General features: G+C 37.0%; 6 protein-coding genes and 1 pseudogene across 14 annotated transcripts; 1 reads left to right on the plus strand and 6 right to left on the minus strand.

Annotated features, from left to right (window-relative positions):
• Window positions 1-6472: 6472 nt before the first annotated feature.
• Window positions 6473-12598, minus strand: LOC137031929 (tumor necrosis factor ligand superfamily member 14). Its single transcript, XM_067403318.1, has 6 exons — window positions 12202-12598; window positions 10127-10162; window positions 10010-10040; window positions 9827-9916; window positions 9110-9344; window positions 6473-9035 (listed from the first exon to the last, which is right to left on the minus strand). The coding sequence occupies exons 1-6, from the start codon at window positions 12406-12408 to the stop codon at window positions 8867-8869; spliced, it is 768 nt and encodes a 255-aa protein (XP_067259419.1). The 5' UTR covers window positions 12409-12598; the 3' UTR covers window positions 6473-8866.
• A 2303-nt stretch (window positions 12599-14901) lies between these two features.
• On the plus strand, window positions 14902-19582 carry tmed1b (transmembrane p24 trafficking protein 1b). The gene is made up of 4 exons (XM_067403320.1): window positions 14902-15172; window positions 15588-15685; window positions 16798-16984; window positions 19364-19582. Exons 1-4 carry the CDS (start codon window positions 15005-15007, stop codon window positions 19580-19582), a joined length of 672 nt encoding a protein of 223 aa, XP_067259421.1. The 5' UTR covers window positions 14902-15004.
• Window positions 19583-21195: 1613 nt separating this feature from the next.
• dnm2b (dynamin 2b) lies at window positions 21196-35610 on the minus strand. Of its 4 annotated transcripts, none has more exons than XM_067403283.1 (21): window positions 35230-35609; window positions 34093-34166; window positions 32931-33080; window positions 32681-32765; window positions 32483-32601; window positions 32141-32239; window positions 31653-31813; window positions 31431-31573; window positions 31163-31298; window positions 30221-30288; window positions 28002-28140; window positions 26828-26914; window positions 26628-26698; window positions 26502-26553; window positions 26306-26416; window positions 26106-26215; window positions 25006-25117; window positions 24761-24925; window positions 22948-23174; window positions 22554-22826; window positions 21196-21334 (listed from the first exon to the last, which is right to left on the minus strand). In XM_067403283.1, exons 1-21 carry the CDS (start codon window positions 35388-35390, stop codon window positions 21268-21270), a joined length of 2610 nt encoding a protein of 869 aa, XP_067259384.1. In that variant the 5' UTR covers window positions 35391-35609; the 3' UTR covers window positions 21196-21267. The 4 variants fall into 4 exon arrangements, with proteins under 4 accessions (XP_067259384.1, XP_067259383.1, XP_067259382.1 ...); XM_067403282.1 differs by lacking the exon at window positions 28002-28140 and adding an exon at window positions 28593-28731; XM_067403281.1 differs by having other exon boundaries at window positions 21205-21337; window positions 35230-35610.
• A 1776-nt stretch (window positions 35611-37386) lies between these two features.
• Window positions 37387-39172, minus strand: LOC137031925 (zinc finger protein 883-like; annotated as a pseudogene).
• Window positions 39173-49349: 10177 nt separating this feature from the next.
• si:dkey-1c7.3 (uncharacterized) lies at window positions 49350-55381 on the minus strand. The gene is made up of 5 exons (XM_067404245.1): window positions 55266-55381; window positions 55121-55159; window positions 51890-52003; window positions 51135-51773; window positions 49350-50149 (listed from the first exon to the last, which is right to left on the minus strand). The coding sequence occupies exons 1-5, from the start codon at window positions 55276-55278 to the stop codon at window positions 49350-49352; spliced, it is 1605 nt and encodes a 534-aa protein (XP_067260346.1). The 5' UTR covers window positions 55279-55381.
• Window positions 55121-59035, minus strand: LOC137031924 (zinc finger protein 25-like). Of its 4 annotated transcripts, none has more exons than XM_067403308.1 (5): window positions 58994-59035; window positions 58818-58878; window positions 58201-58368; window positions 57706-58012; window positions 55121-57621 (listed from the first exon to the last, which is right to left on the minus strand). In XM_067403308.1, exons 3-5 carry the CDS (start codon window positions 58366-58368, stop codon window positions 56600-56602), a joined length of 1497 nt encoding a protein of 498 aa, XP_067259409.1. In that variant the 5' UTR covers window positions 58818-58878; window positions 58994-59035; the 3' UTR covers window positions 55121-56599. The 4 variants fall into 4 exon arrangements, with proteins under 4 accessions (XP_067259409.1, XP_067259412.1, XP_067259410.1 ...); XM_067403311.1 differs by having other exon boundaries at window positions 58799-58878; window positions 58994-59027; XM_067403309.1 differs by having other exon boundaries at window positions 58977-59026.
• A 2872-nt stretch (window positions 59036-61907) lies between these two features.
• LOC137031917 (zinc finger protein 883-like) lies at window positions 61908-68109 on the minus strand. 3 transcript variants are annotated; one of them, XM_067403299.1, is made up of 4 exons: window positions 67774-68109; window positions 65815-65979; window positions 65443-65707; window positions 61908-62848 (listed from the first exon to the last, which is right to left on the minus strand). In XM_067403299.1, the coding sequence occupies exons 1-4, from the start codon at window positions 68044-68046 to the stop codon at window positions 61926-61928; spliced, it is 1626 nt and encodes a 541-aa protein (XP_067259400.1). In that variant the 5' UTR covers window positions 68047-68109; the 3' UTR covers window positions 61908-61925. The 3 variants fall into 3 exon arrangements, with proteins under 3 accessions (XP_067259400.1, XP_067259399.1, XP_067259398.1); XM_067403298.1 differs by having other exon boundaries at window positions 65815-65982; XM_067403297.1 differs by having other exon boundaries at window positions 65815-65982; window positions 67732-68109.
• Window positions 68110-71081: the final 2972 nt, after the last annotated feature.

The raw sequence follows: 71081 nt of genomic DNA on the forward strand, positions 1-71081 counted from the left end.
TATACTTTTCCTACTTCTCGTTCTGCTATTTTCTTGTGACTCTTCTGAGCTATGATGTCAAAGGCAGCAGAAAAGGAGAAACACAAATCACTAATTATTTCTTTAAAGAGACACCAAAAAAAAGAGAGAATCTGTCAGTAGTAAAACATCTACTACAATATAATGGCATATGGTGCTTGCATACAAAATATGATCAGAATTTTATTAGTCTTTACTTCTCTAAAATGTAAGTGTAATTGTAACTGTTTTAGAGGACATCACGACTCTATTTCTTGTAAATGTAGTTACACACCCACATATGTTGATAATTAAATGGATCATTATGCACATGATGACTCACAAATGTTTATGAGTGTGACTCGCTGAGAATCAACTCATCACTTTTTACATCTGCATGCCCTGTACATTTAGTTACTGTCCATTGTATTTGCAGAAACTAACTGTTTGGTTACAGATCTGGACTGGTTGTGGTCGTACTGAGGGAAAAAAACTTGTTCGCTAACTGATTCCTTCCTTCTATATTAAAGGATTAGTCCACTTTAAAAAAAAAAACTTTTCCTGATAATTTACTCTCCCCCCTGTCATCCAAGATGTTCATGTCTTTCTTTCTTCAGTCGAAAAGAAATGAAGGTTTTTGAATGAAAACATTCCAGGATTATTCTCCTTATAGTGGACTTCAATGGCCTCCAAACTGTTGAAGGTCAAAATTACAGTTTCAGTGCAGCTTCAAAGAGCTTTAAATGATACCAGACGAGGAATAAGGGTCTTATCTAGAGAAATGATCGCAAAAAATACAACTGTACTGTATATGCTTTATAAAAACAAAATATCGCCTTGACGTACTTCTGGTTTCTGCATTCTTCAAAACACTTACGCTGTATGTCCTACATCTTCTAATGAACGCTGTGCCAGTTTCGTTTTTTTTTTTTTTTTTTCGTAAGTTGAATTGGGAAGGTGTAGGACATACAGCGTAAGCTTTTTGAAGAATGCAGAAACCGGAAGTACGTCAAGGCGATATTTTGTGTTTATAAAAAATGACCGATGGTTTCTCTAGATAAGACTCTTATTCCTCGTCTGGTATCGTTTAAAGCCCTTTGAAGCTGCACTGAAACTGTAATTTTGACCTTCAACCATCTGGGCTCCACTGAAGTCCACTATATGGAGAAAAATCCTGGAATGTTTTCATCAAAAACCTTAATTTCTTTTCGACTGACGAAAGAAAGACATGAACATCTTGGATGACATGGGGGTGAGTAAATTATCAGGAAAAGTTTATTTAAAAGTGGACTAATCCTTTAAGAGATGATCGCTGACTGGTAAAGTCCTCACATCACTGCACCATTAAAGCTCCAGTTGCCATAGAAACAATCATGGTGCGTTCAAAATTGCGTACTGTTTGAGTACTTTTTACATTTGTATTTGAACTTACTTTGTTATCATTAAAACAGTATGCTCTATATTACTTTTTCATAGTTACTTTTACAAGTAATGCATTACAATATTCCATTACTCCCTAAAAAAGTAACTAATTGTGATACTTTTTATGAAAAGTAATGTGATACATTACTTTTGTGTTCTCACCTGGGCTGGACTTGCTTGTTTGTTTTTTTAATAACAACAACAACAACAAAAAGTTCTATTTTTGGCAAATGTTAAGGCCCTCTCACACAAAAGCCTCATGCTGAAGGAAATGCATATATACACCTGTACAGTAGAGGGCGCAGCTCAAACAAACCTTTGAGCTGTGCTGCCATTCTGGAATAAAGAAGAATAGGATACAGGGGAATGAAGTTCAACACTCTTATTTCTCTGTGTAATTTAATGCAGTTAATTATTACAGGTTTGCATATAATTCTGATTGCATTTCACTATTTTTAATCATTTTGAGGAATACTGAATGTTTTTGTGCAAGTGAGATGAGTAAATGCAAGTTCACATTTAGTCTAGAACTACAATATCATGTTTACACAGCGACACAACACCTTTGACCTTTATTTCTCTCAATATGGAGACAAGAGAGCTGTCGGTCAGTATATGTGAAAAAGTAACTTTTTAAAAACGATATTTTGTTGTAAATTGAAAAAGTACTGCAATACTTTTGTTACTTGAAAAAGTATTCTGATTACGTAACTCAGGTCACTTGTAAAGGTCCCGGTATACTTTAAACAAAGTTCTTTTTCGTTCTTTGTTTAGGGGTAAAACGAAGTTCGAAATGCATGACCAGCGATACACTTTAAATGAACTCCGCCCACACTGCTGAGAGCGATGTTTAGATGAATATGTAAATATGTGCCATGCACTTTCTTCTCAGAAACAAAATAAACACAACAAAAATGAGAAAACAGCAAGCATTTCTTATAGAAAGCATAAGAAAAGCATCTGATCACAACAGCATGGGAATGTTAGCACGAGCTCTGCAAATTACAACATGTTCTCCAACCAATACGCCTATATAGGTCGTTTGTCACTTCCCTGAAATACGACCCATAGGAGTGTTTACTTAAGTGCCGCCCCTATCGACAACAGGACACTTTCATTTTAATGCATTGTCCCCTTTTATCTGGGTCGTATTTCGGGTTTCGCGTAGCTAAATTGGCAGAGCATTGCAATAACAATATGCAATCATGTGATCATGCGAGCTTGGGTTCAATCCCAGGGAACATGTGCTCATAAAGTGTATATGCACTATAAATCACTAAGGGTAGGTTTAGGGATGGGGGTGGGTGTAGTCGTTAATAAAAATATTAGTTTTGCTAAATGGAAATTGTGTGTAAAAGTCCACACAATGGGTCTCATTCATGAAACACGAGCAGAACGATTTTTTGTGTAAATCGTGTGTAAAGTGGTTCTGGCGTAAATTTTCGGATTCATTAAAATATTAATATTTTCCAAATGTTAGTTGGTACGAAAGAAATCTACACCTGCTCCCAGCCACGCGTAAATAGTGCGTTTAACATCCGAACGTTTTGCTCATTAATAAGGCTGCATTTTAATTCACCTTAATAAGGTACATATTTACAGCATTTTGAAAAAATATTATATATAGTAATTACATACGTTTTTTCTTTACTTTTATTGTGAGAGCCAGTAATAGCATCTGCAAAACGGAGCACTTTAATCAAATAATGGATAGATTTCAATACGATTGGGCAAACTAATGGCCCCTTATTTGTTATGGAAATTGTTTCCTATAAAATGTCCAAAATCCTTCGTTTGGTGTCATAATATGATGCCCATATATAGTTGTCAGTCGGATTTAATGGGCGGGATTTATGGTAGTTGGGAATGAACGTGCACGCGCGTCCCATTTACGACTGATTGGAATTCATTAACACACACACACATTTCACTATCACTTCTGACGTTTACGAAGTATTTATGAATCAGGAGGAGAGTTTTCGGGAAAGTCTCTTTACGCGCAAATCACTCGCATATTTAATCGTATATTTACGAATGTTTCATGAATGAGACCCATTGCATTTAAATGAACACGCATTTTGATTGGTAAGGGCAGTCATACATCATTTCATGGCGACAGACGTAACACGACACTGTCATTATTTTTACACCCGCTAGAGGGCGCATGACTTCAAAACGTAAATATAGGTCGTAATAAGGTGCTTGAAAAACGACCTATAAAGTTGTTTTTTTTTGGAGGACAGTCTGGCAAAGTAGCACTCCAGTCACGTCACGCCTTCATATAGCACTTTATTCAATAGATTGCTTAATTTTTGTACTATAAAGCGGCTATCCAGTGTGTTCATGTTTTCGCTCGCGGAGCTCTTACCTCAACAAACTCAACAGATCAAATGAGTCAGAGACGCGTCCGACGTGAATGTTACGTTATCGTCACTCACCAATGGTAGTACGAAGGTGTTTTGCAGCTGGAGCAAACTTTTCCTGAAAGTGGCAAGCCGTTTCGAAGTTCGTTCTTCGATTTTGTTTGAAGTATACCGGGGCCTTAATGAGTTACCCTGGGATAGTAAAGTGTCCATCGAATGTGCATTTCAGAATCTCACTGGTCCTTCCACCTTCTGTTATTCAAATACTATGAATCGGACGTACTACTCTGTTGGAGTACTGTTTTAAGCGCAATTGTCAACTGTTTTACAGGACATCACAACTCTATTTCTTGTAAATGTAGTTACACACCCACAGATGTTGATAATTAAATGGATCATTCTGCACATGATGACTCACACGACTAAATGTTTATAAGTGTGACGAAAAAAGTAAAGTGTCCTTTGAATGTGCATTTCAGAATCTCACTGGCCTTTTCAGCTACTGTTTTTTGAATACTATGAATCGGACGTACTACTCTGTTGGCGTACTGTTTTTCACATAGTAGGGAAGTATGCGATTTCAGACGCAGCGTCAGTGTCCTGAGATGCACTCTTAGGTCTGCACATGCATCGAATCTTAAATATAAGCTTATTTTAATGCTATTTGAGCATGAGAAACAACATTTGTGGGGCAGTTCAAATCTGATTTGAAATATGCTATTGAACTGGGAGTGCGGCAAGAAGTTATTGAGATTTCAGGACTTCCCCATTCAGTCAGACGAGGTTGGGAAAGCCCGAAATGGCTGCAGAGTGAACTTACTTTCCTTCTACTGGACTTTCAAACGGGACGCCTGGATGTGATCAGTGGATTACAGTGTACTGAGGAACATAATCAGGACGTCATATTAACAAACCCAGTTGGACACACAGGCGAGTAAAACACTGTCTTTCTCAAGATAGAAAGGTAACTAGCTGTTTGTTTGTTTGTGGTGACAGCAGGTTTTTTGGAAACTTCCGCCGTGAATGCAGAAATGCGCTGACTCAGGAAAATGCAACCCCCTCCCCCCCCAAAAAACTGTTCCTGTGCGCGGTCCACTTTCGGTCTTTTTCCACTTCACTTCACCACATCCTCCACAGTATCTCCCTGCTTATCTCCGTTTCCCTCCACCTCCCTCTCTCTCTCTCTATTGTGCTCGGTGTGGGTTTGATGTGCAGGCTGCATTCAGCAGGTTGAGGTTGAAAACGAGAAAGAGAAAACAAGGTAGATAAGAAACACTGTGACAACCTGACTCGAGTGACTCGCTAGAAAAGACTCTGAGATTTCAGTATTTTATTATGATGATGACAATTCAATAAATGCACATTCCAGTCAATAATTACAATGCTCGACTGACACATACTTTATAAATAACAACAAACACAATACCACACCCCTACTCTACGCAAGAACACAACGTGAATGTTTGATTGATTCAAGTAAACGTGTTCTGGAGGCCCGTTCACACCAAAGACGAGAGCTATAACAGTAGTTTTAAAGGGTTAGTTCACCCAAAAATGAAAATAATGTCACTTATTACTCACCCTCTTGCCGTTGCACACCCGTAAGACCTGTAACAAACCGTAAGACCCGTAACAAAAATATCTTAATTTGTGTTCTGAAGATGAACGAAGGTCTTACGGGTGTGGAATGGCATTATTAATGACATTATTTTCATTTTTGGGTGAACTAACCCTTTAAGAACCAGTCTAAACGTAAAGAAATATCACCACAGCACAACTATAACAATAAGGTTGGAATCACATTCAGAGTGATTTTGTCGAGTTGGTGAGCGATAAAAACATCGACAGCCAATCAGAATCCATCTTGCTATAAAGAGATTGTGCATTTAAAGCGACAGGCGACAAAACTACTGTGCGCACTTATAATTAACAGAACGATCTAGCGTGTGGACGGTGATATAGTCATCGTTCTTGGTGTCAACGGGCATTTACTATGGCGTTAACAAACCTCAGTACTGAAGTGGGGCACTAACTAGCTTGCTCAGCAAGACGCTCTTGTCACGACTGTAGCTGACCTGAAAGAAAAAACCTTAAACTATAACATTTCACAATGGAACGATGCATTCAATCGAGTTTGTGTTGCGAGAAATGTCCGCGTTCATGTTCTTGAGTAAAGTACATTTCTGCCTCAAAATACAAAACGTCATGGTAAATATGCGTCAGCTGAAGGTGAGAGTAATGATCAAACCATCTCAGAGCATCTACCCTGATCGCACACGTACATCTATTTGATGTCTGCATTTAAGTCTGCAAGAGTGTTTGCTCATATGCAATATGATGTTTCCTGTCAGATGATAAAGAGACAAGTTTAAGATGTTTATGATTTAGAACGCATGTTTATCAGATGTTTGAACACAATATGAAATAGACATGAGCTTATAATAGAAAAAAAGATATACAGCAGACATCGTGTTTACAAGCATCTGAATCATCTGACAAGATTTGAAGCCACTGGAGTGACTTCTGACCTCAGATAATGAGTTTGTATAATTAACAGCATACCAAACAATGTGAATAACTTCATATTGCTTATCTTTTCAGTGCAAATGCAGAATGTCACTTTCTGTTCAACACTGTTATCCTTAAACTCCCCCGTGTAAGCCGACGCTTTGATCATATTTGATAGAGCGATATCATAAATCTTTCTGACCACATAGTTCAGTCAGTTTACAGAAGAAAAAAAAAGCTGTTCTTGGAATAAACCACATGAATAACAAAGTGGTTTGGCAAAACAGTAATCGCTAGTAAAGACATTGCTGCTCTTATATTTAACAATAATGATCAACCATGAAACATTTTGAATGTAACGCGGTTAAAACAAAGTCGTTTTTGAAACTGGTTGTAAATATTTTTCTCAAAGTTTTCAATAATCTATGATTGATTCTGTATATATATATATATATATATATATATATATATATATATATATATTTTTTTTTTTTTTTTTTTTTTTTTTTTTTTATATGGCACTGTCTCCTGAGAATGGGCCTTTAGCACACAAACCAGAATGTTATTTTACATTTACAGAGAAATAACATCTAATGGGTCACTTTTCAGCAATACACACTAAATATATTTAAATATCTGTAGAAATGAAAAAACAAACAAAAAACAAAACAACAACAACAACAAAAAAACTAGTGGTCGACCGATACTGAATTTTTCGTTGGCAGATGCTGATATCTTAGAGAACCAGGGTGGCTGATGGCCGATATATTTATAATTTATCATTTATTTTACTTGATATTTAATAAATTACAAATAAATAATTAGTTAAAATGAATTAAAACATAAATCTGTAAAATAAACAGACTTGCATTATACTTTAGACAGTAACTTCTTGATTCTGTAGTCCTATTTTAACAAATAAAGAAATAAAATATATAAATATAAATAAATATATAGCGCAGCATAGTTTGAAATCGAGGGTTTAAAGTATGTTGATCGTGCATCTACAATAGCCATTTCCACCAAAAGTTGTGAATTTAATTTTCGAAAATTGCAAAAAAACATTTGCGAATAAAGAAGCGCTTCCATCCCATCTGTTCAAGAGAACAAAATCGTCACTTCCTGTGAAACCGGTGCAAAATATCAGTAATAAAAATGTATTTTTTTTTCTCCATCATAAATAAGTTTGTCTCAGAGCATCAGATGAATCACAATAAACGCTGTCATGTGATCTTGCGTTCGGATGCTGGTGTTTGAGAACACAATCGTGAGACGCTTCTGGAGGGAATTAAACCAAATCATTCTGATGACAGGCTCAGGCGTTTCAGAACCAACATTTGAGATGCTGCGATGTGATTGGTGCACTGGTTAGTCCAGATATCCAATCACAGCCTCTGCTGAGGCAAAGTCATGTGAGGTTTTGAGGGATTTATTCAGTAAATGTGTTTCCATCGTAGTTTATGCACATGTCATGTACCCGCCTCAATTGAGTGCAAATATTTTTGCATATATACACCGATAATCGGTATCAGATAGTTTAAAGTCAGCTGATAGTCAGGGCCAATATATCCTGTCAATCAAAAGAGGGCAAGAAAATGCACTGCATTTGAGCTTTGTGTAAAGAAAATGCTAAGAAACCAGTTTGATGTTCAATATTAATAGTAATTATATGAATTAATAACATTCAGAAAGAAATATAGTTACAATATTTTACAGTGCCATAGTAGTTACATTGTAATTACTCAAATAAGCACTGAGTACTATTATTTAACTACATTTAATTTTGTAATTTTGCATAATTTACTATTATTACTTTAGCAAGTACATGTAGTAATGTGTAACTATGATACTATAAAATAAAATGTTACCAAAATTATCATTAATTTAAAAGAAGGTATAAAATGCAGAAGACCCAAACTATCGGTATCGGCAGATATCACTCTGAATAATCGGCTATCGGTATCGCCGGAGAAATTTAGTATCAGATATTTATGATATCTCAAAATGTGCATAAAATAAGTGGACGGAAACATAGCTAGTGACAGCTGAACTCTCCTATTCGCATTCAATTTATTACGCACAGCGTACATGTTTTTATTACACATTTCAGACATGTAACAGCTGGATTTGACGAAGTCTGCAAGATTTGTGCCAAAATGTTTTTTAGATATTCAAAGATTTGTTTAAATGATATAAATGCGTACTTGTTGAATCCAGATGGTAAATGAGAAAGAATTATAGTGTTTGGCTTTTTATCACTATTGGGAGCGCTGCGAATTGCTAATTGTTTGTCAGGCACTTTCAAAATAAAAGTCCCGCTTTCGACACGACGGCCAAACAGAAAAAATTCTCAGCCAATGCTGATATTCAAAAAAAAAAAAAAATATATATATATATATATATATATTGGCTTTGGTGATATATATCGGTCGACCACTGGAGAAAAATAGTAAAATTCTATATTGTCAGAGATTAACAAAATGTGTTTAGAAAAATAATATTTAAAAACTGCAATGAGAACCTGGGTGTGTAAGAGTGTGTGTATGTGTGATTTCCTGGCAGCAGTTTGTCAGTGCTCAGATCATGAAGGCACCAAAGAAGTTCTCATGTGCAGTACTCTGCACCAGCGAGATGTTACTGACTGTTACAAACACACTGTCTCCTTTATTCAGGTGGAAGACGCCGCCCAGGTAGCTGTTGCCCCACTCTCCCATCGGCTGGGGTTTATCGGACATGCAGGGGTACCTACAGCGAAAACATTCATGACCTTGATGCTGACAGAGGTGATCTACAGTGATTTCTGATGTCAGATGATGTACCTGGAGTTCTGCATCAGCAGGATGGGCACATTGCTATAGATGTCCGAGCGCTGCATGACTACATGTTTGAAGAATTCACAGTTGTCCCGGTGGGAGATCTTGGAGAAGATGTAATAGTAACCATCCTGCTGGACGTACAGACTGTTGTTCTTGTAGTCCAGACCCTTCTTGAACATTGGATAGCCTTCTGACCTCCAGAGCAGGACGCCGTTGCCTGCAGACACGGCCGAAGTGCCTACACAAACACACACACGTCATGCAGGAACAGGAAGAACTGAACCAGACTGTTTAAAAGTTGAGCAAGCAATCTTATTGGCTGCAGGATCAGCAAAGGCCAATCAGCTTGTGCCATTCGGTAATGATGTGATTGCTTGCAGATTGCATTTAAAGGACGGATCAGCTGGCGCCCTTTAGAATTTAATGACAGAAGTATATACTTAATTAAAATCTCTAACAGACGGCACAAAATGATAAAAATGTTTACCTGACCTGAGCGTGATGATTTTACCAGAAGTTATTAATGTACAGACAGTTATTAATGTGTGTGTGCACCTACATAAACACATTTTGGCGACAAATGTGTACCCAGAAGTGAGCTAAACCAGACAAAACCTCATTTTGGGCATGTCCCCATTTGTAAAAATGTTATAAAGTTGTTGTTTTTTTAAATTGCAAAAAGGCCAAAGTTTTCTGCTAGGGATTGCAGACGCTTCGTACTTTGCAGAAATGCTGCAGGTTTGTCATCAGCTTTGGCTGCAGGTATGCACTCAGCTTTGGGGGTTTTTCCAGGTACAATTTCATTAAAATCTGTTGAGAAAACAAGCAGGATAAACAGTAAACACATGGTGAATATCAGTATTTCAAACCTGTGTGTGTGTGTGTGTGTGTGTGTTCACCAACCATGTTTACTGGGAACTGAATCCTTCTCTCCCTGCAGATAAATATTTACAGCAGAATTAATAAGATCATCCAAGACACTTTAAATACTCACACATACCTGAGTTAAGATAAACTCACTTTTATATATTCCACTTTCTGGATATCTGGAGAAATCTGGGAAAACAGGAAATATTTGACACGTTTATTTTTACAACCTTTTCCTGGAACATTCTGGCATTTCAGATGTGAATTTACTTGGAAATTAAAGCCTCAGACAGACAGACACATACTCATAACCATTAAGTTACACAACAATATGATTTGATGATGCTCACGACTTAGTCTGTCATAATTTTGACTTTCTCCTCATTATTACGACATAATTATCTCTTCATCATGATTTTGACTTGATATGTCATAATTATGACTTTTTATTAAGATTTCCCCATGCATGAGTATACTGTGGTTGTGGTTGCAACAGGCAAAAATGTTTGTATAATGTGAATTTGATAAATGTCTTTGCTCTCAGACCCTGAAACTAAGTGTGCAAACCAATATATATGTTTACAGGAAATCAACACAGTAATCCAAAACTATGAGCAATGTACTGCGAGGGTTGTGTGATCTCGTGGTTAGCAATCTGGGCTAGTTACCAAAGGTTCAAACCTTCACCATCACCAAACACAACACCTCAGCCAGTTATTAATGACACTAGAACAAAAGAGGGCAGAGGTCAGTAGCTTTGACACAAATTTAACTTGTGCGCAAAATTGGAATATCGCAAACAACACTTGCGAATGAAGCAGCGTTTCCGTCCCATGTGTTCAAGAGAGCAAAACTGTCACTTCCTGCGAAATTGGTGCAAAATATCAGTAATAAAAATGTAACTTTTATCCTCCATCAAAAATGAGTTTGTCTCAGAGCGTCAGACGAAACACAATAAACGCTGTCATGTGATCTCATGCGTTCGGATGCTGGTGTTTGGGAACACAATCGCTTCTGGAGGGAATTAAACCAAATCATTCTGATGACAGACTTCTTACGTTTCAGAACCACCAAACCAACATTTGAGATGCTGCGATGTGATTGGTCCACTGGTTAGTCCAGTTATCCAATCGCAGCCTCTGCTGAGGCAAAGAGCTTTTTGTTGCGCATCAAGGGATTTATTCGGTAAATAATTGACGTGTGAATATTCCCTAATTCTCTGAGGGTGCGATCTCTCTGTGGGATTTATCTAAAATAGTCTTTATTAAAGTAAAAATTGAGGGATAGTACTTTGGGTGTTTTGTTCAACATATTTGTTTTCACATAAAAGCAACAGAACGTAAATTACATCCAGTTTATCAGCAACAGCGCATGAGTGTGAATCCCGCGATATGATCTCGAAGGTCCACTGCGAGAACTGTTTTCCTCCTAAATATCAGGCGAGACAAATCTCAAGCAAACCTATTCCCGACAGCGTTAGAGGAAGTGATGTCATCACAGGGGTAGAAGGGGGAATCTGGTCATCTGACCTACACTGATGATGCCATGACACGTACAGAATTTCTTGAGTAAATATTGCACATGCAAGTTTCATCAGCTCATATTAGCGCAATACGTGGAATATGCTGATAAAACAGAAGTGCACCCGCAGGACCAATGAGAGGCTAAACAGTGATTAAGAAGCAGCACCCTAAAATATACACTTTCCTTTCAGATGTACAACAGGTCTGAGAGCGTTAGTGAAAATGAATGTAACCGATTTAATAAATGTTCCTAGTAATAAATATTCTCAGAACATCAATCCGGGTTAAAGCTGGCGATCATGATCTCCTGCAGGATCTGAGATGATTTGAAGAGCATCTTGAGCTTCACATAGTCTCTTAACTCTAGATGTCTGCATTAGGATGTTTTAACCTATAGTTGAATTGCTTATGAGTATTTTTTTGTTTTATTAGGTTTTGCATTTGGATATATATTTAGACTTGATCATGGCTGATTTGTAAAATTGTAAATCTCTGCATGTTTTTACCATTAATTTCCTATGGCACCTGTTTTGGACCACAAATATCACAACCATTTTTTAAATACCCTTAAGGCCTTTTCTCATGTCAGTATTGTTTCATACCAATCCAATAAAGTAAAAACTTTCAAAACTAGTCTAAAATGAAGCATAACTATATAACGTACAACTAATAACTATATGAAAACACACATGCATGAGGACTCACCGCTTGTTTGCTGTAGAGATGACAGATGAATCCAGCTTCGATGAAGACGCCCAGCAGGGCCACGGCCAGCAGCAGGTAGACTAAGGTGAGCCTCGGGACGTCCAGCCTGATGGGCACCTGACGCGGGAACGCCTGGCTGTCCACCACGAACACCTGAGGACAGGGCTCCTTCACGTCTTTATTCACGCTCTCACCGGCGTCCGTCATGCTGCACGTCACGAGAACTGATCTAACGAGTTTACTGCATCCTCACCAAGAGCACAGCAAACACACGACCATAAACCATCATCTGAGCTTCAGTCTCTCTCGAGAGCAAGTCGACATCATCTGAAGTTAAACCTCATGAGAGTGAAGGGTGTGTGTTTCACAGAGAGAGAGAGAGAGAGAGATGACCGCCCACTACTGCTGTCGGAAGGGTGTGTGTCTCACAGAGAGAGAGAGAGAGTGCAAGGGAGGGGTTCAATAAGGCATAGAAACTAAAATGAGGAAGTTTTGGCTGTATGATCATAAATCTAGCTGTCACTCCATACGTACATGTCTTCTGAAACCATTTTGTTGCTGTTCTCTATTTACATTGCTCAACTTTTTTTTGCAATATGAATAAAGTGGCAAAATCCTGCTTAATGAATAAAAAGTAACATTTTATTATTGCTACTTAAAAAGTAACAATGTCCTAATTGAATATCAAGTACCTTTTAACTGTTACTCTGAATGTAACAGTTCTACTAATTTAAAAACAAAAGTAACTTATTGTTAAAGTACCAATATCAAAATTATGAAAAAGTAACTTAAAAGTAACTTTTATTTGTTAATTAAAAAGTACCTTTATCCTACTTGACAAAAAGTTGATTTAATTTTAAATATATATGAATATTTTTAAAAATCCTTTTTTATTGTTACTTAAAAGTAACAATATCACGCTAATTTCATAAAAGTAACATTTTATTATTGCTACTTAAAAAGTAACAATGTCTTATTTATTAAATAAAATGTAACATTTTTTTCTTAAAAATATGTGATTTTACTTGAGATTTTTTAAATTAAAATTTTATGTATATATATGTGTGTGTAGAAAACTTGTTACTTAAAAGTAACAATATAGTGCTAATTTCATAAAACGTAACTATTTATTATTGCTACTTAAGTAACAATGGCCTACTTATTAAATAAAAAGTACCTTTTAACTGTTACTCCGAAAGTAACAATTTTCTACTATGAAAAAAGTAACTTTTTTATTATTGTTACTTAAAAAGTAACAATGGCCTACTTATTAAATAAAAAAGTAACTTAATTGTTACTTAAAAAGTAACTATCCTACTTGATAAAATGTATTATATATATTTTAAACAAACATAATATAGTGCTAATTTCATATAAAGTAACTTTTTATTATTGCTACTTAAAAAGTAACAGTTGGCCTACTTATTAAATAAAAAGTAACTTTTAATTGTTACTTAAAAAGTAACAATATCCTACTTTAAAAAATGTTGATTTATTTAATTTAAACAGCATTAAATAAAAATAACTTTTTAATATTGTTACTTAAAAGTAATCTTATTCATAATATCCATTGACGGCTGCTAATGTACCAAACAGGAAGTAAGCTGATGTTATGTAATTTCATTTCTCTAAATACATGATGGAATTTTGAGTTTGTCTTTTTGAAGTTTCCTCGCTGCAGTCCTAATATCTCACTGCTTTCTGTGCATGCATAGGAAGAAGGTGAAGCTGGTGCATAAAGATATGCACAAATGTAAAGACAATCCGGAAAAAGCAGACACAAATAAGGTGACCACAGGCGCACTTGTTTATCTGATGACCTAGAGACTAGTGCACACACACACACACACACACACACACACACACACACACACACACACACACACAGCTGAGAGTTCCGGTGCAGAGGCAGCTCAGATGTACGGATTCATTGAGACAGGAAACAGTTGCTCTCTCTCTCAAGCTGTTGCCACTGACCCTGAATCATTTCTGAACACACTCTCTCATGCACCTGCCCTCATGAAACTGGACAAACGTCTGATCTCTCATCAGTTTTCAGTCAGTATTTTCAGACACTCACTTTGTGTGCTCAAAGTTCAGCTCTCAGTTTCATTAATTTCACTCTGACATTTCTCAGGTTTATGTTACAGCTTCTGTGCATTGTACAGTTTCTTCCACCAACTTTACTGGCAGCTGAAGCTTTTATGTGGATAACATAATAACCACTAGCCCAGAGGATGAGCAATAGTAATACTGATGCTTGGTTTATCCAAAACCACTATTACGATGACTAATAATATTAAAACCAACTAACTGTCAGTCATTTCTTATTTTCCACCCTACTGGTGAACTGGTGAGCGTCTCTTTTAGCAGCAGAACAACAGCTCAGAATGATTTGGCTGTGCTGCCATCTAGTGGCAGGAGATCATATCAGTGCATCTGATCGCAAACACGTACATGAGTTTGAAGTGTGAATATAAGAAGTCTAATTGCATCCTGTATTATACCTGATGTATTTTTATATTACACGGGTTTATAACGTTTATCTTATCTATAATTGATTTATGATTCATCTGAGTCTATAAAAAGTTTCGCTGTCATGGTTTTACGCCGCATGTGTAAAACGCGAGTCCCTGCGCGCTGATTGGCTGAAGCGCGTACACTCGGTGTGCTCTGATTGGCTGAGAGCCGCAGCAAAACTTGAGCTACGGAAGCGGAACACATCCGTCGCTGGACGGAGGGTTTTGAACTGGTTTTCCCGTATACAAACACCGTTTTAAAGGCTCTTTCTGTGATAAACAGCATGGATGATGTGCGGAGGATGTGCGTGCCTCTTCTCGCGGTGTTTATCGGCGCGGTGAACGCGTTCAGCCCCACGGACAGCGAGTTCACGTTTCTGCTGCCAGCTGCCAGCAAAGAGTGTTTCTACCAGAGCGCCATTCAGAACGGCAGCATCGAGATCGAGTACCAGGTATGAACTGAGAATATATCAGAGCGTTCTGGAAAGGTTCTCTCAACGTTATGAGCAAACGTCCTTCCAGTAACGTTAAAAGAACCTAATGTTCTCTAAATGTGAGCACAAAAACAGTATTTTTATTTATAACATTTCAGCAGAATTCACTAACGATAGATATATAGATAAAATGCATATCAGTGATGGTTTCATAATACCTTTTGATTTTACCAGAAGTACCACAGTTAAACTACAGCGTATGTCAGTTAAGTGGGTGTGAGATGTTTGTTTATCGGGATATCCTGCCTCAGATCCGTGCTGACACGTTAATCATGTTCAAACAGATTTATATCAATGATGTTTAGCCGGAAAACTCTGCTAGGATGTTGTTCTGAGTGGTTATAAAGGAAGATATGTCGCTATTTTCCTGTAGGTGATCGCTGGAGCAGGTATGGATGTGGATTTCTCCATCGTTTCTCCTCAGGGGATCTACTTGGTCTCAGAGTTTCGTCGTTCAGACGGCGTTCATATGTGAGTGCTCACATCTCCCTTAGTCTACTTTTATTTTAGTACAAGAATATGGTAATTAGCTATGGTATAGAGGGTATGACGCAACTGTCGACTGTTATGACTGCGGTCACGCCCACTGAGCGGCACAAAGCGTGTTTAAAGCGTGAATGCCGCGAAAAACACATCCAAAATGGGAGCTTTGTGATTGACTGTACAAATAGCTTTGACACAAAACCTGAGGTATATATTTAAAGACTGCTGAAAGCTTCAGAAAAAAAAAAAAACAGCAAATGGATCACTGCAATTCACATGAACAACTGGACTCCAGGTAAGAGAAACGGATTAGCAGTTGTTTGTGTCAAAATGTTGGATTGAGGTAAAAATCATAGACGTATGCATTGTATGGTTATATATTGTGATGACAAATCATCAATTAAATATATTTACCATAATTGGGTGTTTTTAAATAAACACTGACAAAAACTAAACAAGTTTTAGGGCTGGACGATATGACATATAAGTGATTACTCTGATTCAAACCTACCTAACTTATATTGTAGTTATATAAAATATTCACAGGCAGATTTGCTTTATGTGTTTCCCCGGCGTCGAAATCATGGCACATATAAATGTCAGGAAACACGACTCCTGGTTGCATGTCAATATCCATGGATTAGGTTTCTTTGACATGTTGTAAGGAACACTTTCGAGTCCAACCTTTAGTGTATTTCCTTTGTTTTACTTGCGTTTTCGCAGTTTCCTCTATCAAATCCAGCCATGCAGCAGGTTCTTTTGCCACTCAGTCCAGCTGAGGGAGCGCGTTCCGGCGGGAAAGTGACGTCCCACAGTATGTTTTTTGAAAGTTAAACCGTTAGAATGTGTTTCGCGCTCAACTGCTTTCCCCTCCTTTTTTAATATAAGAAAATAAAAATAAAAAAAGACCGTTATAACTAAAACATCTTACCTTATTTTTCATTCAACTGCCCTTCGTCTCTCATTTTTTACAATCAAAATCTCGTTCTGTGTAAATTTTCACTCAGTAATAATTACAGGTTTATCATCGTGCCTGAATGATTGGCTGTTGCTCCCGCGGTCTGTCGTTTACTCGCCTGTGATTGGTCTATTGTTTTCAGGGTGGAGCCATCAGAGGCGGGAGACTATCAGATCTGCTTCGACAACACCTTCAGCAGGTTCTCCGAGAAGATGGTCTTCTTCGAGGTCATCCTGGATAACCCGTCCAATGACGCGGGAGCGGACGACGAGTGGGCGGGTCTTGGAGAGCCAGAGAACCTATTAGAGTACAAGCTGGATGACATAAAGGTGAGTGCAGTGTCACATGATTGTTTAGCGTTTATTTATACAGATTATTCTTGGTTAAATATCATTTTTGCTCTATCTAGAAACATCAAATCATCTTAGTTTAAGTAAAATGAATGTTTATAGTAATGCATTAACAGCCCAGGTGAAAAAAACTATAGCAATTTATAGTAAATACTGTAGTGTTTTTGAACCGTACTGTAGTAAATTGTAGTATACTGTAGAGTATTTACAACACTTTGTTAATTAATGCCACAGCGTACTGTAATATTAATTATAGGCTAGTGAACTGATCACCTGTAATAAATACTGTAGTATACTATAGTATCGGGTATTGTAATATAATATAGTTGTAGAATACTTAGTACAGTATTGAGTAATTTGTTTATATAACTATAGTTGATATATTACCACAGCAACTATTGAATTACCATAACAAATTAATTCAAGTACTTTACTATAGTATGGTTCAAAAGCACTATAGTATTTGCTATAAATTACTATCATATTTTTTCACCTGGGAGTGGAAGTCTACTGGGCAATTGTGACCCCTGCTTTTTTGTTAAAGCCCTTACATGAATTAGTCAGTAAGAAAAAGATTTTTTTGATCAATAAACTCATCTTTTTGAGGCGTAACTCAATGATTATTAGTGTTTAATTAAATTTAAAATGTAACGAAAGTTGCGAAACAACTTAATGGTTCCCAGATAGGCATTATTAAGTTTAAACAGTGTTATTTTAATATTATTTACACACTTTTATACTACGTATTAACATTTGAATAAAGTTTTATGTTTATTTTTCATACAATAATAAAAATATATATATATTTTTAGTTTATTTTAGTTTAGTAATTTTGTTATGTGTTGTCATTTGTATTACTTTATATTTCTGTTTGGTTTTATTTTAATTTCAACTTGTTTTAATAAACAAAAATTAGAAATGTTTTTTTTTATTAAAATGATTAAGTTCTAAAGTTTTAAGTTCCCCTTAAATATTTATATTTTCAGCTTTATTTCTATTACCGTAAACTATGGAAGCCCATTTCCGCCACAAAAAAAAAAAAAAAAATCTGACTTTTTAACTTGCAATTGCGTGTTTATATCTCACAATTGTGAGTAATAAATTCAGAATTCTGAGATATAAAGTCGCAATTGCGTAAAAAGTCAGAATTCTGACTTTTTAATCACTACTGTGAAACGTTATTTCTCACAGTTCTTACTTTGCTTGCGTTTCCTTTCATTGCGACTGACCATCAGGATTGTTGTTATTATTATATATAAAATAGAGGACATCATAAAGGATTATTTTTAGCGCCGATTTTACAATAAAGAAATATTGATTATATTGGAGGAGACACATAAAGATTAGTCTCCGGACATATGCATTATGCAGGAATATGCATATAGAATGTTTCCACGGTAACCTTGTACACAGCGTTTCAAGGAGAAAAAAACAGCTTTTACTGCCATCTAGTGGGCTTAATATTAAAACACCAATATCATGTTTAATCAACTTTGTAATTTGCAGAATTGCATGATTCTACCCTTGAGTTGCAGTCGAGGTATTTGGGCAATAAATGTTGTTTTTAACAGAATGGATACACTAATGAATTTTACACAATAATAACAATATAATAATAATAATAAGAAGAAGAAGAATCAGCTGTGGCGGAGGCGCAATAAATCAGACAAAGCTGAAGTGGCACATTTTATACACCAACAGCTTCAGACTTCACGACAGCACGGCTATCATTGGATGCACTGTTACAGACAGAGATACTGACCATCAGTTAATTGCGAGAAAAAAAGTCAGAATTCTGAGTGTATATCACACAATTGTGAGTTAAGTCAGAATTCTGACATAAAAAGTCGCAATTAATCTTTTTTTTTTTTTGGCTGAAACGGGCTTCCATAGTAAACAAATTTTAAGTTTTAGTTTAACAATTACAGCATTGACTTTAAAAAATAAATAAAATGCATATATAATCTGGGTGAAATATGACCCGAACATGTTTTGAGTTTGATGAGATTGTTATCTTAGTTAAAATACAATTGAAGATCTATGAAATATCTATGTAAGCTTGTTTCTGCCACTGAATAAAAAAAAATACAAAAGGTAATTGCAACTATCTCACAATTCTTTGCTTTTCTCAGAATTGCAAGATATAATGTCAGAATTGTGAGCTGACATTTATAATTGACTTCACATTTGTTAAAAATGTGTTATCTCACAATTCTGACTTTTTACTCACAGTTGACTTTCTCAGAATTGTGATAACTCGCAATGACCTTTTTGTATTTTTTATTCCGTGGCAGAAACATTCTTCCATATTTAATTTAGAGTATAAAAAGATGTTTTGTTTTTCCTGTTCTGCGGCAGGAGTCGATGGAGACGGTTCACCGGCGGCTGGAGCGCAGTCGTCAGATGCAGACGGTCCTGCGGGCGTTCGAGGCTCGCGACCGAAACCTGCTGGAGGACAACCTGTGGCGGGTCTCCTTCTGGTCCTGTGTCAACATGCTGGTCATGCTGAGCGTGGGGCTCACTCAGGTCTACACCCTCCGACGGCTGTTCGACGACAAGCGGAGAGTCTACTCCTAAAGCAAACGCCCGTGTCCCGTCGGATCGGCCGCGCTGCTGCAGAGAGAAGATCAAACTCGAGCCGAGAGAGCGCAGACAGAGACCGCCGTGCCTTTTAGATGGATTAGACGCTTTCTCATCGGACGATCCTTCTTGGTGTTTCCGGGTGCCTGTGAAGTTCAGTCGCACTCAGTCGAGTAAGACTCCAGAGACCTGCTGAATAATAATAACAGACTGCAAACCAGTCGTCCGATTCTTTTGAGGACGCAAGACTTCACGCATCTGTCCATTTCATGTCTTAGTTTTGTCACTTTTATTTTAGTCCTGTCATTTCATGACGAGAGATGATTGTGTTTTGGGAGAATGTGACGTTACGGTAAACAAAGGGAATCTTTTTAAAGACTTTTACACAATAAAAACAAATAAAATGGGTTGTATATTTGTATATGGTGTGGTAATGAACAGGTCCAGCATGTCAAATCAACTCTTGACTTTGTTAAAAACAGTCGTGCTCCTATTTCATACGATACATTCATGCTCATTATTCAAGAACAGCTCCAGTAACTCGTTATATGGAGACCTTCATAATGACACTTTACCATTCAATTCATTCACGGATAGAATCTAAGACTTGACTGACAAATTAAATATTCAGTTTTATTTGGAAATGTCAAAGAGGAAGTTTCATGTCAATCATTTTTAAGACTGAATCACATCCATTACAAACAAAATTCAACAAAATTGTGTTTCAGACTGAGTATTCGAGGGAAAATAAATCAAAGCAGTAGCTAAACAAACTGCCCTTTTATTGATAATTTCATTTCGGATACTTATGCTTTTGTTCGCAGTTCTTGCGAAACGTCATGAACAAGAGAAGAAATATGAAGAAGTGAAAAACGAAGGGAAGAGATCAGTGTTTCAGCCTCCTGTTAGTCATACACCATATAAAAGCATTCATTTTCAAGTAGAAACATCCATAAAACAACTGAAGCTGAATAAGACTCATTTTCAGTAAGTCAACTAAAACCTCTCTGAAAACAAGTATTAATATCTAGAGTCATGTTTCATGAAATGGTTTAAGGCAAAACACTCATCAGGTTCAGAATTGAGTGAGTTTTATAGTGTCACAGAACACTGTTAATGAACTCTCATTATAAACAACGAGGTTTTTGAGATGTTTAGTGTGTCGTTTGAACTATCATCAACTACAGCGACAGATGAAATCAGAGCTTAAAGCGCTGAACCCTAAAGAATATCATGTGATTCATGTGTCATCAGGAAACTGATGCTTCATGAAGCGTTTACACAAACATAACACAGAAAACGGAGTGTTAAAGACTATAAATGCTGTCAGTTCAGTCTTCAGGCGCTGATCAAACAAGTCGAGGTTCGGTCGTCTGTAAACGTCACTCTCACGTGAAATGAACGGACCTGCGGAGATGTGTGATGTCATACATTTAAAGTGTTGCTCGTCCTCCCAACAGTTTCTGAAGTTCCCTGAAATTCTACAAAACATTATATATATATATATGCAGAAATGCTTATTTAAATTAATCAGAAAATCTTATTACTACTTGAAGTGTATCAAAACCACGTGTCAATCAAACTTTGAGTTGAGCCCTTATTTGCACACGCGTGTGTGTTAGAGTGTGTGTGTGTGTGTGTGTTGGTTCCTTTGGTGTCGTCTGTGTCGGAAGTCTCTCTGTTCAGTCCAGCAGAGACGGTTCTGACGGTCTGATGATCGTGGGCCTGTTTGGAGCCGCTGGAGGTCTCCTGCTATACACACACACACACACACACACACAGGAAAACACATCATGCTATCAGAGACCTATGACATGCGTTTCGCTTTTTCACCGTTTTCTTTAAAAAAACTGGATTTTATCAAAAAAGCATGTATAATTAATTGAAATCATGAAAATTATACAGTTTAAACAATTTTTAGACCCCTATAAAATATTTTTTCTCAAATTTTGTGCTTTCTGTTTTAATTTTTCAGGATTTAATATTATTCTGCTTAAATGGTTAAATTAAACTTTAGTCATAAAAAAGCATCTCTAATTCATTGAAATCATAAAATGTATACAATTTAACAACAATTTATTACAAAATTTAACAAATATAAATTTTTTAGGGTCCCATGAAATCTGTTTTATTGTTTTGTCAAAAAACATGTCTGATGAATTGACATTTATATATTTTATGATTCAACAATGGTTTATTAGAAGTGTAAGAAAGATAATTTTTTATGGTCCTATGAAATCAGTTTTCTGGATTTCATTATAATGGTTTAATTAAGTTAATAATCAATAGGCATGTATAATTAATTGAATTCAATAAAACATAATAATAATAATAATAATAATAATGCCCAATGAAATGTTTTAATTCTGTGTTGCCTGTTTTGATTTCTCTGGATTTATGATTTAATACAAATTTATAATCAGAAATGAAGGCATAAAACAAACAATTTAGTTAATCTTTTAAAATGTAAGAGAATGAAAATGCAACAAAGTGCCGCACAACAGAGGTCTACTGTGAAAAATAAACAGATAAAAAAATCAGGTGATACACATTTGAATAGTTTTGTTAGTTATGACTAATATCAGTACAATCTGACACCAGCTTCAACACACAAGTTTGTTATCTGTGAAATCATGAATAATTTAAATGAAAAACAAACATGGAGTTAAACTGGAAGTGTCTCCATATTTGTTCAGTGTGACGGAAGTGTGAATTAACGAATCATGAATATCAATTACATTCAGCCAGTATGAATAAATGACTAGTTGAAAGGCAGACGTTGTCTTCTGCAAGCAGGGATTCTTACTACGAATAATCCGTGGCTCATGAATATTTAATAAGTTATGGTACTGCACATCTGATTCAATTAATATTCATAAGCCTTCACCATTGACATTTCTCTAGCATTATTTTCTTTTGGAAAACTCTATATAAAACTGAGGGTGTTTGAGGAGGGTGTCGGTCGTACCTGGGTATGCCGGGCGGCAGAGAGGGCGGCACACGGGCGGGGCGCGACGGCACCTGAGGGGGCGGAGCCACCATCGGATCTAGAGTGCCACTCCCAAAAGCATTAGAGCCGACTGGAGGCGGGCCGGGCCTGGATGGAACAGGCGGAGCTCCAAACGCAGGCGAGGGGTTAAGAGGAGGCGGGCCCGGCGGGCCGGGGGTGGGGCCTCGCACTGCAGGGGGCCGACCAGGGGGCGGAGCCGTACCTGAGGACGGCTTACGCTGAGATGGAGGACTGACAGAGGAGGAGAAAGACAACAACAAATGCTCTTCAGTCATTACTAGAGCGGTCAAGTGATTTGGGAATATCCCTGATTTGACACATGAATTACTGATGATATCCACATCAAATCTACCTGGGGTCGGTGTGGATCCAGGTGTCGTCCACCGGAGGCGGTACAGGTGCCGACACGGTGCTGGTGCTGATGTCACCGATGATGTGCAGCGCCTCTTTGAGCGCGTGATACATGCGCAGCATCTCGTCGCGCCGCTGCGCCTGTTCGGCCGACTCCTCCATCAGACTGTTCTGATCTCCGGACGAGTACAGATACGCCAGCAGCTCCGAGTGGATGAACTCCTTCGCCTGAGACACAAACACAGTCAGAGACACGAACCCCTGAGACTCCTACAAACTGACAACTGCTGGTGGCGCTAGAGAGGCACAAAACTCTAATAAAATAAATAAAACAAATAAATATCCCCCCCAAACTAAACTTCAATGCAAAAAACAAATGAATAAAATAGTAAATAAACAATAATAATAGTAATAAAAAAATAAGTATATAAAATAACCCCCAAACTCCTTAAATTAAAACATAAAACTAATAAAATAATACAAATAATAAAAATAAATAAACCTAAACTCCAATGCAAAACCAAATAAAAAAATTAATGTAAAAATAAAAAAATACCCAAACTCCTTAAAAAGAATAAATAAAAAATATAATAAATAAACCTCAAAACTCCAACATAATAAAACATAAAATAAAAAAATTATAAAAATAAACCCCAAATTAAACTTAAAAAAATACATTAAAAAAAGAATAAATAATAAAAACAATAAAAATAAACTATATAAAATAAACCACAAACTCTTTAAAAAAATTAAACAAAAATGAATACATAAAATGATATAAATAATAAAAATAAATAAAACTCCAACGTGAAAAATTAAATAAATAATAGTCAAATTAATAAAATATAAATTAAATATACCCCAAAACTCCTTAAAAAGAATAAATAAATAAAAAAAATAAATAAACCTCAAAACTCCAACATAACAAAACAAATAAAATAAAAAATATATTAAAAACAATAAAAAATAAACCCCCAAATTAAACTTCAAAAAAAAGAAAAAGAAAAGTACATTAAAATAATTAAATAAATTAAATTATTTAAATAAATAAATTTAACAATACAAATAAAACTATATAAAATAAACCACAAAAAAATTTGAACACAAAATTAAATAATAATAAAAAATAAATACAACTAACGTGAAAATATTTAAATAATAAATTTAAAAATAATAAAATATAAATTAAATAAACCCCCAAAACTCATTAAAACAAATATAATACAAACAAATAAATACAAAACCTTGAAACTCCAACACATTAAAAATTATACATAAAAGAAAATAAATAAAATAAAACCTCAAAACTCTAATGCAAAAAAATATTCATTAAAATAAACCCCAAGACTCCAGTCCACATACATAAAAAAACATAAAATAATAAAATAAAAATATAAATAAACAAAACAAAAATATTAAATATAAACAAATGAAATCAACCTGAAAACACAAATAAAAGAATGAATAACAAGTAAAAAACATTAAAACATAAATAATAAAAATAAATAAATAAAATAAAATAAAAATAATTAAACCCTGAATCAACAAACTAAACCCCAAAATTCCAATGGAAAACATAAATAAATAAAAAGTAAATAAATAACTAAAAAAGTAAATAAAATAAAACCGAAATAAACAACTCTGAAACGACTAAAAATAAAACATACATAGAAACAAATAAAATAAAACAAACCTCAAAACTTCAATGCAAAAATATGAATAAAATATGAAAGCTTCTGTGATTGACACCAGATTAATGTGAATAAGACATGTGAGCAGTGTCAGATGATGGCATAAGCCCCGCCCACACTCACGTTGTTGATCATCAGGTGCATGATGGTCTTGGGCATGAGGTCTCTGATGCTCTTGTTGACGATGCCGATGTAGGAGTCCACCAGGTTTCGGATGGTCTCCACCTGCCGCTCCAGCTGAGGGTCCATGGAGAGAGAGTCGGCCGGGACGCCGTCCTCGTTCTCCGCCTGGAGACAGACGAGACTCAGATGACGGGAGAAGCACTAAGATTGAGGTGCGTCAGGTGACACTCAGGCGAGACGGTTACCTGGTCTTTCTCCGGGTAGACTCCCGCCCGCAGGAAGGAGGCTTTCCAGCTGTCCACGTCCTCCTGAGAGTCGCAGGCCAGCTCGATCTGACGCAGGTCTTTATACACGTTCCTAAATCACATTAATGGCTGCACGTTACAAATCTGAGAGAAAAGGCTGATTTTTCAGCTAGAAATTGGCATTTAAAATGCAATTTTTTTAAAATAAATACTGCGTAATTTGGTCAAAAATGTTATAATTATGAGTTAATGTAAATGTAAATAAATAAATATTTTTTGTATCTTGTTGAAAAGCATCAATTAAGAGTTAAACTAAAATAATAAATAATTGTTTCAATTATTGCTACACACACAAATTAGCATAATTAATACTAAATTTAATTTATCTAAATTTTATATATATATATATATATATATATATATATATATATTTTAATACTTTATATTTTTTTCATAATATTATAAATGTATATTTTTCTTATTTATTATTTTTTAAATATTTTTTATATGCATTTCTATTTAATTTGTTAATATACAATTATAATAATAATTAATCATAATATTATAAATGTATAATATATTTTTCTTATTTATTTTTATATTTCTTTCTATTTATTTAAATTTATTTCTATTTAATTGGTTAATATATTATTATAAATGGATAATATTCATTGATTTACTTATTTATTCATAATATTAAAAATGTATAATATATTTTTTCATTTTTATATTTATTTATATCTATTTCTTATATATACATAAAATGTATGTATGTATGTATATATGTATTTGTTTACATAATATTATAAAATATTTGTTCATATAATATTAAAGTATAATAACCATTAATTTAAATTTTATATTTATTTTTTAATAATATCATAAGATTAAATAAGTGAATTAATAAATAAATATAAATAAATAATTGTTTAAAAAAATATTCTACAGTGCAACTTCAAAAAAAAATACAATATAAATATTTATAGCCATCTTAATTTCTTAATTTTCAAACATTAAACCATCAAACTTTTATTTTGGCGAGATAAAGCTTCAGTTTCATTGACAACAGCCAATCAATATGATTGATTAATTCGTCGCACCTCTGCTCGGTGTTGAAGATGGCGAAGGTGTGTTTGGTGGACATGAACCCTTTCTCAACGTCTCTGAGCTTCAGGTTATCCAGAGGCAGCATGAACTTCTTCTCTTTCTCCTGGAAAACACACACACACACACACACACACAGATTTAGTTTTCATAAAACATGAAGAATAAATGTCCACACACACACACACACACACACCTCCTCGTCCTTGTACCAGGACAGAGACTCTGCGGTCAGGATGAACCAGTAGTCCTTGGATCCGCCCTTCATGATGCTGATGTTGATGGTGAGCCAACCGCGTCTGATCACCTGAGGCGAGGGGAGGGGATATGATAATGAGGCGGAGGAACAGACCAATTGGCAGACGGCTGAGTTTGTGTGCATGTTGTTGTACCTGGTTGGGCATTGCCCTCTTCTTACTGACCGCGGCGCTCCGCTGCTGCGCGCTGAAACACACGGCTGTTAGACTGCTGCGACTGAAATCAGGGTCAAAGGTCAACAGAGGTCAGAGGTCACTCACTTGGCAAAACCGATGAAGTCCTCGTGGTTGGTGTTGATGTAGGAGAGCTCGATGTCGATCAGCAGCATCACCTGCGACACACACACACACACACGATGATCTGAGGAGAGTAATACAATACAAATAGATACAGGTATGATAAATAAACCAATGAATAAATGAGATACATGTATAATATGATATGCAGAAATGAACCACACCTGGTCTTTAGTTTTACTCTCCCTCTCTCTGACGTATGTGGTGACGATTCTCTCCGTCTCTTCTCTCAGACGAGGATACGAGTTCAGCTATGACACACACACACACACACACGTTAAAAACAGACGAGTAGGACTGCATGCAAACCTGAACCCATGAGTGTTTAAACAAACACCGGCGGTGACTGATTAGTATTTGTGTGATTAGTAATTATAATCCCCACAAAGCAAAAACAAACACAAGCTGAGCTCATCCACCACAGACAAACACTGAACTTCACAGGGTCATGAAACACCAACAGTTATGTTTGCATGTCACATGATTAAGATAGGGCACTGGATTTGACTGGTTATGGGATCTGTCAATCAAAGCGGGTTCGGTTACAGGACTGGATTTGATTGGTTACGGGATCTGTCAATCAAAGCTGGTTTTGGGAGAGGACTGGGTTTGATTGGTTATGGGATCTGTCAATCAAAGCGGGTTTGGGGAGAGGACTGGATTTGATTGGTTATGGGATCTGTCAATCAAAGCGAATTCGGTTACAGGACTGGATTTGATTGGTTATGGGATCTGTCAATCAAAGCGAATTCGGTTACAGGACTGGATTTGATTGGTTAAGGGATCTGTCAATCAAAGCGAATTCGGTTACAGGACTGGATTTGATTGGTTATGGGATCTGTCAATCAAAGCGAATTCGGTTACAGGACTGGATTTGATTGGTTATGGGATCTGTCAATCAAAGCGAATTCGGTTACAGGACTGGATTTGATTGGTTATGGGATCTGTCAATCAAAGCGGGTTTGGTCACAGGACATGATTTGATTGGTTAAGGGATCTGTCAATCAAAGCAGGTTTGGTCACAGGACTGGATTTGATTGGTTATGGGATCTGTCAATCAAAGCAGGTTTGGTCACAGGACATGATTTGATTGGTTATGGATCTGTCAATCAAAGCGGGTTTGGTCACAGGACATGATTTGATTGGTTAAGGGATCTGTCAATCAAAGCGGGTTTGGTCACAGGACATGATTTGATTGGTTAAGGGATCTGTCAATCAAAGCGGGTTTGGTCACAGGGTATGATTTGATTGGTTAAGGGATCTGTCAATCAAAACGGGTTCGGTTACAGGACATGATTTGATTGGTTAAGGGATCTGTCAGAAACGGTCATGTGTTACCTTCTCGGTGCACTTAATGATGAGCGTGGCGAGTTCAGACACCACCAGGTCTACACACTTGAGACACGGCTCCTTCAGTTTAACAATCTGCTTTTTCACTATGGCCTCAAAGGCCAGGTCAGGGGTGAACAGCCCCGTCCTGGAGGATCATGGGACAGCGCAGGTGTTATTTGTGGTGATAATTAGGGGCACAATATTAGGAAAAACTGGACGGGTTGATGAAATCAGAGAAGCACATAACTGTTGATTCATTCTTTACTTCCTCTTTCCTAAACCGGACGTGTGTCCTTTCTGGAATTGCAGCACTTTAACCCGTGAGTCACGATTGTTTAATGCTATTTGTGTGTTTAAACAACATCGTGGGATCGTTCATGTCAGACTGTATTGCTGATGGGAAACATGTCATTTACATGCGCGTTTGCCGAGCAGTTTTGGTTACTGAAGTAGAGGGCAGTTGGTCTTGCGTGACTGAAGCAGTATTGCTTCAGTAAAAGGTCAACAGAGCTTAAGTGTTTTTGCTTTGCGGAGCCGTTAGCAGCGTGAGTCGGTCAGATGTTAGCGTGACGTGCTCAGGCGTCTCTCTGCGTCTACCTTCAGTGTGCACTGCCTGACCGTATTGATGAGCTCCTGGATGACCAGGTCAATGCATTTGAGGCACGGCTCCTTCAGCTTGATCAGCTGCTTTTTCACGATGGCCTCGAAGGCCATGTCAGGGGTGAACAGCCCCGTCCTGAGGTCACACACACACACAACACACGGTCAAACAGAGTAAAACCATGCTGATCTCGCTGGCTGTGTGCAACAACAAAGACTTGGTGTGTGCCGTGAAGTCCTTTCACAGAAACAATGACTCTAATGAGCCGGTGCGTTTATTGAGTTGGTCAAAACTCAGCATTAAGCGGCATGTTGAATTCACCGATCAGGCATAACATTATGAGCACCTTCCTAATATTGTGTTGGTTCCCCTTTTGCTGCCAAAACAGCCCTGACCCGTCGAGGCATGGACTCCTCTAGACCCCTGAAGGTGTGCTGTGGTATCTGGACCAAGATGTTAGCAGCAGATCCTTTAAGTCCTGTAAGTTGTGAGGTGGAGCCTCCATGGATCGGACTTGTTTGTTCAGCACATCCCACAGATGCTTGATTGGATTGAGATCTGGGGAATTTGGAGGCAAAATCAACACCTCAAACTCGTTGTTGTGCTCCTCAAACCATTCCTGAACCATTTTTGCTTTGTGGCAGGAGCATTATCCTGCTGAAAGAGGTCACAGCCACCTGGAAATACCATTTCCATGAAAGGCTGTACATGGTCTGCAAAAATGCTTAGGTAGGTGGTATGTGTCAAAGTAACATCCACATGGATGGCAGGACCCAAGGTTTCCCAGCAGAAAATTGCCCAAAACATCACACTGCCTCCGCCGGCTTGTCTTCTTCCCATAGTGCATCCTGGTGCCATGTGTTCCCCAGGTAAGCGACGCACACGCACCCGGCCATCCACGTGATGTAAAAGAAAACATGATTCATCAGACCAGGCCACCTTCTTCCATTGCTCCGTGGTCCAGTTCTGATGCTCACGTGTCACTGTTGGCTCTTTCGGCGGTGGACAGGGGTCAGCATGGGCATCCTGACTGATCTGCAGCTATGCAGCTCCATACGCAACAAACTGATGTTCTCTATCAGAACCAGCATTAACTTTTGGAGCAATTTGAGCTACAGGAGCTCGTCTGTTGGATCGGACCACACGGGCCAGCCTTCAATGAGTCTTGGCCACCCATGACCCTGTCTCCAGTTCACCACTGTTCCTTCCTTGGAGAACTTTTGATGGATACTGACCACTGCAGACCGGGAACACCCCACAAGAGCTGCAGTTTTGGAGATGGTCTGACCCAGTCGTCTAGCATCCCAATTTCTCCTGCTTCTAACACATCAACTTTGAGGATAAAATGTTCACTTGTTGTCTTATATATCCACCCACTAACAGGTGCCATGATGAAGAGATCATCAGTGTTATTCACTTCAGTGTCTATGCTCATAATGTTATGCCTGATCAGTGTATGTGTGGTGTATCTAGAATTTCTTTGAATAGTTCAAATGTTACAGGTTGCGAAGATAGTGCATGTGATCAGAGAAGTCCAGCATGTGTGATGTAGGACTGTATCACAGTTTAATAATCGAATTATGTTCCTATAATGAGTGCAAGTAGTGTGTCAGTGTGCACTTGCCTGACTCCATGAATGTTCTTGATGGCGTAACTGATCTCTCTCCTCAACTCCTTCTCATCAAACTCCATCTAAACACACACAAACACGCTTATCCACTATTCAAAGTAGTCGTTCCGCTAAAAATGCAAATCTTGTCATTATTTACAAAATATTAGAGCTGCATAATTCTGGATATAGTAAGAATCACAAATGTTTTTGTTTAAAACAAGAGATGATTCTGTATAGACAACTAAACAAACGAACATGCAATTTACTAGAGGTTCTGACAAAATGTTAATTGCTGCAGTCGGTTTAAAAATGATTAACTCATTAAAATGGTTGATTAAATGATTCAATGACTCACTCATAAAGACTCATTCCATTACTGGATGAATCAGTATTTTTGAACAAATCTTGAGAGAATGATTCAATTACATACTTTTTTAACAGCCACTTGTCGCCACCTTCTGGTGTAATTATGTAATAATCTTTATTTGAAATGTCAAGTTACTTTCAAAAGGTGATTTATACCATTTTATCACCACCATATACATCAGTGTTTACATCCCAAATACAATCTTAGTACTTCTATGAAAATATGAATGATTGTAAGAAATACTGATACTGTGTGGTTGAAAAGAAGTTTTTTCATACCTATACATAACTCTCTGGATCAAAACAAAATCTGAATGTTTAATGTGCTCATATTAGTCAAAGTTTTAAAAGACAGAGCCAAATCGCTGTCATTTAGGACTAAGAGTGTGTTTATTTGTGAATCGAGATCTCCCCGTTTTAACAATTAATTGTGCATCTTCACAAAAAATGCTGCAGGTTTGACATTTTTTCAATCAAGTGTTGATTTGACTAGAAATGAAGATCCATTAACACAGACACATCTTGTAAATCAGACTCCAGCGTAACCAAACGAAGTCAAACCCAGTGAATAAACGAGGCTAACTGTACCTTAACGAGCTCAAAAGGGAAGCGCTCGTGGAAGATGCGGTTGATTCGCGCTCCGCCGGAGAGTTCCAGCGTGTCCACCTGATCGCCAGAGCCCTCGATCCGCTTCTCGAAGTCCACGCCGAACTGCTGCACCATCCTACACACACACACAGTGGTTCAATGGGCATGTGGTCTCTTCTATTCACACTCAAGTAAACATACAGGACAATAATAATGTAATATAATGATCTTAATGACACTGCAGAAGGTTTGCGTGTCCGAGTCTCACTGCAGCAGTGCTTTGGTTTTGCGTGTTGGGTCATCCGGTTTGAAGTTCTTGTATTCGTCCACCTCCTTCTCCAGAGAGAGCAGCTGACTCTGTAGTTTACTGCGCAGCGCCGGCAGAGTGTCACGGATGTGATTCGTCAGTTGCTGGAAAGAGTTGATGGAAACGTGACATATCCAAATAAACGATGCGTTTAATGGAGCAGTCTCCTGTGGCTGTTTGTACCTGGTTGAGTGTTTTCTGCAGGTAAGGTGTGCCCATCCGCTCCGCTAGGTGTCTGTACGCCGGATGAGACAGGAAGAACTTCCTCTCGGCAGCCAGAGCGGCTCGGATGTCCTTCCTGCCGTCGATGTCCTTCTGACTGCGGTTCACCACACCAATGTAACCTGTAAACACACACAGACTCATTCAGCCGCCGCGTCACTGCAGCTGTAACACGAGTAACAGTCACTAGTGATGTTTATCTCCAAAGTTGCAAATTTGTGACATTATTTTTAATGCAACATCACAAAATTTGCATAAAAATATGCTGATGGAAACAGCTACAGATGCCGTATTATAGTTGTCGTCAATAAGTGCATTAGTGCCCTCCCCTATTTTCACCAGGAATTCTACTGTTAAACAGTACAATTCATCTTTTATAAATTTTATTTCCAGTAACAAAATGTTTTTGGTTTTCATGTCATTTCCCTTTAACCCCAGGTGTGCAGCACCTCTGCGCAGTGGCAGCAGCTTGTTCTCCAGGATGTCTTTGGCGTCCGTTCCTTCATCCATCAGATCCAGTTTGGTCATCACGCCGATGGTGCGAAGACCTGCGGGGCAGAGGTCAATGGTCAAGCGGGAATTTGGTTTCTCAATTACATCTCGACTTAACAAAAACGTTTTTTCAAACACTAACATTCCCATTAAGTTATGAAAGCGTTATTTCTGAATGTTCTCTAAACGTCCCAAAAGTCCAGTGTTTTTTCTTAGTCTATGTTAACATTACGTGAACATTATGAAGAACGTTTGTTCATGAGAAAGCGTTCCCAGTTCGCTGTCAGAGCGACTCTCACCCTGAGGATCGACCTCTTTGCTGATCTTCAGCGCGTCAGAGTTGGCGAGGTCGGTGTTGGCGGGCGTGACGGCCAGGATCAGGCAGTTCTCTTTGGAGATGAACTGCAGCAGCATGTCTCTGATCACACACACACAGAAGAAAAGAGCTGTCAGTGTTTCAATCAGGTACTGTAGGCCATCAAACCCACAGCTCTTACCTGATCTGGAACTCGATGTCCGTCGGCTGGTCTCCCACCGCCACCTTCGTCATGCCGGGAAGATCGATCAGCGTCAGATTTAAGACTGAGAGAGAGAGGAACGAGTTTGATTCAGAAGTAGACAATAGTGTCATTATACACATCAGTCTCAATGTTACAAAGTAAGTCTCAAATGAGTTCAAATCTCACACGCCCACACATATCGTATCATGTGACGCTTAAGTATAGCACCAGACGGAGTTGAAGTTACCGTTCGGTGAGTAAACGCGCAGGTTGATGGGCACCGGAGAGATTCCCTTATTGGATCCGGTGATTCGGTCCGTCTCAGCCTCGATCTCCAGCCGAACCTCGTCAAAGTCCACAAACTTACGGCCCTTGCAGTGCAGGAACTCGGCATATTCTAGAGAAAGTTAAAATAAATGATTTCTGTGTGAATATATTATAAACTGTAATATATTCCCGTGATGCAGAGCTGAATTTTCAACATCATCATTATGCATTATTGTGATATACATGGTCAGATTTGATGTTAAAGGGTTAGTTCACCCAAAAATGAAAATAATGTCATTAATTACTCATGTCTTTCCACACCCGTAAGACCTACATTCATCTTCAGAACACAAATTAAGATATTTTTGATGAAATCCGATGGCTCAGTGAGGCCTGAGCAATGACATTTCCTCTCTCAAGATCCATTAATGTACTAAAAACATATTTAAATCAGGTCATGTGAGTACAGTGGTTCAATATTAATTTTATAAAGCCACGAGAATATTTTTGTTGTGCCAAAAAAACAAAATAAAGACTTATTTCGTGATGGCCGATTTCAAAACACTGAAACTTCGGAGCGTTACGAATCTTTTGTGTCGAATCAGCAGTTCGGAGCGCCAAAGTCACGTGATTTCAGCAGTTTGACACGCGATCCGAATCATGATTCGACACAAAAGATTCATAACGCTCTGAAGCTTCAGTGTTTTGAAATCGGCCATCACTAAATAAGTCAATATTTTGTTTTTTTTTGGAGCACCAAAAATATTCTCGTGGATTTATAATATTAATATTGAACCACTGTACTCACATGAACTGATTTAAATATGTTTTTAGTACATTAATGGATCTTGAGAGAGGAAATGTTATTGCTCAGGCCTCACTGAGCCATCGGATTTCATCAAAAATATCTTAATTTGTGTTCTGAAAATGAATGAAGGTCTTACGGGTGTGGAACGACATGAAGGTGAGTAATTAATGACATTGTTTTCATTTTTGGGTGAACTAAACCTTTAAAATAAATTATTTCTATGTGAATATATTGTAAATGTAATTTATTCCTGTGATGAAAAGCATCATCATTATGCATTATTGTGATATAAATTGTCAGATTTGATGTTAAGAAGGTTTAATTTGTGTTTTACCAGCTTTACTGTTGACTAGCTGGAGAATCAGAGGCCTGCGAGTGACGATGCCGGATCCTCGCGGAAGAAAATCTCTGAGAATGACGGAGAAAGAGATGGATGAACATTTCTACAGTTTCAAAGAGTAATGAAACCACCAACTTAACCACATGCCAGCTTCTGTGGCATTAAAATATTATTAAATGCAAACACTGGAAGGTTTTTATCAACTCCAAAGTGCAAAAAATTTGATGTTTATGAAATGACACAGAATGACAGCATCGTTCTCTGGTTCATTAAGATACATACTGGAAACTGAGAAAAGAGCAATAAATCACCCTTGAAGGAAAGACAAGAATTTGTGTTTCACTTCCCAGACCAAAGTCTCCCTGCACTGTGTGTGTGTGTGTGTGTGTGTGTGTGTGTGTGTGTGTGTGTGTGTGTGTGTGTGTGTGTGTGTGTGTGTGTGTGTGTTTCTCTTCCTGTTGCTTGAGCAGGAATTCTGAAGAAGTCAAGTCAGCACAGGCTGAAATCTGTCTCAATCACACAGTTATTGCCTCCTTTAGGATACTATTATTACCACACGACTGTTTAGTTGCAATCTTAAAAATATATTTTGTGTTCAGCACAAAAAAAAAAACATTTCAATTTCATTTCATGTGTTGGTGAACTATCACTTCTAAGGTGCATTCACACCAAGAACGATAACAAACGCAAGATAACGATCTGTTTATTATAAACGCGCGTCTGTCGCTTTAAATGATCGTGTCCCATAAAGCAGGATTCTGATTGGCTGTTAATATTTTATTGTTCGTCAGCTGGAAAATAAATAAATAAACAATTGAGAAAGTGATTCCAACGTTATCGTCCCTGTGCTGTCATCGATCGATTTTTCTCAATAACGTTATTATAAATGTTAACAGGTCTGTATAATGTTCATTTTTAGTTAACTATTATGAAATGGTTAATGTTTGACTAGCAGTGACATTCTGATAACTGAACGCTTCAGATCATTTGAGTTAGACGCACATTTTCAGAATTCATGTTTACTCAATTTGTTATACTAATAATTTGAACTAAATCGTAAACTATAAAATAAGTATTTGACAGATTTCACTCTGAGAGTGTTGTTTACACACAAGACTCGGTATTTATCACCTGCCCACGAAGTTCTCCAGCACCGAGCTCTTCCCGGCGCTCTGGCCGCCCACCACTGCGATCTGCGGCAGCTCGAGGTTGCAGCTCTGGCCGATGGAGCTGAAAGCGTCCTGCAGTTTGTTAATGAGGGGAATCAACTCCTCCATCCCGCGGTTCCCCATGACGAGCTTTATCAAACACCACAAACTCCAGAAAACTGTTCAGATCACTTCATCACTCACTTAAACGCCCTTAACTGAGGTGACTCAAAACAAACCGTTTTAATAGAAATAAAACGGACCCAATATATCCAACTCCAGTTGTCAGACAGAGAGAGAAAAACGAAGGCAGAAAGTTTTCCCATCCGGTCAGCAGACCACCATAAACTTCTGAAGAACAGCCCTTGTTTGCAAACCGCGCGTTCCTATTGGCCACTGCTGGTGTCCGTCAAATACGGCAGACGGCGGGTAAACGGGTGGGGCGTTAGACCAGTGACATAGACAATTATTTAACCCGTTTACCATTACATAAAATACTTCAGAGGCGATGTTAACATAGAATTACAGTTGTTTGTGTCTGAGATAATTTACGTGAGTTGACATTCAACCTGAACATCATTTACTCACGAAAATGTCAAGCTATTTCGCAAAAAAAAGAAAAGAAAAGAAAAAAAAAAAACTAAAAAACGGCTGAATAAATTTGACAATTTAAATATTTCACATCTGTCAATCACAAACTGGCTCTTCCTTAAGCTCCGCCTTAAAACCGTTATTGACCGTTATTACCTGACGACTCTTCGCTCTTCAGCAAGCCTGTTTAAAGTGAAATGTTTTAAAATATATATATATTATAGTATACAGTATAGTTATGTTATAACGCAAAAAATATACTTATGGTCCTAAAGATTAGCTTTATTTGCTTACAACATGGATTTTGGCCGATTTCATGAGAATCTCTCAAGATCAGACATCATCTTTTTGTATCATCTCGGCTAATATTCAAATTCAGCTGCTGTATTTTATGTCAGATTTTGTATGACGTTAATATGGAAGTTCATTTCCACCACACAAGAAACCTAAATCTTGCTTTTGTAAACCAAGGATTAGTTCACTTTTAAATAAACTTTTCCTGATAATTTACTCTCCTCCATGTCATCCAAGATGTTCATGTCTTTCTTTCTTCAAAGAATGAGAAATGAAGGTTTTTGATGAAAACATTCCAGGATTTTTCTCCATAGTGGACTTCACTGGCCTCCAGATGGTTGAAGGTCAAAATGACAGTTTCAGTGCAGCTTCAAAGGGCTTTAAACGATAACAGACGAGGAATAAGGGTCTTATCTAGCGAAACCATCGGTCATTTTCGAAAAAAATACAACTGTATATGCTTTATAAACACAAATTATCACCTTGAACGTACTTCTGGTTTCCGCATTATTCAAAACGCTTAGGCCGTATGTCCTACGCCTTCCCTATTCTACTTATGGAACGAACACGGCACCAGTTTCGTTTTTTTCCATAAGTAGAATAGGGAAGGTGTAGGACACCATGGCTTTTAAGAGAGATTTATATGAAGAGTCAAAATCATGATTTAAAAAGTCATGATTATGACAAGTCAAAATTACAACATGAAAAGCTGAGAGATAATTTTGTAAAATCCAAATAAGCTTTACATATCTTTATTGGAAAGTGTTTAAACAATGTTTTTCATGCACAAGTGCCTGCAATCATCGAAAGAATAATTCGTTACAGCCCTAAATACACATTTTTTTAAAAATGTAATTAATTTTGTTGTGGATTCAGCTTCAGAACACCGAACAGATATGTGCATTGGCTCATTTGACTCAGGCTGCCCCTTCAGGCTTTTCCAAGCCAACATCACAGTTTGCTTACAAACTTTAGCTTCTAGTTCATTATGAGACGATAAGTCATTATTATGACTAATTATGAGATTAAAAAGTCAAAAAGTACTTAGTCATAATGACATTTAGACTTTGAATCTCAGTTTCGACTTTTTATCCAATGATTATGACTTATGTCATAATTATGATTGACCAAAGCATGATTTTTTTTATGTAGCGGAAATGAGCTTCCATAGGTTTGTCATGTAGCACACGTCATGAATGTCGAAAGCCACTGCTGAAATAAAACCTTTTTTCACAGACTAAGGCATTAAAGGTCACTATGATGATTCTGGAGCAGTTTGTTCTTCAGCGTGTTTCTTCTGATGGCTCTGAAAACTACTTAAATAAGTGAATCTCTCGCCGCAGATGGAGCAGTGGTAAGGTTTCTCTCCTGTATGAACTCGCTCATGAGTCTTCAGGACGTCTAATCGAGCGAACGCCTTGTCACACTGAGAACACTTGTACGGTCTTTCTCCTGTATGAATCCTCTTGTGATTTTGAAAGGTATCAAATTTACTGAAACTCTTCTAACAAACGCTGCAGTGATACGGTCTTTCTCCAGTGTGAACTCTCTGATGGGCACCGAATTGACCCTGATCGGAAAAGCTCTTCCTGCAGTAGGAGCACAGAAACGGTTTCTCTCCAGTGTGAATCCTCTCATGATGAATCAAATTAGGTTTTTGACAGAATCGTTTATCACAGTGTGAACACTGATACTGTTTCTCCTCAGAGTGTATTTTCTGGTGTGACTTTAGAGCAAATAACTGCATAAAGGTTTTCCCACATTCACTGCACTGGTACGGCCTCTCATTGGTGTGAACACGCACATGTTTCTTCAGATGGGATGCGTACATGAATCTTCTCTCGCAGTGAGGGCACTTGTACGGCCTTTCACCTGTATGAGTTCGCTTGTGAATATCTAGGCTCCTTTTGCTGCTGAAATGCTTGTCACATTCGCTGCAGTGGAAAGGCTTTTCACCAGTGTGCCTCTTCATGTGAACTCTCATATTAGAAGGAGTGGTGAAAAAATCCTTCCCGCACTGTTCGCAGTGAAACTCCTTCTTCACGTTGTGCTCTTTTGTATGACGTCTCCTCTCTTCTAAGGTAGGAAAGCTGATGTCGCACATCTTGCAGGTTAAATCTTTCTGTTCTGTGTGTTTTCTCTCATGTCTCACTAAATTACGCTGTGAACTCAATGTTTTCCCACAGGTGGAGCAGGAAAAACTCTTGACCTCCAGCTGATCTTTTGATGTTGAAACCGTTTCTTCATCAGAAGATGAAACACTGTTGTCATCTGAAAAGAACAAAACATTAATAGAAAGTCTAACATTAAATTGTACTCAGAGCTCGGCTACATCCACATCTAAAAGAAACAAACCTGCAGGAATAAACTCATCATCAACTCAGGATCAACTTCATCCTCCTCCTCCTCGTGTCTCTGTTGTTGTTCCTCTGCTGTGGTTTTTTCTCCTCTGCTCTCTATCAGGTTCCTGCAGTCCACCAGTTTGACGGAGCACATCTTCAGCGGCGTCTGCAGCATCTGCTGTTCTCCAGCGTTACAGTCAGAGGTTTGATCAGCGGATCCATGATCCTGAGAGTCAGTATAACACAGTAAAGTGAGGCTGAGCTCTGAGTCCTGTGTGTCTCTGGATCTCCAGACTGAATCCTGAGCTTCTGTCCCGTCAGTCACACACACTGAAACCTTCTCCAGATCCTGACAAACACAAATAAACAACAACCTGTTGATATTAGCCTCATTACTCAGCAGTTATCTCTAGTGGTTATATTGGTGATTAGATTAGCATATTTAGCTGCTGGTTTAATTTGAGATGTGCGTAAGAAGTGAGAAGCTAACAAAACTTTGGTTTGATTGAGCTGAAGGATGAAATGAGCCGCTCAAACCTCTCTGTTGGGTTTGTCTCCTCTTTCTCTTAGCTTTGCCTCCAGTGACGCCACCTCTTTCTTCAGCTGACAGATTTCACTGATGAAATCCTCAATATCCAGCATGGACAGATCAGTTCCTACTGATTTACAGCAGATCACATCCATCTGCGCTTTCATGCTCAACATCTGAACACAAACACATCATCATTACTAAAAGATGCATTTATAATATACTCAAAAGATTATTTGAATAAAAATGGATTCACCTTAATTTTACTCTATTTTCTTCAAATCACATACCCTATTATGTCATCTCCCGGACGGTCTTTTTTTATAATTTAACAAACTCAGATCACTGTTCTCAAAACAGTTAATTCAGTCAACTGAACACTTTCAAAATGTCCTAAACAGATTGTACGTTTTCATTAATTTCACACAAACTGCAAATCATGTGAATCATTTTCTCAAAATACAACACACAAAACTCTTTGCACAAAGTTCATGCATCCAACCAAAACTTTAATATATCAGCTTTACACAAATCATAAACATTTATGTACCATTTGTCCAAGCACAACAAACAAAACTCTGGAATTTGTCATATTATCAAATGCACATGGTGTGTTTTCAGTTAGCCCCAAACTGATATCTGCTTGATTAATAATACACTCAACACAGGAAATGTTTTTTTGTTTTTGTTTTTGTTTTTTCACAAAATGTTTATGCATTTATCACAATTGCATTATGTGATAGGGAAAATATAAAAGGGAAATTATGAACAGAGCATGAAAATATGCAATAGAGGGGGGCAATAAAGAGGTGGTGTAAAGTAAGTGTAAAGGTGGTGTGTGTGTAGAGGAAGGTGTAATGAGAAGAGGAAGGGTGGAACATAAAGGAGATCATATATGAGGAGAGAGGAGGAAGTAAAAAAGGAGGATAGGAGAAGAGCTGAATAAAGTGGAGGACACTGTGGAAAGAAATTATTCATTTGTATTTGAACTTTATTTAAAGTATTTGTAATTTTTAATAAAATCAAGATACAATGACAATTTGTATATTCACATATGTCAGGGTGGCACAACTGCAAATATTTTATTAATAATAAATAAATGTATTAGTAATAATGTTAAACCTGACACTGTAATGCAACATCTAGAAGACTCGGATAGATCACCGTGGAAGAGTGAAAAGAGCTGTAGATATCTCTCAAATACTGATTAAAACAGCTCATTTCAAGTATTTGGATGTTCCACCTGACAAAGAAATGTAAACACTGAAATGTTGTGTAACAACTGAAACTTGTTTAAACACATTGTTCATGACTCAAACATATGCATTACATCAGTTTTGAATTTGTTTTTGTTTTTTTTAAATACAGTTTTTGAAGCTTTCATATAACAAAACCTGTTGGAAAAACATTACATCTACAGCATCTACAGCTGAAAATGTTCTAAAATCATTAAAGAAACACTTTTGAGTATTTACTTTTAATAAATACATTAATAGAAAAATAGAGTGTGTTTAGATGTTAACTGTTTTGAGAGCAGTTACATTACTTTGGAGAAATGAGGCAAATCGATTGGGAAAAACTGTAAAGGAAAAAAAGTTTCCTCAGACACGAAGAAAAGTGCCCAAGACAGCAAAATAAACTGTTATAAACAAGACTTCTGCTTTCCAAAAGGAATAGCGACTACAGGCTAATAATAAAAAAAACTATCACCTTCATTTAAGACATTTACCTTCAGCTGCTGGATTTCTCAGATTTCTGCTCGTTTCTCCTTAAACTGTAAATCATTTAAACCGAGAAACGAGAAAGCATCAGACAGTCATAAAAACATCAAGCATATAATGATGTAAAATCACATCATCAATGTAAAACATGTTAACAGGGACATGCACAGACATTTTGGGGGGCAGGGGCTCAAGTGGAAAAAAAAGGGCACTTATATTTATTAAAAAAAAAAAAATAAACCCTTAAATATATTAAGACAACTCTGACTTCCCTTACACTCATGCAATTGTTTTATACTCCACAGATTTCTACAAAATAATTAATTCACATATAGAGACCATGGTCTTCTTTAGTATTCACTAGGTTTATCACAAGAGAAGGCAACAGCAACTATTTTCAAGCTATATATTTAGAATAAATGACTGCACCTAGGAGAGGGACATAGTTTCACTAATCATTTGTTTAAATCAATAAATCATTTTAATAATTTTTTTTTGGTGTTATTGGAATACTTCTTTCATGAAGTGGACAGTTTTAAGATTGTGGTCCATTTTTGCTGCCATGTCTTTTACTCTAATGGAAAGAAAACTCAACCCTAACCTACACATTTAGATGGAGTTTGTTTTAAGCCTACTACCCTCCATCTGTTTGCATCTGTAGATTTATTCTAAATTAACCAAAACAAGCTAATCTGCGTATTTAAACACGTCAATAATTTGTTTTCCTGAACTGTTAATGCATTATATATTATAACAAATGCCGGCAGAGGGCGCCAAAAGCGCGCTGATTTTTGTTGTTAGACAGCACAGCACAATCAAATACACGATCAAAGCCAACCATGATTCAAAATATGTTATTAGCTAAATAATAATATTCGGCCACTTCTTTGTGATAGAAATGCTACAGCCACTGTAATTTCTTCAACAAGAATATGTGGACATCAAACATGCAAAGACGGAGCGAGGGTTTAAACTTTTGTTGATGTATTATCATGTGCGTAGATTTAAGAATAGAATTATGTAGCTAATGCTGTATTATGATTTTTAAATAGTTTTAATAAACCATGCATCCTTAGAAAACTGTCTAATAATGCGGTTCATGTGCGTCCATGGAATGATCCAACGCTATCTCACGACCAATTCGTACTTATTCTACGAGGTGGTTATTTCGTATAAATTCATACGACCTCAATCGTGCGAATTCGTACGATTTGTCTAAACCCCAGTGACGGTTAGGTTTAAGGGCGGGGTTTGGGGTAGGTCATTCGTATGAATTCATACGATTTAGCCACCTCGTAAAATACGTACGAATTGCCGTGAGATCGGGTTGATCCTCTTCTGGTATTGACAGCCCTACAGTTATCTTCACCATGGTTCAAAACGCAATGCATAGCACAGTAAAATAATTGAAATTATAATATAACATAAATTAGTATCAAATCAGGCAGATGCGTTGATGGTGGTCAAACTATTAATGCAGCGTTACATGTAAAAATAACCATAAATAGCCAAAATTTCAGGTTTGTGAACATAGGCTAGCCTACCTGAAAGAAATGCACAGGATGCATCCATCTAGAGCTTTTTTTCTTTTTCGCTTCTCATCGCCAGACAGCAGTTGCATTTTCACGGGAATAGCTGTCACAAGTTTTCAGCCAGCAGCAAACTCGAATTGGGGTGAGGTAGGGCGGGGCGCGCGAGCGTGCGGTATGAATGGCGCGTCGCGGAATGAGGGCATCTGAACTCGACAATGCCGACCTGATATAGTATTTTTTAAATTTGTTTTATTCAGTAAATATATTTGTTTGACAGGGAAGCTGTGCGCAAAGAGGAATATTAATTTATTTAAAAAAAAAAAAAAAAAAAGCACCCTAGAAAAAAAAAGGGCACTTTCTCTCGAGAAAGAAAAAGGGCAGGTGCTCAAGCCCCTTTTTTGTCTATGTGTGCACGTGCCTGTATGTTAAAGACGTGCGAGCTGAATATACGGTATGTTTACCAACAGAACCAAACACTTTCGCGCGCTGCTCACAGTTTCACACAAGTATAGGTCTCTGCGGAACAAAAGAGGGGCGTCTCCCAATTTTGGGGTGTTTTCTAACTGAGAGAGGTGTTTATAACGATCCAACCAAAAAAGTACGGAAGCCGGGATATGCGTTGTTTTTTTTAAAGTACGAAAGGCCATTCATTATTATTTTATTTTTTGTCTTGTTTTCTTAGTATTACAACTACTTTTTTTTAATGTCCCGAGAAACAATTATGTCGAGATAATGAAAAATAAATAAAATATTGCTGCATGCTTGACTTCCGTAACAGGGAAACTATGCGTTTTTCCCGAGTGCCTGCCTAGATATATGGAAACATTTTACTATAATACATTCATTTATTTTGAAAAGTATGAACTATTTTACAGGACCTATAGCTTGTAGCTCGAGAGGGCGAAATATATGATTTATGCAAGTTTTATTAGCCTCCTCCATTTTTAGTTATTTATTTATTTTATTATTATTATTTTGCATAAACTAGCCTACGAATTATAATGACACGGGATGTAATTTTGTCACAATGGCTATATATTTTACATAGACAAATAGTCATTTGTTTGAACTTATCCAATCGGCGTCATTTGGTTGGACATGGGATGTAAAAATACTATAGTAACTGATAGTAAATTGTGTTTTTGAACCAGTATATTGTAGTATACTGTATATTATAGTATTTACAACACTTTGTTAATTCTTGCTACAGCATAGGCTGTAGTACTTTAGTTTGTACTACAGTTAACTGCGTGTAGCTATTGTAGTATAATATAGTTTAAAGAAAACTTAGTACAGTATTGGGTAACGTAATTTGTTTATATTACTATAGTTACTATATTACCACAGCAATAGCCTATAGAATTACCACAACAAATTAATTCATGTATGGTTCAAAAACACTATAGTATTTACTATAAATTACTACGGTATTTTTTCACCTCACCTATTTTCACCTCAAATAGTTTCTTAAGGCTAGATCCTTCTTGTGCTACAAGTCTTGTTTAATAATACTCTTCAATATGAATCACGCAGAAGAGAAGGCACGCGATCAACAGCCTATTTTATTTAATCTCTCGCATGCCAAATTTCACGTGCATAGTGTAAACCTTCGTTATAAAAGCTAGGCTATATAGTATTATATATATTATATTATATAATATTAAAATGACATAACCACTGCACTATATCAACAGACAAGCAGATCGAATACGTAGGCTAGACAGTGCTTGTGATATAATTAACTTTAATTTTAAGTGTTTGTTTTTTATAGGCTATCAACTGCCTCAGCGTATATTGTATAAGTATAAGCTTTGCATTAATAAGACTACTGACTTACTGAACTTGTGTAAACTTAAAAAAAAAACAAAAAAAACAATTGTTAACCTGAAATGATGACTCTGAAGACTTTAAACTTTATAATCATTTTATTGACCACAGACAGCCCCAACCTAATGGCAAAACTAAAACAAATCAAGTGACTAACAGATCAATAGCGAATGTTAATAATAGTTATCGCTAGAAGTGAGTGGAAGATTGCTTGGAGCTTTTTACAACGAGTTAGCAAGCATATTCACATAAAAGAAACGTTAAACAACTGTTAAACAACTTTAACAATACACTTACATTCATATACAATACATATCTCTTATTGTTTTTCCGGAAATATCCCACTCGATTTGAGCAAATCAGGTAAAGAGGTTGAAAAACACCTATTCCCGTGTGACAACACCCCAAAGTTGGGAACCGCCCCTTTTTGTTCCGCAGAGACCTCCTTCTCGTTTCACACAGCAACAAATGACGCATTTCCGCCTCCTGTTGGACTGGAGCGAATATTTTAGGCTGCGTCCTGCAGAGGTCGCATTTATCGCGTGTATGTGGCTGTCTAATTTTTGTTGCTGATCTATTCAACTCTAATAATGATCAGTTTACCTTACGAAAAAAAAAAAATTTTTTTTTGAAGAAATATGTATTTATATAATTCATCATGGAGATGATTAGACCGTTTGAACATGCTCCTCCCAAACTTTGTTTATAAAACATCATTTGTCGTTTGAATTCTGCATTCTCTTGAGACGCAGACTGGTGGAGGTGGACAATTAGATATAATTGTTTAATTAGTGACACTTAGCCTACATTTTAAAATCTTTCTTTTAATACAGCAACATTTGTATTTTAAAAACGTTATTTGAATATGGCAACATAACACCTCTTTCTAAAATATTTCTATGATCAAACAGCTGACAGAGACTCCTCCCCCATCAGCCAATCACTGTGGGCATAGTTAGTAAGCGTGTTGACATCATCCATAGCAATGAGGTCAATCCCGCCCTTTCTCTTAGTTTAAAGCCTCTGTAAAGTCAATTCTGAGAATTGTTTCTGAACACATTATAAATGTTACAAATGTATTGCTGAAACACATTACAACGACTGTGAACTCTGTAGTACTGAATTGTGGAGTTAGACCGTCAAACAGTTTTTCACCAATTCTGTGTTCAGGATTTTTTGGGCGGAGCTAAAATGGTGACTTGATGATGCGCTAAAGCCACCGAACATGGCCCCACCCCTAAAACTATGATAGGCTTGTTCCATCTGAAAATTTGTCAGACTTTGATCAGCGCTGCAGCTAATTACAATCACGTGCCATCAAAGTACCGCAAGAGCAAAATGGAGACCAGCCGCCTAGGTCAGGCGCTGCAGTTACTCAAAATCGTCTGTGAAAGCCTTGATGACGACACACTTTATTCTCATTGATCAGATTCTGTGATGACATGGATGACGTGTGTTGTGCATTACCATTGACATTATAGTTATAAAGCCTACATTTTGCTAACTAGCAATTTAGCGATTATCGCTGCAACATCGGTTCAGAGGGATGTGTGGATGCGGCAAAGCTCTCAAGATTGGTGGGATCGAGTTGTTGGAACCTGGGGTCAGGAACAGTGGGTCAGCAACATCTGTATGAAACGAGAAACTTTTGATATGTTGTGTGAGCAGTTGTCACCGAGGCTTTCTTACGAGGACACAACATTTCGCCAGTGCAGAAGCGTGTTGGAGTTGGATTATGGTGGCTTGCGACAGGAGCTGGTTATTGAACACTGGCACATCAGTTTGGCATAAGTGATGCATCAGTATGCCTAATAGTCCGGGAGTTTTCCCATGCCTTACGTGATGAGATGATGTGCGAGTACATCAAGCTGCGAGAAGGTGAGGAGCTCCAAACCATCCTTCCTGGATTCAAGAATCGCTGGGGTTTCCCTCAGTGTGCTACTGACGGGAGTCAAATCCCGATCATCGCTCCTCCTGAGAACTACACAGATCATTTTAATCGCAAGGGGTGGCATTCAGTGATCTTACAAGCAGTTGTGGACCACAAATGCTGGTAAGGACAGTTTCACAAACATCAACATATGGCCAGGAAGTGTCCACGACTCCAGGGATTCTATCATCTACGAGGAGGCAGAAAGAGGATTCCTCTGTCCTAAAGTGAGTCACTTTTTCTTGTAAATTCAAATTCAGCCTACAAGGTGTTCAGGGAATATTTATAGTATAGATGATATGTACATAAACGATACTGAACTATCTCAGCTTTATGTAATCATATGCTTTAATCATGCTAATAAAGTTACTGTGATTTCATATGGATCAATGATATTGACGTGCAATTATTTAACTGAAAAACCTATATTTTGATTTGCATAGTAATGTCATTATCACAGTATTTCTCTTCAGTAAGAGCAGTAATTTCTGTTATTTTCATGACCAAAGACCACTGAGGAGATCCAGGGCACACAAGTGCCCATCATGCCATTGGGGATCCAGCTTACCCACTTAGGTCCTAGAGACTGGGAATCTGACCGAAGACCAGCGTCATTTTAACAAAAGAATAAGCGGGGCTAGAATGGCGGTAGAGTGTAATATTAGGTTACTCTGAACTTGACATTGTCCAAAATAGTAACCCTGAAAACACTAGAAAAACTCTTCATCTTCTCTGAAACTATCCAGTATTTGAGGTGTTTGGCAGCTCGGCTTGTCCCCTAATATGCCGTCCATTTGTTCATAAAATGGAAAAGTATTGGCACTTCTATTATTGTGGTCTTTCACCATTTTGTACTTGCATTTTAGGCTTTTTATCTGTCGTTGACACTGAAGCCACAAGCGATCTCGTCAGCGAGATCTTCAAACACACATTACTAAGACTATTTACTTACAGATTAATTCACGTACTTTACGAACATACACGAACATAGATTAATTGTTCAACACAAGACTAGAAATGCGCATTAAATAGTAAATAGTGTCAATTTTGAGTTTAGTTTCTACACCTTGATTTTTTTTTCAACTAACATGTCTCATCGTGTTTTTAACCGTTCTGTGTGAATGGCCCGTAGGATATGTTGATGTTTTTGAAAACACCTTATGAAAACAAGCCTTATTTGGAGTTTATTCAGGTTATTCAGGTGCAGTTTCATTCCTTTTCTGTTTCTTTTGTGGTTTGCATCCTATTGGCTTAAACTGTTCCAAAAATAGCTTAACAATTTTCATATATGACTGTGACTCAAACCTGTGCCACAAAAAATAATGAAAGCTTTATTTTCATTAATATACAAAAATTTAAGGGTACACATGTAAAATAGCTACATTTATAAGGCCACTGGAAAATTATGGAATTAACTTTGTGATAATAAAAATGAACATAACGTTTTAAGAAACTAATTAATTATTGAAACTGAAAAGTTTCAAGCTTTGTTTTTAATACACTGCATGTTTTCCTAACTGTTTTCTCCTATTTCTTTCAATGATCTGTACAAATGCATTTCCAGGGTTTTCATTTACACTTCTGGCCCTGTATTCATGAAGAATCTTACTGCAAAATTCGAAGAAAATTCTGTCCGTTTCCTCTTAAAATCGAATAAAAATCCTAGCAAAGAAAAAAGTAATTTAGAAAGCATCTTAACCCTTAAAAGAGGTCTTAAGGTCAAAAATTGTTAACATTAACTTTTAAGAGACTTAAGAGTTTCTTGAGCAGTGGACGAAACATGAAGAGGGAGAATAAATGTGTTGCACTGACATTGTGCATGACAGTGAGTTAAGACGCCACACATTAGATCATGAAGGGATCATGTTTGTGACTGATCTTATTAGAGACACCTAACATCTCTGACACAGTGATGGAATGCTATAGCTCCAGAAATGGAAGTAATCACTTCATTAACTACAATTTGACAACTGGAAAAATGAAAATGCAGCAGTCTGTCACAATCTACTATAAGCAAAGTGATCAGACAAGTACAGCACTTTCAGAACCTCTTATTGTGTCGCTGTTCATTTATCAAAAACACTCTTTTTTAGGGGAGTTGGAAAATGAGCCTATTTTCAGAAAAAATGAGGTTTTCCTTTAAGTACAACATTAACAGCATGGAAAATGAAAAATAAGGAATATATACACATACAGTTGTGCTCAGAATTATTGGCACCCTTAGTGAATATAATCAATATAATCAATAAATCTGCATTGATTATCCTTTTGATCTTTAATTCATACATTTAGCAAAAATCAAACCTTGAAAGCATTGAAAATGTTAAAAGATTAGTTAAGTGTTGAGTCTCAGAAAGCCAACAAAAAAGACTGAAAAAACCCCAAACAAAACCTACAAAATCTTGCCATAAAATAACAATAAATTTAATCAGCTGCTTATTAGTTTGTTTTATTAATGTCTACACCTACCCCAACCCTAAACCTACCCTTACAATAATGCAAATACAGTAATTAATTGCAAAATCATGTTAAATGCTTTTAGAACTACATTATAATGACCATTAATGTCTGTATTAGTTAGCTTATGTACAGATACCCGAATTAGCCTGATAGCTTAGTTTATACACTCATTTGAACATGTCCTACAATATAATTATATTTATGATTTTTATAAATATAATCATATAATTATGATTTGTTAAACGTCTAAATATTTCAGTTTTAAATTTCAAATTTATTCACTTAATGTTATGTTTTTACGCTAATTAAGTTTTATCAAGTAATATACATTTTCATTTTGTTTTATTAAGCACTATATAGTAAGCTATACATATTTTACATATATATTGTTCGTATATATAAGCGAGTTCTGAAACTTACAGGATATTTGTATAGTACAATGACCTATTATATGTCAAAAGTTTAATTTCTCAGTTCATGACCCCTTTAAAGGCAAATCGCACCTTCTCTGGATACCCACAGCAGCGCCCCATATTGACCTAGCGACATATTTACACACAAGAAGCAAACAGCCTGAATTTAAATAAAAAATTAAACAACAGCAATCTCAATTTAAAAAAACAATATAAAACTAAAATTTAATTATAATGTATTGCCTTGTGTTAAGGAAATTGGCCTGATCAAAGGAATGCGAGAACTGACTAAATGTACTTTTGAATGCAATATATGTTGTTTCGAATATGCTTTTGAACGTTTAGAGAACATTTAGGAATAGCGTTTTTATAACTTAATGGGAATAGTTGCAAAATGCTTCTAGAACATTGATAACTTGATAACTAAATTAACTAAACTACATTTGTTTTCAAAAATCTCCAAATCATTTAGTTTTTTTAATCAATTTTTTGCCAATATACAATCCAGCTGCTCCAACTAAAAACAGACTGCCTCCAGCGAGTAACACCGCTGGTGCCAAAACCAGCTCCGTTACGCCCAGGACGACACCTCCTGTCACCATGGCTGCTGCTCCGACTGGTCCAACTCCTAATGCGACTTTATGTAGGGTTTCCTTAACTTTCTCTAAATATACATCTCTTGCTATAATTTTTTTAAACCTCTCATTTGTGTAGAACTTCCATCCATTTCCCTCTGCTATCTTCCCAATCTTCTCCATCAGTTCCGTGACCTGGTTCTCCTTGTCTTCACTGGTAAATGAGTGATATCTGCTACCAAAACTGTCAGTAATCCCCTGAAGATCTGGACTGTCTTTGCTTTGCTCATCTAACGATTTCCCCCTCAGCTGATCAGCGTGAGTGAACAGAACGATGGTGTAACATGCAGCATCTCCTCCAATGTTCTCATGAACCCATGTCATTATGTTTGTCTCTTCCTCTTCAAATCTCGAATCCAGTCTGATCACCAGCAGAAACACATGAGGACCAGGAGCAGACTTGATGACAAACTTCTCTATTTCATTCTTGATCTTCTTCTCTGCTGCATCAATCAGTCCTGGAGTGTCGATTATTGTGATGCTCTTTCCATTCACATGTGCTTCTTTTAGCTCACAGGTTTCAGTAGCAGCATTTCTCCTTTCAAAACTTTGTCCTACAATGGTTTCTACTGCACTGGTCTTTCCTGATCCAGTTTTACCCAGCAGCACAATTCTCGGTTTCCCAGACCCTGTCGATCAGAATTTCAAATAAAGCAGAGCAATTACAATCCAGACATTAAAAACAAGTAGACTAAATAGAGTTAATGATTTAGGTACAACAAGTGAAACAGCTAGATTTACACGCAACCTAATAATCCATTTCTAATTGGATTGATGGCTAAGTTAAATTGAAAAGCTTTTATGGAAACTCAATTTGAATGAAATTTCAATCAGACTGAAAGGCCTGGCGTAGACCTTAAATCATCCAACTGTGCTCTTAGAGTTACAGATGTATTTACAAATAGCCTTCAAATCATCTCCCACAACAAGTGCAATTCACACTTTGACTGTTGGATCACTTTTTCACTCTTTACTGTACACTCCAAATACAGTTGGGTTGAAAAAAAAAGGGGGGAAAAAAACAATATAGACTAACCCAACCATGGGTTATTTAGCATGTTGGGTTGTTCATTTAACTCAACATAATGGTTGATTTATGCTAGAGAAGGAATACTAGCTTATTTTTACTTCATACATGGGTTAATATTTCCATGTTAACTTAAAAATCTGTAAAATAAACAAAACAAATGTTTACTTTGAATGAATACAGTTCTAAATACAGCATTTTTATAAAGTTTTTATTAATGCATACAATAGTACCTACATTTAAACTTGTTTAACCAACAATTTAGACATTAACATTTAGGTTTTATTTGTTAACCAATTAGCCTATAAAATGTTAGTGTTCGAAAACTACCAAACTTATTTTGTCCACCCGCACGATCAAATTCAATTCAATGCACATGTAAACGAATGAATCGGATCGCAATGTTTAGGGTTTATATAAATAGAACTTGAGAATTTTTTTGGCTTGACAAAAATCAAGTTATGTTACCTTGGTGCAGGACTGATCAAGACAAAATGAGCAGAACCAGAATAAATTTTTTCTTACACTGTTGTTTATATCATTTAATAACATTTTTCAAAGACAAAGAAAGACACATACACACTTACAGAACTGTGATCTATCTACTATCCTGCTCTGAGCATCCTGGTACATCTCATCAGTGTAGTGCTTTCCTCCATTCACCTGCATCAACTTCTCAATCTTCTCCAGCAGTTCAGTGACCTGATTGCGGTTCTCCATGTCCTCATTATTGAATGAGATAAATCTGCCACCAACATCATTAACAAGAGCCTGGAGATCTTTACTTTCACTGACATACACATCTAATGGTTTCCCCCTCAGATAATCAGCATGAGTGAACAGAATGATGGTGTAACAAGTAGCTTCTTCTCCAAAGTTCTCCTGAATCCATTTAATTGTGTTTTTCTCCTCCTCTGTGAACCTCACACCCAATCTGATGACCAGCAGAAATGCATGAGGACCAGGAACAGTCATGTAGACACACTTTACTATTTCATCGTTCATTTTCTGTTTTGACATTGTTGTATCAAACAGGCCTGGAGTGTCGATGACTGAGATGATCCGGTCACCCAACTTTACATCTGCTCTCTCACAGGTTCTAGTAACTGACCCTGGTGAAACATCCTCCTTATAATACTTTTGACCCAGGATGGTGTTTCCCGTTGAACTCTTTCCTGATCCAGTTTTACCCACCAGAACAATCGTGAGTTCAGCTGGAATTGCTACTGTGAATCACATTAAACAGAGCATGTGAATGGCATTTAAAAGAAATAAGACTGAGATCTGAAGTTTTCAATTAAGCTGACATTGTTTTCAACATTAGAACAGTTAAAGTATGTACTTGTGCTGTCTTCTGTCCTTTTCTGTGTCCTCCCATGAGCCTCTGATTTGTGTAGGCGAGATAGTTTCAGTGACGTCTTTTTAATTTGTCTCACTGCGGCAGATGGTTTTATTTCTGAAATAACAATGAACTTAATTTTTAACATACCAGCTTTGCTTAGAAATTTAACTCTGATCTTTAAATTAAACTTTATTTTGATTCTAACATTACAAATATGACTTTCAGAAGCACACACACAGGTTTGTTTTTGTGAAATGTGGGGACATTCCATATAGGCATAATGGTTTTTATACTGTACAAACCATATTTTCTATCCCCCTACACCAACCCTAACACTAAACCTACCCATCACAGGAAACTGTGCACATTCTTACTTTATTTTTTTAGTTTACTTGTTCAGTTTTGCTCCTTGTGTTCCCTGGTGTTTTTTTAGTATTTATATTATTTTTAATCCTGTTTTCATTAAATCTTACTCTACATTTGTTCTCCTTTATGTCTGCGTTTTACCAATTTTACAGAAGACATTACAGCAGATTCACTTGTTAGCTTTCGACAGGATTTGAGATTAATCAAAGCCCACACTGAAGTTTTGTGAACTGGCGAGCCAACTTATCCAGAATGACTTTGTGAAGGAATTGTCTGTGGACCACAGAGACAGGATTGTATCAAGGCACAGATCTGGGGAAGGGTATAGAAAACTTTCTGCAGCATTGAAGGTCCCAATGAGCTCAGTGGCCCACATCATCCGTTAATGGAAGAAGTTTGGAACCACCAGGACTCTTCCTAGAGTGGGCCGCCTGGCCAAACTGAGCGATCTGGGAAGAAGGGCCTTAGTCACAGAGGTGACCAAGAACCTGATGGTCACTCAGACAGAGCTCCAGCATTTCTCTGTGGAGAGAGGAGACTCTTCCAGAAGAACAACCATCTCTGCAACACTCCACCAATCAGGCCTGTATGGTAAAGTGGCCAGACGGAAGCCACTCCTCAGTAAAAGGCACATGACAGCAAGCCTGGAGGACTCTCAGACCATGAGAAACAGAATTCTCTGGTCTGATGAAACAAAGATTGAACACTTTAGCAATCGTCACGTCTAGAGGAAACCAGGCTCCGCTCATCACCTTGCCAATACCATCCCTACATTGAAGCATGGTGGTGGCAGCATCATGCTGTAGGGATATTTTTCAGCGGCAGGAACTGGGAGACTAGTCAGGATCGAGGGAAAGATGAATGCAGCTATATACAGAGAAAACCTTGATGAAAACCTGCTCCAGAACGCTCTGGACCTCAGACTGGGGCGAAGGTTCATCTTCCAACAAGACAACGACCCTAAGCACACAGCCAAGATAACAAAGCAGTGGCTATGGGACAACCTTGTGAATGTCCTTGAGTGGCCCAGCCAGAGCCCAGACTTGAACCTGATTGAACATCTCTGGAGAGATCTGAAAATGGCTGTGCACCGACACTCACCATCCAACCTGACAGAGTTCCTGCAAAGAAGATTTTCAAACAGACTTCTTTCACAATGTCATTATGGGGTATTGCTTGTAGAATTTTGAGGGAAAAAAATGAATTTAATCCCTTTTGGAATAAGGCTGTAACATATCAAAATGTGGAAAAAGTGAAGTGCTGTGAATACTTTCTGGATGCACTGTAGATGTCACCTTAAGACTCTGTCTCTCTCCATACACTGTGGGCTATGTCACTAATCCCACTGTGGCACCCACTGGAGGAGACATCCAGTTCTCCCTCAAACTCACTCCTCACTAAGGCTCTGAGGAGCAGAAGGAGGGGGAGAAAGTTCCCTAGTCTGGTGGTCACAAGTCTGGTGGTCTTAACGCGTCCAAGTCTGATCCCAGAGCTTCCAAGTCCAGTGGCCCCAAGTCTGATGGTCCCAAATCCAGTGGTCCTAAGTCCGGTGGTCTCAGTACTTTCAAGTTTGGTGGTCCTGAGTCTGGTGGTCTCAGAGGTCCTTCCACCATTGGCTGCAATTCCTATGATGGCAATAGTCATTTTGTGTGTTTGGGAAGCACACACTTTCCCTGCTCCTCCGAAGCCGACAGCGTCCACTACGGCTCCTCCTGAGGCAGTGGTGACTGATAAAGATCCTCCCAAAGTGCTGACAAATGCAACAGCTCCTCCCGAGATAGCAGCATCCACTACAGCTCAAACTGAGGCAGCATCCCTTCTTGAGACCTCTGCCTGCCGTTACAGCCAAGGAGGTCATCTCTTAACTCTCGGTCTGTCCCGTCTCAAGCCAAGGAGGGCTTTTTGAACTCCCTGACCTCCCTGTTATGGCCATTAAGGCCGTCAATAAACTCTCTGTTTCAGTTCCACCAGCTCTTGGTGGTCTTCTGATCCTCCTGCTCTGCCTTGATGGTCTCCTACACCTTCTGCTCTGCCTTGGTGGTTTCATGCTCCGTCTACTATGCTTTGGCCCCTTGCTCTGTATCCACAAAGGAGGGGACGTTCTTGTGACCTTGCGCAATGTTCCCTAAATGTTCTCTAAAGATGACAAATATTCCGACCCTTTATAGAACATTAGGGACGTTCCTAAAACGTCTTCTTTTGGTATTGAAAGTGCTGCAGTTCCTTGTATGATTTTAGGGGCATGTTCCATTTTGATTATTTTATGGTCACATAAGAACATTACAAAAAGGACATTTGGGAAGTTAACAGAATGTTCCTACATGGTCATATAGTAACGTTCCTGATATGACTTTAGGGGGACATTCCATATTGGTTATTCTACAATCACATAGCAACGTTACAAAGAGGACATTTTGGAAGTTAACAGAACATTTACATATGGTTCCCTGTTAGTTAGATGTCATTTCAGGACAGCATTTAAAAATGAAACTGTTTTTGTTTCCCAACTCTACTTATTACTGGAAAAGCTAGTTTGAAAGCTACTGTTATGCAACTGAAAAAAAATAGTTACAGTAAGTTAATAGCAATGCTTAGTTACCTAGGAGAGAGCACTGCACTACAGCAAGTTATAACAAGTTTTCCACACAATGAAACTTTTATTTGTAATTGTGCAAGTTAATTTAATCATAAAATTCCACCGTAAATTAATTAAAAATATATTTCTTAGTGATTGTTTAAAATGAGGCAAGTGCTGCAGAAATTAAATGGCAGAAATGAAACCAACAATGGGTAAAAAGACTCTTTCATAAACAAACACATGCATACATGTATGACACTGAAGTGAAGTGAATGAATGGGTCTTACCTGCCAAATTAATGCCATCTTCTTTTGAAATTAGAGGTACTGTGAGGAAACAAATGTGATATGTTTTTATATTGTAGAATAAATGTATTTATAGATTATTTCTAGGTTTTTCAATGTTTATGCTCATACTAGTAGATGTACTCACCTCTATCACTCATTTTGTTTCTGTTTGGTTCTGAATTCTTAACAGAAAGCTGTGAATAAATCACTTGTTTCTATTATTTTTAAGCATGCAGGGTTTGTTAAACTGTAAAACAGTGTCACTCGAACTGAAGTGAAAACTTTATATGGCACAAGTGCACGTCACACAGGCAGTTTAACCAATCAAAACATGAGCAAGAAAAAAAAAAAAAAAAAGGAATTCCAGTTGTTTATCTACTACTGACGTATTTTGTATTTCTCTCTGATATGAGAGGTGAAATGGTCCTATTTTAATAACATTTGAAATAGTACAAATTATATACTGACAGCAATGATGGCTGATATTATACAATAGTCTACAATTACCACAATTAGTCATTTTAAGGATGGTAAAACGTCCTAAACTGTGAACATAAAGAGCTACACTGGTAAATTAGTAAGGTACTTGTTATTAACTTTTCCTCAAGTTCTGTGTTGGTTTAATCTTATCAACATACATGTTTGTGTTCAGGTTCAGCTTAACTGTCAGCATTCTTCAACTAAATAAGTAAGTATGGATTCCTGGTCAGAGATCAAGTGACATCAGAAAATATTTTTTAAGGAAGGAATGGCAGTGATAATTTACTCATAATTAGTCAGATAGTGTTACCAATGGGACACGACTGTCTACACTGGACTCTCGTTGCTCCTCTTTTTATGCTTCTGGAGCTCCTCAGTGAGAGATACGAGACCGGTGTCAAGCGCAGGTGATGCTCTTTGGCAATGACGCCACTGGCATTGTGGCGTTCGCTCCTGCCCTGCTTATCACAGACTTAAAAGACATAGTAACAATGCAGCAACAATAATTGATTCAAATAAAGTATCAAAAGAAAGTAACCATATGGTTTTGTTTGAACAACACACATAATATTCATAATATAAACAACTTATGTACATTAGGGCACCAACCAAGGCACTAAAAGACACTATAATAAAAATTTATAATTCAGATTTTGATCTCCATATCCATTTACATATATTATATATATCTTCCAAGGGGTTTTTTCCCTCCTAGGACTTTTTTCCCAGTGTTAGCACGCTGGGTTTTTCTCCTAGGGGGTTTTTTCCACCCCTGGGAGTCAGCCGACATTGGCTTAATGTAGCACCATCTTGTATATGTTACATATTACCACGCTTGGTTGTACAGCTTATGTTTAACCATTTCCCTTTTTTTCTGTGCTTCTAATATGTAAAGCTGCTTTGAAACAATTACCAATTGTAAAAGCGCTATATAAATAAATTTTACTTGACTTGACTATGGCCACGTTGTCAATCCCAAAAACTGAGTGTGAACATGGCCTATGATGATTCTGGAGCAGTTTGTTCTTCAGCGTGTTTCTTCTGGTGAGTATAAAAACTTCCTAAATAAGTGAATCTCTCGCCGCAGATGGAGCAGCGGTAAGGTTTCTCTCCTGTATGAACTCGCTCATGAGTCTTCAGGACGTCTAATCGAGCGAACGCCTTGTCACACTGAGAACACTTGTACGGTCTTTCTCCTGTATGAATCCTCTTGTGCTTTTTTAAGGTATCATATTTACTGAAACTCTTCCCACAAACGCTGCAGTGATACGGTCTTTCTCCAGTGTGAACTCTCTGATGGGCACCGAATTGACCCTGATCGGAAAAGCTCTTCCCGCAGTAGGAGCACAGGAACGGTTTCTCTCCGGTGTGAGTCCTCTCGTGCTGTTTCAGATGAGATGTCTGATGAAATCGTTTATCACAGTGTGAACACTGATACTGTTTCTCCCCAGAGTGTATTTTCTGGTGTGACTTTAGAGCAAATAACTGTGTAAACGTTTTCCCACATTCGCTGCACTGGTACGGCCTCTCATTGGTGTGAACACGCACATGTTTCTTCAGATGGGATGCGTACATGAATCTTCTCTCGCAGTGAGGGCACTTGTACGGCCTTTCGCCTGTGTGGATTCTCATATGAGCATCAAGATTCCCTTTGGTGGTGTAATTCTTGTCACATTCGCTGCAGTGGAAAGGCTTTTCACCAGTGTGTGACTTCATGTGAACTCTCATATTAGACGGAGTGGTGAAGAAATCCTTCCCGCACTGTTCACATTGAAACTCCTTCTTCACGTTGTGCTCTTTTCTATGAAGTCTCCTCTCTTCTAATGTAGGAAAGCTGATGTTGCATATCTTGCAGGTGAAATATTTCTGTTCTGTGTGTGTTCTCTCATGATTCACTAAATTACGCTGTGAACTCAATGTTTTCCCACAGGTGGAGCAGGAAAATCTCTTGACCTTCAGCTTATCTTTTGATGTTGAAACCGTTTCTTCATTTCCATCAGAAGATGAAACACTGTTGTCATCTGAAAACAACAAAACATTAATAGAAAGTCTAACATTAAATTGTACTCAGAGTTCGGCTACATCCACATCTAAAAGAAACAAACCTGCAGGAATAAACTCATCATCTTCATCCTCCTCCTCCTCGTGTCTCTGTTGTTGTTCCTCTGCTGTGGATTTTATCAGGTTCCTGCAGTCCACCAGTTTGACGGAGCACATCTTCAGCGGCGTCTGCAGCATCTGCTGTTCTCCAGCGTTACAGTCAGAGGTTTGATCAGCGGATCCATGATCCTGAGAGTCAGTATAACACAGTAAAGTGAGGCTGAGCTCTGAGTCCTGTGTGTCTCTGGATCTCCAGACTGAATCCTGAGCTTCTGTCCCGTCAGTCACACACACTGAAACCTTCTCCAGATCCTGACAAACACAAATAAACAACAACCTGTTGATATTAGCCTCATCACTCAGCAGTTATCTCTAGTGGTTATATTGGAGATTAGATTAGCATATTTAGCTGCTGTTTTAATTTGAGATGTTCATAAGAAGTGAGAAGCTAACAAAACTTTGGTTTGATTGAGCTGAAGGATGAAATGAGCCGCTCAAACCTCTCTGTTGGGTTTGTCTCCTCTTTCTCTCAGCTTTGCCTCCAGTGACGCCACCTCTTTCTTCAGCTGACAGATTTCACTGATGAAATCCTCAATATCCAGCATGGACAGATCAGTTCCTACTGATTTACAGCAGATCACATCCATCTGCGCTTTCATGCTCAACATCTGAACACAAACACATCATCATTACTAAAAGATGTATTCATAATATACTCAAAAGATTATTTGAATAAAAATGGATTCACCTTAATTTTACTCTATTTTCTTCAAATCACATACCCTATTATGTCATCTCTTAATTTAACAATAATTAATATATACACAATACATTAATAGAAAAAAAAAAAAAAAACAGTGCTTTATCTATAAATGCTGAACTGTTTGGCTGAGGTAAGAGTGTGTTTAGATGTTAACTGTTTTGAGAGCAGTTACATTACTTGGAGAAATTAGGCAAATCAATTGAGAAAAACTGAAAAAAAAAAAAAAATCAGGTTTCATCAGACACGAAGTGCCCAAAATAAACAGTGATATAAACACGACTTCTGCTTTCCAAAAGGAATAGCGACTATACTGTAATAATAAATAAAAATATCACCTTTATTTAAGACATTTACCTTCAGCTGCTGGATTTCTCAGATTTCTGCTCGTTTGTCCTTAAACTGTAAATCATTTAAACTGAGAAACGAGAAAGCATCAGACAGTCATAAAAACATCAAGCACATAATGATGTAAAATCAAATCACATCATCAATGTAAAACATGTTAAAACGCACGAGCTGAATATATTTACCAACAGAACCAAACACTTTCGCGCGCTGCTCGCAGTTTCACACAGCAACAAATGACGCATTTCCGCCTCCTGCTGGACTGGAGCGAATATTTTAGGCCGCGTCCTGCAGAGGTCGCATTTATCGCGTGATTGAGGCTGCTTTTTTTTTTTTTTTTCCTATTCAACTCTAATAATGATTTATATCTTACGAAAGTTTCTGAATATCAACCAATGTCCCGTTTAAAGAATTTAACTCTGTTATTAAGGCTGGACTTATATATGTCTGATGAAAGCTTCCCTTAACCATGTCATGATCTACACAACTATCACAACTATGTTTGGGAGGTAAACGCTTTAAAGAAAGTAATTATCAACTCATTCTCGAAACTCAATAACTCAAAAAAGAATATTTTGGTGTTCTATAATAGTTAACAATCAGTGGAGGAAATCATACTTCATGCCCAATAAAATAAGAGAAGTGCATTTTAAAATTCTGCATATATATATATATATATATATATATATATAATATATATATATATATATATATATATATATATATATATACACTTGTAATGCACTTCTGAATGCAGATGATATATCCACCTTCTGAAAGAAATTTGTCATTTATTTTTGATCATTCACACTTTGCTTCTATTGTTTTTCTAAAGTTAATATGAATTTAATTTACACATTAAGGATGTTGTTTGTCTCTTTGGAAACCAAAACATCTTTAAAATCTACTGTCTTTATCTTTGTGGCAAAATTTTATTTTCACAAAGGTTTAAGAAAATATGCTCTTACTGATTTCATAAATGAAGTAGAACATTTAATCACATCACTAAGGATAATTGATAATATGAAATTTTCTTTTTTGACAAAATATGATGAGATTTACTGTGATTGATACCTGTTCTGATGCTTTTTTTCTTCATTTGTAAGTTTGTAAGTTTAACATTGTGTTTTGATGTTTGATATAAACTTCTAACCTGTATCTGCTATAAATTTACAGTTAAAGTTGTTTTGAAAACTTCTTATCCCAAAAATTTTTAAAATATTGTCAAGAACAAAAAGTTTTGCAAAAGCGTTCTCCAAAAAACAAAATAACTTAATTTGAAATTAATCAATCAAAACATTTTATAATGATCAGATAAATCCAATTTTATTAAGCTAGGGTTAAGCGTAGTGTCAAAGGTACAAAAATAATAAATTTGAGTTTGTTCCTGACACAGGTTGTGAAGGTGATACTAAACACACAAAGAAGATGAAGACAGTGATGAAGGTTAACAGGCTTTAATGTTCCAAAAGGTAAATCCAACGATAACCCACCCCTGTGCATACAGTCAGATGAATACAGAGGTGATCCACACTCCAATCCAGAAGGGGGCGCTATAACCACCACAACAGGAAAAAGCACAGATGAAGAACAGATGATCTAGATATGTATGTAATCTATTAACCAGTTTAAACCGCAGAAAGACATCAATAAAATAGCTTGAGAATAATATCTCACGTAGCATTACATTTAGCTCAGGCAAGTCATAGAGTGTCCATGATGTTCGTTGAGGAGCATTTCACTCAATATATGCACTTTATTATAACTGAATTTGGGATCTCTTTGGTAATTGTGTTGGGGATTTTACAGTTAAGACCCAAAAAACATATGATGAATGAAGACTTGGAGTCAGTTTACAAAAATAAACTGAAGAAAATTTTACTGAAGAGCAGTTTGCAGTTTCATCAGCAGAAGTCAGCTCGTAATCCACCCTGCGTACATTCACATTTCCACAACAGTTACTCTACCAGAGGTCACTAACTTCGTCATTACTTCAGGTTGAATGATTCTGATTGGTTAATAATAAAATAAACTTAGAAAATGTCCACACATGGACTGATAGACACAAGCACATCTCCTGAGGACACCAACAGATTTCAGTATTTGACCTATAAATCTCTGTGACTAAAAAAACAAATAATGATGCTGCCATCTTTCTAAAGTCATTTTTACACCCCTGTAAATTGGCTCCAAATCTCAGGTGAAAATTGTCATTGTGATTAGTCAGTAAATATACATCTGTGACATTTAATATTTCGGCTTTCATCTTAATTTATGTTTGTCTTTCTACAGAAAAATATTAACAAAATCAAAAAATGTTTGGGGAAGTTTTCTTAAATTTGGTTGATTTGACATGGAATGACCCAGGTGGATTTTGAAATGTTTTAACTAATTATAATGATTATTTTGGTATCAAATATTTAGCTTCCGCCAAAACACTTTCCATATTCAAGTTTACAATGCCATAGTTATTATTATGCCATATTATACATTGTAATTAGTCAAATAAGTACTGAGTACTATTAATTAACTACATGTACTTACTATAGAGTTAAGGTTAGAGTTAGGTTTAGTTACTTATAACTATGCATAATTTACTGTTTTTACTATAGTAAGTACATGTAGTAACGTGTAACTATGGCACTGTAAAATAAAGGGTAACTGGAAGTGTAAAACTCTTGCAGTTCAAAAAGTTTGCGCTACATCCTACACCTTCCCTATTCAACTTACAGAAAAAGCTTAACTGACGTGACTTTCATCGTAATTTGAATACAGATGGCGGTCTGGAGGAAGCTACATATTTTATTTCATACCTTTTAAAAATATGTATTTTATTTTTATTTTTTTTATTATTATTTTACACAAATGCATCACTTCAGAAGACCTTTATTATCCCACCAGAGCCGTGTGGATTACATTTATGATGGATTGATGTACTTTCTCGTTGGTATTGCTTACTGCCATTATAAAGCTTGGATGCATCAACAATAATTGACTCAAATAATTATCAATAGCATATGGAAAAAACATTTTTATTGAAAAATACACAATGTAATATACATAATATAAACAATCGACTTATGTACATTAGGGCACCAACCAAGGCACTAAAAGACACTATGATGATTCTGGAGCAGTTTGTTCTTCAGCGTGTTTCTTCTGGTGGGTCCGAAATCTACCTAAATAAGTGAATCTCTCGCCACAGATGGAGCAGCGGTAAGGTTTCTCTCCTGTATGAATCCTCTGGTGCTTTTTTAAGGCACTATGTACACTGAATCTCTTCCCACAATCACTACAGTGATACGGTCTTTCTCCAGTGTGAACTCTCTGATGATATCCAAATTCACCCGGCTTAGAAAAGCTCTTCCCGCAGTAGGAGCACAGGTACGGTTTCTCTCCGGTGTGAATCCTCTCATGATAAATCAAATAAGACTTGTGACGGAATCGTTTCTCACAGTGTGAACACTGATACTGTTTATCAGAGTGCATTTTTTGGTGTGACTTTAGAGAACTTGAGTTTGAAAAGGTTTTCCCACATTCGCTGCACTGGAACGGCCTCTCATTGGTGTGAACACGCGAATGGGCCTTCAGAGAGACCAAGTACGTGAATCTTCTCTCGCAGTGAGGGCACTTGTACGGCCTTTCGCCCGTGTGGGTTCGCTTGTGAACAACAAGGTGATGTTTGGTACTGAAATATTTGTTGCACCCGCCGCAGTGGAAAGTCTTTGTGTGTCTCCTTATGTGAGCTTTCATATTATAAAGAGTGATGAAAAACACCTTCCCACACTGTTCGCAGCGAAACTCCTTCTTAACATTGTGCTCTTTTGTATGACATCTCTTCTCTTCTAAGGTAGGAAAGCTGATGTCGCATATCATGCAGGTTAAATCTTTCTCTTCCATGTGGTTTCTCTCATGTCTCGCTAAATGTCCTTGTATTCTGAATGTTTTTCCACAGGTGGAGCAGGAAAAACTCTTGACCTTCAGCTGATCTTTTGATGTTGTTTCTTCAGCTCCATCAGAAGATGAACCACTGTCATCATCTGAAAGAAACACAATTTTAACAAAAAGTCTAACATTAAAATGTATTCAGATGTGTTCATACTAATCCGCAGGTTCCCATGCCATTCTTCTCCCAAGATTATCAGCAAATTATGAATCCAGGTCACAGTCATAATCAACATATGGTTTAAAAGGCAACTGCAATCATTTTTTGCCGCAGGACAGACATTGTGAACAAATATTCTGTTGACTTTGCAGGAATGTTATATGAAGATTGTACAAAGTAAACATTAGCAGCATCAGGGTTGCCCCTGTTTTATGATCTCTTTATGAAATTTTTGAAGCATCAAATTGGTAGTTGCGTAGACTGTCAGTGGAGAAACAGAAAACTTTCAGATTTCATTAAAATACACTATATTACCAAAAGTATTGGGACACCCCTCCAAATCGAAATTGAATTCAGGTGTTCCAATCACTTCCATGGCCACAGGTGCATAAAATCAAGCACTAGGCATGCAGACTGCTTCTACAAACATTTGTGAAAGAATGGGTCGCTCTCAGGAGCTCAGTGAATTCAAGCATGGTACTGTGATAGTTTGCCACCTGTGCAATAAGCCAATTTGTGAAATTTCCTCACTACTAAATATTCCACAGTCAACTGTTAGTGGTATCATAAAGTGGAAGCAATTGGGAACAACAACAACTCAGTCACAAAGTGGTAGACCACGTAAAATCACAGAGCGGGGTCAGCGCATGCTGAGGCACACAGTGAGCAGAAGTCGTCAACTTTCTGCAGAGTCAATAGCTACAGACCTCCAAACTTCATGTGTCCTTCAGATTAGCTCAAGAACAGGGCGTAGAGAGCTTCATGGAATGGGTTTCCATGGCCGAGCAGCTGATCCAAGCCTTACATCACCAAGTGCAATGCAAAGCGTTGGATGCAGTGGTGTAAAGCACACCGTCACTGGACTCTAGAGCAGTGGAGACGTGTTCTCTGGAGTGACCAATCACGCTTCTCTGTCTGGCAATCCGATGGACGAGTCTGGGTTTGGCGGCTCCAGGAGAACGGTACTTGCCTGACTGCATTGTGTCAAGTGTAAAGTTTGGTGGAGGGGGATTATGGTGTGGGGTTGTTTTTCAGGGGTTGGGCTTGAACCCTTAGTTCCAGTGAAAGGAACTCTTAATGCTTCAGCATACCAAGACATTTTGGACAATTTCATGCTCCCAACTTTGTGGGAACAGTTTGGGGATGGCCCCTTCCTGTTCCAACATGACTGCGCTCCAGTGCACAAATCAAGGTCCATAAAGACATGAGTGAGTTTGGTGTGGAGGAACTTGACTGGCCTGCACAGAGTCCTGACCTCAACCTGATAGAGCACCTTTGGGATGAATTAGAGCGGAGACTGTGAGCCAGACCTTCTCGCCAACATCACTGCCTGACCTCACAAATGAGCTTCTAGAAGAATTGTCAAAAATTCCCATAAACACACTCCTAAACCTTGTGGAAAGCCTTCCTAGAAGAGCTGAGGCTGTTATAGCTGCAAAGGGTGGGCCAACTCCATATTAAACCCTACAGATTAAGAATGGGATGTCATTAAAGTTCATGTGCAAGGAAAGGCAGGCGTCCCAAAACTTTTGGAAATATAGTGCATCTTCATTTATGTTTTGAAATGACAGAATTTTCATTCCTGGGTGACTAACCTTTTAAATAAAACACTGGGCAGAAAATGTTTTTTTAAGAGAAAAGCTCTGTCTAATTTTTATGCAGGAGACAACATAACTTTCTACAATTAAATGACTAAGATGGAAGTGTTGGTTTTTTGGGCAGTGTCAAGGTGCTAACATCCTCTCAAAATCCTTAACGTCTTGTGACTAACTCGTGGGTACTCATGCACGGAATCTGGGCTCTTAAATTTGAAAAACAAAATTAATTCAGTTGTAAAAATCTGCATTTTTTTAGCTCAGGCTGATGGCCAAAATAAAATCTTCTGCTTCTCATAAGGATTGGAAAACCATAATTCATGCATTTATTTCAATAAGACTGGACTACTGCAACTCATTGCATTTAGGGATTGTTCAGCAGGTACAAAATGCTGCAGCCAAAAGTTAACAATAACTAGAAAGAGGGAAATTATCACTCCTCTTCTGATTAGTTTGCATTGGCTTCCTATTGAGTTTAGGATTTAGTTTAAGGTATTAGTGTTTGTGTACAATTCCCTGGCAGGCTTGGCACCATCCTACCTGTATGATCTTCTACCCTACCTTATTATTATTATCCTTAAATAAAAAAATATGACTGTATATTGTGAAAAATCTTAATATAATTTTTGGCCAAATCATGCAAACCTAAAAACAAGCAAACCTGGATTTTCTTTTTCTTTTTTTCTTTTAATTGCAATTGACATTTTTAGCATAAATACTGTAATTAAAAAATATATGCATTTTTATTTCTCTGCAAATCATTCAGCCTTACTATCATTTGCCACTATGTTCCCAATACCTCAGATGATCTGCTGTCAAACCTGATCAGGTTCATCAGAGACAAACAGCCAATATGAATCTGATCCTACAGAGACTCTGATGAATGACATTCAAGTGTCATGAAAAACAGCAAAAGATTACAAAATAAACAAACCTGCAGGAATAAACTCCTCCTTGTCATCATTCCCATCTTCCTCCTTGTCATCATTCCCATCATCCTCATTATTTGCTTCATCCTTCTCCTCCTCATGGCTCTGTTGTTGTTCCTGCACTGTGGTTTCGTTTCCTTTGCCGTTACAATCAGAGGTTTGATCAGTGGATCCATGATCCTGAGTGTCAGTATAACACAGTAAAGTGAGGCTGAGCTCTGAGTCCTGTGTGTCTCTGGATCTCTGATTTCTGACGCTCCAGAACGAATCCTGACAGTGCAAAACAAAAGATATATTAGCTGGCTCTGACACTGGGTTCAAACTTAATTCGTTAAAATACAAACTGACAAGATGATTCTGAAGAATCATATTCAAACCTCTCTGTTGGGTTTGTCTCCTCTTTCTCTCAGCTTTGCCTCCAGTGACGCCACCTCTTTCTTCAGCTGACAGATTTCACTGATGAAATCCTCAATATCCAGCATGGACAGATCAGTTCCTACTGATTTACAGCAGATCACATCCATCTGCGCTTTCATGCTCAACTTCTGAACACAAACACAAATGCATTAATACAAGATGCATTTATAATATACTCAAAAGATTAAGTTAAAAAATAAGGTGATTATTTAACTTTTCAAACAATGGATTTACCCTAATCTGATCTCATATTTCATCTCGAAAATCATTTTCACATAAATATATAATGAAATTATGTTTATTACAATGAATGTTCAGACATTTTATAATAAGCCATCATAGGTATGACTTTCTTCTTTCTGATGAACACAATCTGAGAAACATTAATAAATATCTTAAAGCGCCCAAGCTTGATAATGGCAGTGAGCACTGCGGGACCAACAAGTATGAAGCTGAAGAAAGTGTCTCCATCCATAATTAATGTGCTCCATACAGCTCCGGGAGTTAATAAAGCCCTTCTGAAGTGAAACAATGCTTTTTTCATGTTTTTATACTTAACAACTATAGAACAATGTTTAAACATTTATTAAAGATAATATCCAGCAAGATATATCTGTAACTTTCAAAGACATTATTTTTTAGATACTTAAATTCTGACCCTACTAAAAACAAAGCTTGCTTTGTTTAAAAATTTAAAGGGTTAGTTCACCCAAAAATTAAAATAATGTCATTTATTACTCATCCTCATGTTCCACACCCGTAAGACCTTCATTAATCTTTAGAACACAAATTAAGATATTTCTGACAAAAACCGATGGCTTAGTGAGGCCTGCATAGCCAGCAATGACATTTCACTTCGGTAAAGTTGGTTTTATATTCGGACTTCTGATAAATTCAGACTTTCCAATAAATGTGCAATAAATTAATGTTTGCTAATTTTAAGCAGCGACATGATATTGACAACCAACGATTGTCAACTTACAACATTTTTCACAGTCGATCAAAATAGGCAAGTATTGTTTTAATGGCATATTTACTTGTGAATGTCTGCTGAATGCCCAATGTAGTGTGATTAACAAGACTATTGAATACGGATGTCCGAATATAAAAACCAACTTTACCGAAATTGACATTTCCTCTCTCAAGATCCATTAATGTACTAAAAACATATTTAAATCAGTTCATGTGACTACAGTGGTTCAATAGAATATTTTTGGTGCACCAAAAAAAAAAAAAATAACTTCAAAACACTGCTTCATGAAGCTTCAGAGCGTGTCAGTGTGTAGAAACAGCGCCAAAGTCACGTGATTTCAGCAGTTTGACACGCGATCCGAATCATGATTCAACACGCTGATTCATAACGCTCCGAAGCTTCAGTGTTTTGAAATCAGCCATCACTATATAAGTCGTTATTTTGTTTTATTGGTGCACCAAAAATATTCTCGTGGCTTTATAATATTAATATTGAACCACTGTACTCACTTGAACTGATTTAAATATGTTTTTAGTGCATTAATGGATCTTGAGAGAGGAAATGTCATTGCTGGCTATGCAGGCCTCACTGAGCCATCGGATTTCAACAGAAATGTAAATTCAGCTTCAGAAGATCTTCATTAATCCCCGGAGCCGTGTGGAGTACGTTTAAGATCGATAGACGCACTTTCTTCAGCTCATACTCGTTGGTATGACACTGGATGAGTCAGGATATTTGTTAATATATCTATGATGGTGTTCATCAGAAAGAAGTCAGGATGGCTTCAAGGCGAGTAAAGCTTGGGCTAGTTTTTATTTGAAAGTGAACTAATACATGATCGCATTATCCCTGGATAACTTGTGATTCACTAAACATTCCTGCTGTTTACATTATATGCACTTACCAACAAACTGCCAACAAAAACATTTGACGCAGTTTTACTCACGTCCTGCGGTTCCGACCCATGACCGGGATGTTTTATCGATGGGACCGCTCCATCTTTTAGTCTTAAACGATCCGCAAATCCAGCGTCGAACTGAGCCTTGTTCGTAAAACATTCGTCACCGAAATGCCGGGAACAAACAAACAAACTTCCACAACTCCGCTGCTGCCCCGGGAAAACAAACTGCATCCACTGCTCCCTTAACGCTGGGTCCTTTGGGAAGCTGAACAAGGTTATCTTTCCCTTACATCCAAAAACACACCTCTTTGGTGACATTGTTGAATTCGCGTTTTAACAAATCAAACAACTGTTTCTCGAGACAGTCACGTACAGCCAGCGCTGCAGACTTCCCAACATGAATGAAGCACGGTGATGGGCGTGCTCGTGTGCGCGCGCTCTTCCGGGAGAAGTGCCCATACAAGGAATTCCGCCCTTCATGACGTCAAACCTGAAGGAGTACGTGGTGTATTTGGATGAGAAATAAACAATATTCCATCTTATCCCAATTTCAAAACTGAATTAATATCACTGCTCAAATCTCTTCGATATATAAATAACAAAAAATCCCTAAAATTTATAAAATATTATGAAGAAATGTTTAAAGAAAATACATATATTTAAAAGCTCTCCCTATATATCAATGTCTGTATATTATTGTACCAATAATGATAGTGTATGCAGTCTTGTATATTTGTCTATTCTTCTTTTGATTTATTTTTTATTTTTTTGTATAACCCTTGATGTTTTATTTTATTTATTTATTTATTTTTTTGTATATGTGTATGCAATTCCTTGACAATGTTGTTATATTACTGAGCATTAATAAAAAAATAAAATAAATAAAAATGTAAAAAAAAAAAAAAAAATGGATGAGAAATCTGATCAAACTTTCAAATTTCCACCAACAGGTACTTTTGGCATGGGCTTTATTATATAAACATAATTTCACCCCCCATATTTTTTATTTTATTTTATAACAAAAACAGAACTTTATTTTTTGACCAACAATTTTATTTAACAACAAAGGTTTATTAATGACTTACACAGATTCTCTTTCAGAATACAATATAACAGTACAAATAATAGTTATTTTTTTAAGAATTTAAAATGTATCTTTGCACTATTTCATCCTAACTTCAATTTCTAATGACTTTAATTTGTACACTATAATTGATGTATAAATCAATATCTTACCGTCATGTTTTTTTTTCTCTTTGTTTTCTCCTATTTTCTCTTTATCATTTTCTTTCAGTGATCAATGATAACTTTTCTCTTATATGTTCAGATGACATTGCACATATTGTTAATACATTCAGTATACTCTGTCTATACAAAGTTGTGAATCAGAAATGTTTTCTTTTGCAATGATACAAAACAAACAAACAAATAAACAACAACAACAAAAACAGAAAAATCTCTGTCATACGTCCAAGTGTTTTTTTTTTTAAACTTTGACCATGTTTAGCATGAGAATCCAACTCTTTAACATAGTAAATAAGTCAGAATGCATAAAATAGCATTAGACATCCCCTTTAAATAATCATAGAGATTTACCATTATTTACCGGTACATATTTACAATAGCTTTTTTGTTTTTGATGAAATATTTCACGACACTGTATTTGTGTCCACAAGTAATTTATTTGTTTATATATGTATGTACTGTTGTAAAAAAAAAATTCTCTATAAACAAAGTTGATTACTGTTGCTGACACCTCAAAAAACAAATAAAATTTAAGTTCTGACACATTCACATGCACAGCTGTAGGTCATGTGATCTGTAATTAGCTTTTCACTAGAACACATCCAAGAGCAAATATAATTTACACCACCAAAAACAATGAGCACAAACTATTATTTCTTCAGAATTTACTGTGAATCCTTGGATCCCCGAATATCAACCTAACTGAGCAGCTACTAAAACACCACTGAAAAAAATGACACTTCCTCTTCTTTTTACTTTTCTTTCTTTAATTGGATGTCTAATCAGAATTATATTGCTGTAAAAAAAACAGACATCATATGAATCTCAACAATCATGATGTCGCAATGCATGCTGGGAGCCAGTCGGGTACACATCTCCCAGCATATCAGTTTTTTACTTGAGAATGGTGAGCAGCAAGAATTGCTTAGATTTCCAAATCCCTGCGATACTCTCGCTCTGCCACAAGGAAAAGTGTGTATGTCTGCTCAGATCCTGAAAGGCAATAAGCACTTTTCCACGTCAAAGTCCATTTTGTATAAATATGAAATTTTAGCGTACACACTCTAAGATCATATCTGTGCATACGCACGCTTTATGAGGCCCCAGATGTTGTGTACTATACAAATAACTTTATAAATAAAACTTTACATAAAAAAATACATTCATGCTTTGATAAAACATAATTATGACATACTAAGTCATAAATATGAGATAAAAAGTCATAATTAAGAGATGAAAAGTCAACATTATGAATTAAAAATATATTTAAAAAAAAATCTAAATTATGAGATGCCAAATCATATTATAGATGAAAAGTTGGATTTATAACTAAGGAAGTCAATTATGTCATAAAAATTATGTCATTAAATGATGACTCATGGAGTCAATTATGAACCAAGTCATAATTATAAGATAATTTTAACAAAAATTAACAAAATTATGACATAGGAGGCACAACACAAGACGGCACGCAAACCTATATAGTTTTTCTCAGTTACAGACCCGAAACCCGCAGGTGTAGTAGAACTCTAGTTCAAAAGCTTTCATTTTTTAACTGATTTGTGCACAGATATTTTGAAACATGAGACTTTGAACGTTTCCTTTGAACGTTTTACCAGTGACATGGATTAATAATGTAATCGTAATTACAATTAAACATTTCAGTTCTACTTTCAGCAGTGAGAGCAAAAGAAATCACAAAGTTATAGCTAATCATATAATTCAATAAATCATGTTTTAATCTTGTATTGTTTATCCTTCACATCATTAAGGTGTTCATTATAGAAATATGCAAGCAAAAACAATGCTTGTCCCAAAAACACTGCTTGCATTCAGACAGCTGGCCAACACTCAACCCCGCAGAAATACAAACAGTACAACATTTGCTGCTGCATAGACACAACTGCATAACACTTCAGCTTATGCTTAGTAAATCACTCCACAAGACTATAAACATGATGCTGTAGTGATTTTTGGATTAGCCTCACAAGAGGGACCACAAATGTAGTGATTTTGGTCTTAAATATTAATATTAATATTTGTATTAATATTAATATTGAGTCAGATGATTCCTTCCAATATTTCGGGGCACCAGTCAGGATTCTCAC

This window comes from Chanodichthys erythropterus, chromosome 12, assembly GCF_024489055.1.
Source record: "Chanodichthys erythropterus isolate Z2021 chromosome 12, ASM2448905v1, whole genome shotgun sequence".
NCBI classification, from domain to species: domain Eukaryota; kingdom Metazoa; phylum Chordata; class Actinopteri; order Cypriniformes; family Xenocyprididae; genus Chanodichthys; species Chanodichthys erythropterus.

Bases quoted from the DNA above. Each gene is read 5' to 3' on its own strand.
- LOC137031929 (XM_067403318.1), bottom strand. From the start codon at position 12,408: ATGACGGACGCCGGTGAGAGCGTGAATAAAGACGTGAAGGAGCCCTGT. The intron at 10,041-10,126 runs GTGAGTTTATCT...ATTTATCTGCAG, and splicing joins AGAAAGTGGAATATATAAAA to GGAGAGAAGGATTCAGTTCC. The intron at 9,917-10,009 runs GTTGGTGAACAC...TTTTCTCAACAG, and splicing joins TTCAGTTCCCAGTAAACATG to ATTTTAATGAAATTGTACCT.
- tmed1b (XM_067403320.1), top strand. From the start codon at position 15,005: ATGGATGATGTGCGGAGGATGTGCGTGCCTCTTCTCGCGGTGTTTATC. The intron at 15,686-16,797 runs GTGAGTGCTCAC...TATTGTTTTCAG, and splicing joins CGTTCAGACGGCGTTCATAT to GGTGGAGCCATCAGAGGCGG. The intron at 16,985-19,363 runs GTGAGTGCAGTG...GTTCTGCGGCAG, and splicing joins ACAAGCTGGATGACATAAAG to GAGTCGATGGAGACGGTTCA.
- dnm2b (XM_067403281.1), bottom strand. From the start codon at position 35,390: ATGGGGAACCGCGGGATGGAGGAGTTGATTCCCCTCATTAACAAACTG. The intron at 32,766-32,930 runs GTAACTTCAACT...TCTCTCTCTCAG, and splicing joins GCGCGTTTACTCACCGAACG to TCTTAAATCTGACGCTGATC. The intron at 31,299-31,430 runs GTGAGACTCGGA...GTGTGTGTGTAG, and splicing joins AAAACCAAAGCACTGCTGCA to GATGGTGCAGCAGTTCGGCG.
- si:dkey-1c7.3 (XM_067404245.1), bottom strand. The intron at 52,004-55,120 runs GTAAGACCCATT...TTGTTATTTCAG, and splicing joins AGATGGCATTAATTTGGCAG to AAATAAAACCATCTGCCGCA. The intron at 50,150-51,134 runs GTAAGTGTGTAT...TCTGATCGACAG, and splicing joins AGTAGATAGATCACAGTTCT to GGTCTGGGAAACCGAGAATT.
- LOC137031924 (XM_067403308.1), bottom strand. From the start codon at position 58,368: ATGTTGAGCATGAAAGCGCAGATGGATGTGATCTGCTGTAAATCAGTA. The intron at 58,013-58,200 runs GTTTGAGCGGCT...TGTGTTTGTCAG, and splicing joins GAGACAAACCCAACAGAGAG to GATCTGGAGAAGGTTTCAGT. The intron at 57,622-57,705 runs GTTTGTTTCTTT...TGTTGTTTTCAG, and splicing joins TGATGAGTTTATTCCTGCAG to ATGACAACAGTGTTTCATCT.
- LOC137031917 (XM_067403297.1), bottom strand. From the start codon at position 68,046: ATGTCACCAAAGAGGTGTGTTTTTGGATGTAAGGGAAAGATAACCTTG. The intron at 65,983-67,731 runs GTAAGTGCATAT...GTTTGTGTTCAG, and splicing joins TTTTTGTTGGCAGTTTGTTG to AAGTTGAGCATGAAAGCGCA. The intron at 62,849-65,442 runs GTTTGTTTATTT...TGTTTCTTTCAG, and splicing joins GGAGGAGTTTATTCCTGCAG to ATGATGACAGTGGTTCATCT.